The sequence below is a fragment of the Nicotiana sylvestris genome, chromosome 5 (assembly GCF_000393655.2).
Source record: "Nicotiana sylvestris chromosome 5, ASM39365v2, whole genome shotgun sequence".
Classification (NCBI taxonomy): domain Eukaryota; kingdom Viridiplantae; phylum Streptophyta; class Magnoliopsida; order Solanales; family Solanaceae; genus Nicotiana; species Nicotiana sylvestris.
Window position 1 is genome coordinate 164,930,689 of NC_091061.1, and position 72,089 is coordinate 165,002,777.

At 37.2% G+C, this 72,089-nt stretch overlaps 4 protein-coding genes across 4 annotated transcripts in view; all 4 read right to left on the bottom strand.

Moving 5' to 3' along the window:
• LOC104224775 (uncharacterized) overlaps positions 1–1,282 on the bottom strand; it is a 3,771-nt gene extending 2,489 nt beyond the window's left edge. Inside the window, exon 1 of the mRNA XM_009776480.2 lies at positions 877–1,282. The gene's annotated coding sequence lies outside the window, so the exon portion shown is untranslated. The remainder of the gene's footprint in view (positions 1–876) is intronic.
• A 13,562-nt stretch (positions 1,283–14,844) lies between these two features.
• On the bottom strand, positions 14,845–15,520 carry LOC104224777 (histone H2B.3). Its single transcript, XM_009776483.2, has one exon. The coding sequence runs from the start codon at positions 15,445–15,447 to the stop codon at positions 15,007–15,009; it is 441 nt and encodes a 146-aa protein (XP_009774785.1). The 5' UTR covers positions 15,448–15,520; the 3' UTR covers positions 14,845–15,006.
• A 7,551-nt stretch (positions 15,521–23,071) lies between these two features.
• Positions 23,072–23,704, bottom strand: LOC104224779 (uncharacterized). Its single transcript, XM_009776485.1, has one exon. The coding sequence runs from the start codon at positions 23,702–23,704 to the stop codon at positions 23,072–23,074; it is 633 nt and encodes a 210-aa protein (XP_009774787.1).
• A 7,164-nt stretch (positions 23,705–30,868) lies between these two features.
• On the bottom strand, positions 30,869–31,544 carry LOC104224778 (histone H2B-like). The gene has a single exon (XM_009776484.2). It carries the CDS (start codon positions 31,464–31,466, stop codon positions 31,038–31,040), a length of 429 nt encoding a protein of 142 aa, XP_009774786.1. The 5' UTR covers positions 31,467–31,544; the 3' UTR covers positions 30,869–31,037.
• Between the last annotated feature and the right edge of the window lie 40,545 nt (positions 31,545–72,089).

The window sequence follows — 72,089 nt, forward strand, 5'->3', positions numbered from 1 at the left end:
ACTTACACATTTTATTTTATTTTTTACTCAATTAAACTAGAGATAGTGTTCATATGACGTCAAAAATATTCAGTTATCTTAAATGGAAAAAAGCACTGCTAATTAGCATGCACACCACAGACAAGATCGTTGAAACTTATCCATAAATCCAAGGATACGGAGTACTGCCAAAGAAAAGGATTTTTCACATTCACATAGCGAAGAAAGGACAGCCACTTTCCAATGCCACAAATTTTTGTCCAAAAATTAAAAGGCTGCTGCTGTAGCAACCCTACAACAACATATCTCCTCAAGGTTCGAGCTATAAATACATTGCCTATTGAATCCAAGATTTCACTTAAAATCATTTGCTTATTTTCCCTATCATAAAATTTCCATATTATGATGTCGTACTCCATCTACTACAAACCATTTTATTGCTTTCTTCTCATAATAATAATATCCACTAATTGCCTAGCTAAAACCACTTTCCATCCTAAAACTCCATTTCTTGCAGTGAAAAAAGACCCCTCCAGCCTACAATACATTACTGAAATTAAACAAAGAACACCTTTGGTTCCCCTTAAACTAGCTATAAATACATTATAATTCTACACCAGTAGAGGAATTTAGACCAGTGCATACATTTATTAGAACTTAGAATGTGTGATGCAAAATACACCAGTAGAGGAATTCCTCATGTAAGCTGCAGAACCAAATTTCATGCTCAGATTCCGTGAACATTTAGGCTTATGTGTTCAATATACCCAACCTACTTATCGTAAAATGTACAGTGACAGAGAAAACATTCCACCAGATATACACAAACAAATTTCAGTAAAATTATAGCACGGGGATGTCCAAACAAGGATTAGATTTCGAGATTGAGATAAATACCTCTAGGCAGCAGTAGAGACAAACTAGAATAGCCAAATAAAGACGAAAGGGAAGCACAGAATCAACAAAACAGCTTCAGCTTCTGAAATCAAAATCAAAACTCGAACACCCAGAAATTGGAGAGATAAAGCAGCGCAGAGTCTTCGAAACTCCCTGTTCTCCCAATTTTCTTCTAATTTTGAAACCTCTTTTGTCGTTTTCAACTTTCAAAATCTTCAGAACTTTCAATTTTCTTCTTGCTTTTTCGTTTGTGTGTGTGCGTGTGTGTGTGTGTGTGTGTGTGTGTGTGTTCGTTTGTACAGAGAGAGTGAAAGAGAAGAGTGGCCGTTGTCGATCTCGATTGAGGGGGGTGGGGGGGTCCGTTTTTGCTTCTCTTCAGAGAGGAGTCAATTCGATCTGATTCTCTGTTGTGAGAGAGGGGTGCGCCGTTTTTAATGGTAGGGAATGGGTATTTGGGTAGTGGGCTGGGATGGTATGAGCTTGGGTGATTTGGGCCTTGAAATTAGGCCAATTTGAAACTAAGAGCCAATTTGATCTTTCAAAAATAAGCCACTTTATTACTAATTAAATTTATTTTACCAAAACGACCTAATTAGCATTTTAACTAATTAAATAAACTAATTGATTAAAGCTAATGTATATTTTTTGTGATTTTCATGTATTTAATCTAACAAATTAAAGAGTAATTAATTCCTAAAAATGCAAATTAAACCTAAGATGGCATGAAAGATGTGACAGTTTTTATGATTTTTTTTATGATTTTAAAATATTGAACATGCATGAAAATGCAACTAAATGCATACAATCAATTTAAAAGAAAATTCTATAAGTTCAAAAACAAATAGGAGAAAACTATTTTTTGTGGATTTTGTAGGAATATTTTTCTGTAGGGCAAAAATTAGGCGCTCACAGTCGAATCATAGTGAAGTGACTTGTACGAAGGTAGGACCTCTTCAATTTTAGGGAGACCATGAATCTCCGAAGTTTGTGTTACATATTTTTACAAAGGTATGAATTAAGTTGTTACCATTCATATTTTGTAATTCAATTCAATGGTACAGCTCTTAATACTTGTATCCCATAAACATTTAAGGTTCGATTCATAGTACTACCTACTACTCGGCCCTCGCCAGAACTTTTACCTTCCATTTTGGCTTGCTGCTGCACTTTGCAGAAACTAAGTTTCGATCTTCTATATATCAATGAATGTCGAACACTCATCTCTTCAGGTTGACTTCTCCAACCAATAGATCGTACGCGGATGTAAATATCTCCATTAACAAGATACTATAGCTATAGCCTGTAACATCTCCCACGGTTAACACTAAGCCTTCTGATCTGTATTCTGCAAACATTCATCATATATTTTTATCAATAAAAGATGACATAATATCTTATCTTTCTATTTTGTTTATAAAAAGTGACACTAATTACACTGAGATAGATTATGTTGTTCAACATAAATAAAAAGGACTTGAGAATGTGTGCCTAACGTCTTGGTTTGTGCTATCATTTTATTTGTTGTCATAAGTTTGGATATACCAAAGTCACTTATTCTTGCAACCATGTCTTCTTCATCCCAAAGTATGTTACCTGGTTTTAGATCACAATGGACGACAACAAAAGAATGACCTTCATGCAAATATTCCATTGCAAAAGCCACTTCAATCATGACCTTCAATCTTTGGATCAAATCCAAAAATATTGTTGTGAGAGTAAAGCCATGCATCGAGGTTTCTATTTGGCATGTACTACGCACCAATGCTTTAAAAGCAAGATTAGCACAACTACTTATTACCTTAACAAGATTTCTATGGCGAATGTTACGCAAAACCTCACACTCCAAATCAAACATTTTGTATGCATCTTCTACTTCTGTATTGAAAACTTTCACAGGAACCATATTTCCATCTATGAGTGTTCCTCTATATACTAAACCAAGGCTTCCCCTGCCAATCAAATTGGCTTCATCAAAGTTGTTTGTTCCTCGAACAACCTCATAGTAAGAGATCCTCCTTATGGGATTGACCTATCAAATCTGGTATAGCAAGTTGTCTATTTCATTTTTCGTATTTCGAAAATGGTTGTGACTACTAATGCTACTGCAATTGATGCAAGAACAAAAGATAAAGCCCTTCTCTTGTTTCTACTTTTCGGGCTATTGATTCTGCATTTCACCACATTGAATTGAGATGTTCCACACAATTTGGCGTTATCCATGAAAGATTCAGTTGTCAAGTTTTTAAAAGGTCCTCCATTTGGAATCTTACAAGTGAGCGGACTTCCTTTATTGAGATTTTACCCCTAGGAGACGCACTTCCTAGCTTGAGTCATTGAAGTTTCACCCCTAGGAGAACTTGCTAGTCTGGGTCTTTCGAGTTATATTTTTGTTTTAGAAAACGCACTTCCTATATTGAGATTTTACCCTTAGGAGACACACTTTCTATTTTGGGTCAAAATCTGCAAGCAATTCAAAGGCTTAGTCGTTTAAGATTCACCAAAGTCTCAGGAATTGTACCAGAAAGGTTATTTCTAGATAGATCCAATTATGCAAGAGCAACCATGTCACCGAACAATTCAGGTATAGAACCTTCAGAATTATTCATCGACAATGAAAGATTCACCAAATTCTGTAGTTGTCCAATTGTGCTTGGAATTTCTCTCATGAATTGATTTCTTGATAAATCTAAATCACTAAGACTCCTAAAAATTTCCTATTGAGAAAATTGGAGGACAAACTCAGAATTGAAATACCCCTATTAGTACTCCAACAGGGACTTCACCTGTGGTGCCATTTATGAAGGCAAGGAACCTTTCAAGAGAATCAGACCAGTTACGAAAGGCTAAAAGAATTTTGTCCTATTTGTGTAACCCTCAAGGAAACCTAAATCACTTGTGGAAGGATCATTTGTCAGTTGATTCTATTGCAAGTTGATCACTTCAAGATGTTGTAAATTTTCAAGATTCATCGGAACATCCCAATAAGCAAATTGCGACCCAAATCAAGGATAGTGAGCTTGGAGACACTAGAAATAGAACTAGGAATTGTCCCACTAAACTGGTTGAGCCTAAGGTACAGGTCGTTAAGATGAATGTTATGGGCATTGTTAAAAGGTAGAGTTCCAGAAAGCTCATTAGCTATAACTGCAATTATTTCCAAGCCGGAAATGTTGTAGAAAGATCTAGGAATTTTACCTGATATCTTGTTTGAACCAAGATATATTTCCTTCAGATTAACAAGATTTCCAAATTCTATATGAATTTTTCCATTAAGATTATTGACACCAATATCCATCATCACCAAAGTCGATAAACTCCCCATACAAGGTGGAATTACCCACCAAATCGTTTTTTATTCTTTGAATTGCTTGCAGATTTTGAATTTCACTTGGAATGTTTCCCGAAAATGTATATCAGATTTTTGGAGTTGTGAGCCAAATTGTTATTTTGTAGTATAAAGAAACTAGACCAGATTATATTATTGTTTAGTAATTCCAAGAAAATGTACAGGCAGGGACCTGTGGAGTGGAGATACTTAGTACCAGTAATGGAATGGTTGGGACTTCCTGAGGTGAATGCGGAACCTACTAAGCCTGCAAGGTGACGTAGACAGGTAGATTTCTTTTTGCAATTGCTATATATGGAGTATTTGAGTCGGGGCTTAAATGGACTGATAGATGAAATAGAGTTTAAATTTCATCCCAAATTAGGCATCACACACCTAAGTTTTGCAGATGATCTTCTACTCTTTGCCAAAGGAGACAGTAAATGCATGCACTTGCTACATGACAGATTGTCAGCTGCTTGTGGATTAGAGGCAAAATTGGCTAAAAGTTGTGTGTATTTTGGAGGTATGGATAATGATATGAGAGAAGGAAAATATTGCAGACAGTGTGATATGTACAAGGAGAGATTTCAATTTAAATACCTGAGGATTCCAAGAAACTGAACTTGGTGCAGTGGCAGCCTCTCATTGAAAAGATAGTGACATTGTGAGAACGATATCATCATGGACTGCAAAAAGCTTTCTCGTGCGGGTAGGACTCAATAAGACTGACTGTATACCAAAAATTACAATTGAGTCCTTTGGTCTAGCCAGGTTTGTAAATATATACTTGGTGATTAATAAAATTCCTAATCACCAAAAAAATGATGTACATTCAATGCACATTTTGACCATGTCTGGTTTAGTATTTAGTATTTTGTCAGCAAAAATGATACTAAAATAGAGGGATATTAGTGTGGATATCCTACACTATAGTTTATTCTAACACAAGAACCTTATAAAATCTGGTGGTCGTTATAGTCTTCTGTCTTTTTGACTTAGAAAAGTCCTATGAAGCAGCAATTTCCCTAAAGCTTTTCTTTTCTATTTTTTTTTTTCAGAAAGAGAGCTTAAAGAGTCATATTAAGTAAGTAGTAATTAAATATTAATTCTTCAATCGTAAGAACAAGGAAATCCATTTGTTTTTTTCCTCCTTGTAACTAGGGGTGGTCATAAAAAATAAAAAAAAAACAACCAAACTGAAAACCATACCAAACCGATCAAAAAAACTGACACTTTTGGTTTGGTTTGGTTTGGTTTGGTTTGGTTTTGGTTTTGAATTTTAAAAACCGATCAAATTTGGTTTGATTTTGTTTTTAATCAAAAAAAAAATCGAACCAAACCGACTATAGGAGTAACTATTTCAAATTTATTATTACACTTATATATATGATATTTTTATACAAAGTTTCAAAAATTTAATGGTAAATGTTAATAGTTTGCACTTTTAGCATAGTTATTTACCTTTACATTCTAGTTTCATTAGTAGTTTTCTTTTGTTAAATGTAGAATCCATTTCGTGTTAAACATAATATATTTTTAATCAAGTTCTTAAATTATTCATCACTATTTGATTCAATTATCATCAATACATCTTGGTAAATAATAGATTTCTCAAAGGGCAATTGATTTGATAGTGTTACGTTGAAAATATGGTCGCCGGAATATGTGTTTGGTAGTGTATGTCTTATATTTAAGAAAAAACCGACAAAACCCGACATAAACCGAATCGAGAAAAAACCGACTTAATTGGTTTGGTTTGGTTTTAATATTTAAAAAATCGACTTACTTAGTTTGATTTCTTTTAAGGGAAAAACCGATCCAAACCGAACCATGAACACCTCTACTTGTAACTTGGCTTGGCCTAAGAAATTGATTAAAGGCTAATGGTAGCTGGCAAGACTGAGGTACATGCAAGATTTTAACGTAACGAGTAACCGAATCCACTTTCAACGCACTAGGCAAGAATGTAGTTGCAGAAGGTGTTTAACCAAAAAGTATAATTTTCGGTTAAACCTTTATATTTATGTAATGATGGGTTAAACCTAGTTAATAATGATATTTCTAAACGTTGATCTTGAAAATATGGATAATATAGGGTTGATCCAGTGGGGAGTTAATGATATTGTACATTACATATTCCAAAAGCATGTGCAATAATGGAGGAGTAACTAGCAATAAATAACAATAAATGATATTAAGTAAATAGAAGAAATAATTCACCCAATAATGAATGAGTTAGATGATTGTTCTTCCTGACAATGATGCATGACAGATATTTATGGCCAAACATGAGTTTTGAAAATAAATCCCAAATTTATTTTGGCAAAACTCATGGTCAAACGGGGTCTTAGTCCCTCCGCTTATTGAGGCCGGTCTCAGTCGGGCTTGATGAGCGAATACTATGCAACGTAGTCGAAGCATTTGGACGACCTGACCGAGTCATGATGGTTGGGACAAATTGGCGACGTGTCCCTTTGTGAACCATAATTTCGAGGGTCGTAAGTCTCACGAATCAGGATGATGTCATGGCGACAGGTGTCACTATAATGCAATTTCCCAATGTGTTGCATCGTTTCGCGTGTGTTCTTCCGATTGAACATGCCGCTTCGATTACAGTGCCAAGTAATGATGGTCTAATTCCTTGGTTTCGCGCTTGAGTTCCTATAAATAGGGGTGTGTGGACAACGTTCCTGTCTATACAAAACTCTTGCATTACTAACGCTGAATCTTCTTCTTTTTCTTCCAATGTTGTGCTTCTTCTTATCAAAGTCCTATGCTTTATTCTTCCTTGTTTGAACGTGTTCTCTTCACAACATGGCTAACGTATCCTCTACTTCTGGTATGACATCTGACTCGTCCCTTTGGCGGTGCTGATGCCCCCTCATGCTGACAGTGTCTTTGTTGCTATTGAGGATGAGAATTTTCCTACGGTGGAAGAAATAATCCCTCGTAGTGAAAAGGTTAGGTCCGATTTTTTGAAGGCGCTTCAAGGTGAGCACAACATCTCGGAGTCTTTGATGAAAGAGATCAAATTGGCCTAGCTTAGGGCAAAATTTAAAATTTCTACCCACGACGATCTGGTCCCAACAAAGCGTGATATGGTGCAAGTCCACCACCTTGGATATTCCGTATTCTGTATGTATCCTTTCCAGGTCGGCTATACTCTCTCTCCCTTTTTCCATTGGCGGAGTAATTTCACCGCTACTATGGTGTTTGCCCGGCTCAACTCTCTTCGTACATCTACAAGCTTATCAGGATGCTCACAAAATTTGCGGAGTTGGCCAGGGTTGGGGTAACACTCCACCATCTTAAGCACCTCTTCTCCCTCAGCTACTATTGGGGGACGATGGTGCACTTTCACCATCGAGGAGGTAAATGCATGGTGGTGAAGATGGACGATAAGGTAAATTGTCAATTTTGGCTCAACTACTTTTATGTCAAACTAAAGACATGTTACCAATGGGGACGGCTTTCCTAAGACTTGGATTCACGCTCGTAAGTATCCATTTTCTCTTTGGTGAAGCGCACTTGATTTATTTGTTTCAAGTCGTAGTCCAAGGTTGCGCCTCCTCCTTCGGTAGGGGATATTTCCGATTGGGTTGGTTGGATTCTGCCTCATACTATGGGGATTTGCGAATGATTGGGCTTTATCAAAAAGTTCGGATCTGCTTCTTCTTTGGCCAGTGAGTTCATCTATTTTTCGTTTTTATAGTTTTGACCTCGTGGTTGTTTGCTCATATTAGTTTGTTATTGGTAGTGATAACCCTTGATTTTCTTTTTTTCAGTTCAAGGATCTTCGAGGAGGTCGAGGGCTCCTAATCCTGCGTTCTGTGGCCAGGCCTGCTCGATCATCTACTCGGTCATCTACGACCAGGCCTGCTCGGTTCTCTGCCACACCTACTATTGCTTCCGCATTGGCTTCTTCTCTGCCTGCAGGTATATCGGCAACGGAACTTTCGTATTCCCCTTTGCATCACCTAGTGGACGAGAAGGATGACTCGTCATCGAGCGGTGGAAATTTAGTTCCCCGTAAAAGAAGATCGGTGGACGTCGGTGATGGGGTTGCCCGATTTGTCGATTCGGTAAGGGGCAATTTTTCCATCCATAAAGCGGCGACTATAGAGCTTGAAGATGACGCCGAGTTATCGTCTGAGGTTCCGCCCTCGACTGAGGTCGTAGAGGGTATGCCTCTTCCCCAAACCAGGGTGGAAGTTGAGGGGCCGCCTGTGAGGATCTCGGATTCTTTGCGGCCAGATAAGCCATTGGCCTCGCGACCGGCCGATGTTCCTTCTTCTTCGACTGATGGAAAGGGTAAAGGCGTTGCCAAGGACGGCTATGCGACGGGCTCTGACCTTGACGCCGAAGAGGTGAGGATGATGGGGCTATCAACATAAACATATTTACCTATTTTAAACTTTTCTATCAAGATGGTTACTTGTCGCCAATTTATTAATGCTTTGTATACCTATAAAGATATAGGACCAATTAAAACCACTAATGTTCACACTTGTATTTCTGACCTAAATGCACATTTATAAATTTTATATAATTTTTATGTTAACATAGTTAACGATTCTTCTGTTGTAGATGTTAAAGAAAATATTCCTTCAAGTTCGGCTTCTACATCTGATTGCGCTGCTATAGAGGATGATGACGGTCCTGAAGGTTATACTATTTGGTCCACGCTAAGCGAATATCAACCTAGTAGCAGGAGCATTGATGGATTATAGTTCTACTTGCAAAAGGTAATGGCACCCCGCACAAAGAAGCAACTCAATACAATTTTATGTTCTTTTGGCAATGGCTCGAAACACGCTAAACGTGCCAATTTTAATTGTTGCTCCAAAGAGCGCATTTTGCCAAGCAAGGCAGCAGCTAGGAGATACCTGTCACTCATTGGATTACAACATTTTAGAAGTTCTAGTATGTTTTAGAGATTGTATTAGATCATAGCGACGAAATTAAGGACATGAAGAAGTAGATGCACCGGAGGACGAGAAAACTGGAGATATAATACTAAATGCTTCCTATTTAAGTCGTCCATGAGGCTCAGACACTCATGTTGATATGGAAGAACTTAACAAAAATGACACAATACATGTGATGAACTCTTTCTTATTTTTAATAGTTGTTGTAAAATTTTAATTTGCAAGTTTAAAAATAAAAAATTCGAAATAGAATTTACAAACTTAATTTGAAGTACTAGTCAATGAAAGCTTTTGAAGTTTTATCCTTACATATTGATCTTATTAGAACTTAATTCTAAATTTTAAATTTTAAATTTAGGACTTTAAATTTATGTCTTAAAATCACTTATTTATAACACAGAGGTTTCTAAATACTCACGTATCAATTACATTGAAATAATTAGGAAAGGTTCTGTAATTTGTAATGCCAACACGAAATGGCTGGTAGGAAATGGGACATCCATTAACCTATGGCACGATAAATGGATAAATCAATTAGGAGCCCTCAGAGACTACATTCAGGGTCCCATTCCAATTAGGGAGCTAGAACTAAATCTCTCATGCGTTATTAGAAACTGAATATTCGACCTTAGAGACTTGTCTTTCGAATTACCCACAGATATAGTCTCCAAGATAAATTGCACTTACATAAAACAAACTACGCCCACTACTGACTCATATACTTGGGACTCAAAGGATTACAACTGTTTCTCCGTTAAGGCTGCCTACGAAGCAATCTCAGATTTTACATGCAATAAAAAAGACTACTCTTGGCTCTGGAAAATCAACTCCCTAAACAAATTGAAATATCTCCTCTGGACAATCATTTGGGACAGGTTACCCACAAAGCATATGCTGGCCAAAAGAGGGATTTGCCATGACGACACTTGTAACATATGTAATAGGGAGACTAAGAACATAGAACATATCTTCTTCCGCTGCAGCTACTCTAGATCCATATGGGAACAAACAAATTTTAACCATCCCTTCTCTCAGAACTCTTTAGGAAAAGATACCTTGTGCAATTGGCTTAAAAAATAACTCATGTCAAGGAAATCCTTCAACAATCACCTACGTTGGTTAGATTTCCTCTCTTTCCTCCTATGGCATATCTGGAACTTCAGAAATGGGATTCTCTTCCAAGGAACTAAATCCCCTATCACCATAAGCTAACCCATTAGCAAAGCCATGGAATACTTTTACCTGGCAAAAAATCTTAGCTTAAAACCACCCAAGAAAACTATCCTTGTAAAATGGGAGCCTCCCAATCCAAATTTTTATAAACTAAATATTGATGGCTCACGTGTAGGAAACCTAGGAGTGGGAGGAATAGAAAGGGTGTTTAGGGATGATAGGGGTCAATGGATCTTAGGTTTCAATATTAGATTCGACCATACTACTAACATATATATATAGAAATTCTGGCCCTACTCCATGGAGTCAAACGAGCACTAACAGAAAAGCTCTTCCCATTAGTAATAGAGACGGACTATTTGGAACTAATAAATCTCCTAAAATCTAATAATTGTCTCTATCAAAACTTGATTGATGATTGCAGGTACCTATTGCGGAAGGTGAATGATCCACAGCTGAAGCATGTTTCTAGAGAGGCTAATGGAGTAGCGGACTTGTTAGCCAAAAATGATTGTAGCTTGGACACTTTTTGTATTTTGCAAACTTATTTTATTCCGCCTATTTTTGTTGTTCGTGTACTTAAAAGAGACAGTCTAGGCACTATGTTACCTAGACTGATCTCTAATTATAATAACTTTTAGCTTGTTGTTGTTTGAATAAATCGTTTATTACCAAAAAAAAATTACATTGAAATAAATATATAAAACAAAATTAAAAAGAATAAAAACCAATTCCCCTGGCTCGGTTCAAACCGGATAAGCCCGAACCTCAACGAGCCCAATAGAGCTCGGAAATACCCAGCCCACTACCAACCTGCTTACCCCAGCCCACACTAACTAACCCGTTACAGTAACCAAACGGGCTATGTTTTTCCACCATCAGTCTGGTCTCTGTAACCACCTTTACCACGAATGCAACAATGATATAGTCAATATATATCATATTTATGCCCGCTCTGTTCAAATTTAAAAAAGGAGAAAAAGCATATGATTAGTAACAAGAAATTAGTAACAAGAAGTTCAAATTAAATTTAGTGACGAAATTGCAGTTTCCTTTAAATGCTTCAATTCATCACTTGTACATTCTTGGAGCTCTTTCCAATTTTCAACACCACTGCTTTGAAAATCTTGTGACATACTGTTGATATTAAAGATCATGAAGTAAAACAAATCGGCCATTTTTGATAAAGAACGTTGGAGCTTCTTGTAGCAAGTTGCATTAAAAGGAAGAAACCAAAAATCAGGCTCTACTTATGAGAAATTTTTGGATATGGGATTGTTTTTCAATAATCCCTGCATTTCTGGCTGACTATTTGGTTCATGCAGTATATCCACGGTGAAATATAATTGATTCTTTGCAAGATTGGCCGCTCGTGAAACAAGACAATCCAATAAAAGTTTCTGTTGAAAATAAATTAGCATCCACAATTTTCATGATCATCCACTGGCTTCTTTCTCCATCAATAAATTACCATTGCTGTAAGACGAACGTATGCGCTAAAACAAGTGTTGAAATTTAAAGGTTTTGCTCAATAATGGATTTCTTATATGTCAGAGAAAAAATAATTCATAAAGAGCCACAAATATGTACACAAGATTTTATCGGATTCAAAAGGAAATAGATCTGCCAATTCTTGGCCAAATGTGATTTCTTTGCTTAATCCAAACAGTTTATGCGAAAATGACAAGTGTGTTTGATGACCCAAAGGATTGTTTGGTTCTCAATTATCTTAGTATAGATTTTGGATTATTCAAACGCATGACGTAACAAAAATACGCCACCAAATTTCTCAAAAAGCTGATAGATGATTAGCTGTCGAATACACAACAAGCGTTACAAATCAAAGGAAGCTAAACACTAATTACTTAAAGCAACTATTTTTACAACCCTAAAGACAGTAAAATTAAACATTCTTCAAGAGCTAGTAAATTTGGCAACAGCTTAGTGCCTTGAGAGACAGCATGCTTAGCCATCCAAACTTAAAGATAAGGTCGTCAAGTCAAACTTATACCGATATCTGCAATTGCATAGCACAACAGACACTCATCTATGACCTAAGCACCAGTTGACTAACTAAAGAACATCTAATGAAGCAGCATGCCCATACCAAATCCTGAAAAGAATAGCAATAAATTTCAGATTGCAGAGAGCACTTTCTCGCATAAAAAGGCAAAAGAACTGAAGGCAAACCATCATTCACAACGAAATAAAAGACATTACACTAGACACAGATACATTATGCAGAAAACAGCTCAAACAACAAAAATGAATCAAGACAACTACATCAAATACAACTGAGAAAAAACAAAACTTCTGCCAGAAAGTTCATATTAATGACGTACATTTTAACAAGAGTCCACTCCATACTAGAATTATCTCATAGAATTTATATCGACTTAATTACACTTATCACATTTTACAGACAGTTCATTCCAAAAACCAGAGTGTTGCTGACTTGCTGTAAGTACCGTACCTAGTATAACATGTTGAAACTGAGCTTTCACTGAACATGAAATATATAGACAGAATTTACCATCCCAGCAATACCAATAAGCAGATTTTTGTTAATTAACATGTCAGTTTAACTCTAGCGGAAGAGTAACTTATGGTGTGATCCCCTGCTAGAGACCACTAAAGAACCAATCCATATAGATGCCAAACCCATATTATTACTATTTAGGTATACCTCACTATACCATGGCATGATTATTATAGACTCATGGAAAATTGGTTAACTCCAGAAATTAGAATCCATGCTGATCTGCATTCTGCACAACTACATCAATGAGTAATACGGTACATCTTTATCCATCAGCAGCGGAGGATCTAGAATTTGAATTTTATGGGTTTTGGATTCTTGGAGAACAACCTCAAGTGCTAGTAATTGAGTTCTAAATTTAATTTATTCCTATTTAATGAATTTTTAAAACATATATTGGGTCTAGGCCAAAGGTACTAAGTTCTACCGAACACATATTCAAGCCTACATCAGCCCCTGTCCATTAGAGGATCATGTAAAAGATAGAAGGAACTCAACTAAAAATACTGAGAGGATGTCAAACAGTACAAGACAATCCTATGTACTAAAAGAAGTGTCAAAATTTAAAGGTTTTGTTCCATGATGGATTTCTGATATGCCAGAGAAAAAATAATTCATAAAGAGCTGGACATATGTACCACAAATTACCAAGTAATGTACAAGAGATTTTATCTTTTCAGAGTGAAACACGCAGGATTAGATTCAAGTACTAATTCAAGAGGAAATAGATCTACCAATTCTTGGTCAAATGTGTTTTATCTGCTTAATTCAAACAGTTTATGTGAAAATGACAAGTGTGTTTGATGACCCAAAGGATTGTTTGTTTGGTAACTTAAGTATACTTCGCAAAGAGAGACACATTCACTCATAAGTATGTCAAATAGATCCAACATGAAGCATCACTTAAGCTATTGTTTGACCAAACAAAGTCACTCATAATTCACCTCGAAGTTGTTTATAGATTACCCTTAACTTTTGAATTCAACATAAATATCCCTATCTAAAGGCCAAATCCATCCGTTATACCCAGAAAAGTAAAAGATTCGAATCACAGTCTGAGATTCATATTTTGAAAATAGAATTGGGAGTTTCTATGTTGTGGTTTTCCAAAAGTACATAATTTTCCTAGTTTTCTTTTCCTTCCAAAACCTTAAATAGGAGGCTGAATCAGACCTTAGAGGTTCTCAGTTCATGCTTCAACCAATTCATGTTTCAAAATTAGAATTGGGACTTCCTATGCTATGGTTTTTCTAAAGAAAACAGACGTCATTACCTACTCTTCATAGTTTTCTCTTCCTTCCAAAACCTAAGAATAGGAGGCTGAATCAGATCTTAGAGGTTCAGTTCATGCTTCAACCAATCTCCAACCTAGGGCGAGGAAGACAAAGGGATATGGAGGTGGTCTGTGACACAGATGAGGATATAAACTAATTGAAAGCAATTCATCTACCTTCAAAGATGATATCTTTTTTATGATTAACAAGGAACAATGCAAGTTCTATAATGGCTCACATTCAGCAGAGCTACATTCAAATTAGAAATAAAGTAATGAAAAACATACCGTGGAATTCACTGTTTGGACAAGATAATTGGAAAACCCACAAAGCTGAAATCAACAGAACAAAAACAAATTAGTACAAAATGATCTCACGAGGCATAACCCTTCTGATACCAGAACCCTTAAGCAAGTGGAAAATCAGTGCATGATTTAATTATTTTGCTTCATTTCATAATTCAAATAACATTGCAAATAAAAACAAATTAGCCAATTTCTAGTTGAGGCCCAGGATAAGGTAAAGAGAAAACCGAATAGGCGCATTTTGGCAGATAGGAACATAATTTTCTGACTTACACTACCCAGGTGACGACAAGTATTTAAGTAAAGAAGAAATATCATAGTACAATTTTTGGATTATTCATCCACCTCATGACGTAACAAAAGCTCATTATATCTTCAGCTCAATAAAATACGCCACCAAATTTTCTAAAACCCACATAAATTTCACAAAAAGCTGATGAATTTCATAGATGATTAGCTGTCGATTACATAACAAGCGTTACAAATCAAAGGAAGCTAAGCACTAATTACTTAAAGCAACTATTTTTACACCTAACACAAACCCTAAAGACAGTAAAATTAAACATTGAAACCCTAAAATTCTTCAAGAGCTAGTGAATTTGGTAACAGCCTTAGTTCCTTCAGAGACAGCATGCTTAGCCAGTTCACCAGGAAGTACAAGTCTCACAGCAGTCTGAATCTCCCGAGAAGTGATAGTAGGCTTCTTGTTGTACCTAGCAAGTCTAGAAGATTCCTGAGCAAGCTTCTCAAAGATATCGTTAATGAAACTGTTCATGATACCCATAGCTTTGCTCGAAATACCGATATCAGGATGAACTTGCTTCAGAACCTTGAAGATGTAGATCTTGTAGGTCTCAACTGACTTCTTTGCCCTCTTCTTCTTCTTGTCTCCGGCAGCACCGGCGTCCTTTGGGAGCTTCTTTCCGGCCTTGGGCTTCTTCTCTGCTGGTGCTTTCTCGGCGACCGGGGTTTTCTCAGCGGCCGGCTTCTTCTCGGCGGGTTTCTTATCTGCCTTTGGTGCCATTTGAGGAGAGAAAAATGGAGATTTTAGGTTTAAGAGAAGGATTTTGAAGAGATGCGAATACGATTGATGAAGAAATTGGGAATTGAGGGTTTGTTTATATAATGTTTTGGAAAGAGTTCTGATTGGTTAAATCTAAATGACGCGGATCGTGGTATTGACCGTTGATCTTTGTTTTAATCAACGGTGGAGAGGGGTTTGGTGAGTTGAGGTGAAATGTCTTTTTGTTTTGGGATTTGAAATTGAAATTCGTCAGCTTTCATTAAGGCGGTAGCTGAAAAAGTGAAATCTCGATTCCCGCCTGATAAAAATTAATGTGCGAAAATTTGGTATCAAATGGATAAGGAGAATAACGTTGCAATAAATATGACTATGAGAGCATCTTCCTTAGAAATTGATTGAAAATTTTATTCACAATTTTAGTATTTTTGTGTGTTATTTATATGATGTCTTTCTTTTAATCTATTGTCAAAAAGAATACATCTTCCCCTTTTTGGGATTTACTTAATTTCGGCATCCTCAATGACATGACTTATTGAGGTCATCACCATCACTCATTTGAATAAAAAATACGTGGAACCCTCACCGCCATTGTATAAATTAGCATTTGAATATAAATTTGGTTGAGATAAAAATAATTTTTATAAATTAAAATTATGTTTGAACATACATTATACTTTAAAAGAACTTGAAGTTTGTGGGTAAAAACTTGAGAAATCAGTCTAGATTACTTTTTAAAAAACATGAAAAACTCATCCACAAAAATTGCCCAAAAACAACTCACTTTTTATAACCAAAGAATATTTTTAAAAAATTTGAAAAAAATGAAAAAAATTTATAGCCAAACGGAAGCTATACTCACACCTCTCTATAATAGCTCTCATTTATAACAATATTTCACTAAAACAGTCAAGTTTCTTTGGAACTATTTTTTATGGAAAAAATCTCATTTTATACCTATTAACCCCAAACTATTTACCTTTTAATACTCATGCCCAAACTATTTACTATTCCTACCCTTGCGGTCCAATTATTTACCCGGCCCAAGCTATCTATTGTCTTTAATGCCTTATTTTCATTCTTTACACTAGACTAAAAAATCTAGCCCACCTATTTCACCCGGCCCAAGCTATCCACCGTTTTTAACGCTTGTCTTCGTCCTTTAAGAGTTAACACTAGACTAGAGAACAGTTTCCAAATCTCCTTAGCCAAACCATGAAAACCCATATTTCACTTAGATTCGAGCTTTTAATTTTTTCTTCCGATTCTGTTCTATCTCTTCGTCTAGTAGTAATTTTTGGGTGAATTTTTTGCTTCTGAAGGTACATTTTAGTGAGAGTGAGTTTTCAAAATCATAGAATTTTTGTCTTTTTCTTTGTACTTTTGTGAATCAATGTCTGTGGGTTGTTGTTTTCTCTATGGGTCGGAAGCATTGTGTGTGTAGATGGTGGTGTCGTGGACAACATCATTCTTCAACACAAGTAGCTGTTGAATCTGTTGCCTCAGCCATGTCCGGTCCTAATTTTTCCTTATTTTCTGATTCTCAGTCTGTGTTTAGTCGTAATTCTAGCAGTAGTCATGTTGAAAACATAACTGAAAATATAGAATTAGAGGGTGGAAAAGGCAACAATATTAATGCTTCGTTAGTCGATGAAACTCCCTACCAGTCATTACCCGACACAAATTCCGAACCAGTCATAGCAGGTGTTCCTATGACTAATAAGGGAAAAGGTGAAATTATTGAGGATTCTGAGTTAGGGGAAGCCGACGTGAATCCGTGCCTAACATAGAGACTCAACTAGTAGATGTTGAGTGTAGCGATGACTCGCAGTTTAAGTAGTGATGCTCATAATGCTTTTATGTGTTCAGCATCTCGGGTTGATGGTATTGGTCAAGTGGATGTTGGTGGCAATAATGTGAATTTGCCTTCTAGTAATGTCTTCTATGTATAACATTTCATTTTTTTAAAAAAAAATTCTTAACTTTGTATATTTGTTTATTCACTGGCATTTTCTAATTTAAGCTCCATGTCGACATAGGGGTGATTTTCACTTGGATTCTGATTTTAAATATATTGATTCTCAACTTGATCTAATTGGTGCCATTACACAAGGAGGGAAGCGTAATGTAAATCAATCTGCAAAATGAACTAACAACTCGTGATGTAAATAAGTCTAAACCTGATCAGTCGATATCAAAAAGTATTGTCCAAACACAAATAGATATTGAAACAACTCCTGCAGTTTTCATACGGAGAAGGTGCCCTGCAACTGTAAAACAATTGTCGTAGAGGAATGACTGACCATCTGGTGTTAGTGCACTTGAGGGATCCTCGAAGGTTAACAAAGGAAGATTTCCATTTGTAAATGACATTTCAGTGGCTGTTAATTATAAGCTTACGACTGCATTCTCAAACTTTGTCAAAGCAAATATGCAATTGGGAGAGTGTGTATTCATTTCCATATACTTTTGTTTTCATGTTTTCTTAATTTTTGTTCTTATATATATCTTCTTTTATACGAAATAGGGAAGTGTATTTACCCATTGATCAAAAGTTGGACCCTTATTTTGACTTTGAAGTTGAACAAATTGATGATAAGACATTTTTTCATACCTTAAACTATTCTAGTAGGCGGCTGTCTAGTTCAGTATGTGTACTACTTTTAATTTTTTTTTTGTTGTAGTAGTTCATTCATATTATTAGTGTTAGTCATGTTTTCTTTCTCTCTTTTTTGCAGCACTTGAATATTATATTCTACTATCTTAGAAAGAAGGCGAAATATGGAATTAATATACCAATCAAAGTCACAACTACAGATACTCTTTTTAATAATATCATTCAAAGTGTTTTCACAAAATTTGTAAAAGGTGGGAAACAAGATCATTTGATTGATAGATCATACGATATCATGGAGTACATGAAAGGATTTAGGATGCATTGCAACACTACATGGCACCTGGTTAATCATGTCCTCTTTCCAATTAATTTGGCAGAATAGTGGCATTGGATATTGGGGTGTGTATAATTTCACAGGAGATGTTTTTACGTATATGACTCGCTATGTAATCGAAAGCACAAAAAGTTATTCCAAAGGTGGCAAAGGCATATGCTGTGTTGATCCCCCTGCTTCTAGTTAGCATTGAATTTTATAACTAAGGAAGTGAAATTACAGTACAAAATGGTCTACACATGGGAAAGGAGTTGACTAATCCTTTTGAGATTGAACTGATTACAAATCTGCCAACACAGCAAAATTCGTAAGAATAATTACTTTTTTTTTTTACTTTGTTTTCCTCATTCATATTAACATTTTTCACTTCTAATAGATTTTTATATTCTATTCATTTGATTTATGCAGAGATATTGGAGTATATGTTGCATGTTTTGCTGAGTATATTATTGAAGATCTTCCAATCCATGTTGCCAATTTTGATGTGGATGGTCTTCGAGCTAGGTTTGGTATATTGTTGTGGCACTATGGGAGGAACAAGCAGTTGCGTGGCAAATCAAGTGAATATGAGGCTCCAGTAGCACCTAAAAAGACTCGTGGAAAGAAACGCAAGAAGTAGTATAGGTCTTTTTTTCGTTTTAGTTAATCATAGCATGAAAACTTTGTAGGATTTTAATAGTTTTTAGTGAAGTATGGTATTTTGCATTATTAGATTGTTAAAATGGCAGCTTTTAAAAGTGTTTTCTAGAAATACAATTGTAATAGTACAATATATTGCTATAACTGTTTTAATGTTGAAATCTATCTTCAGTTTGTTTTATTATGCTTCTTCCATAAAGTTGTTGGTTTATTAGGAGTGCCTTTTGGAGACAAAATTTTGTCAGCACTTGAAGTCAAGCCATTAGTGTAGAACATGGTTGTTACAGCAGCACTGTTAGTTTCTACTCCTACTGCTATTTACAGCAAGAGGAGCATTGTTAGTTCGTTGTAGTACACCAGCAGAAGTTATTTTTGGAGGTGTATTTTTAAGGGAGTGACGACGTTCAAAAGAAGAATTATGTTGTTATTTTGTTGAAGAACAGGACGGGCATTGATTTGAATGAGAAGAAATATTTTTAGAAAATGAACTGGTTTTGAAATTATATTGAGAGTAGTTGTTAGTTGTAGCTGAATCTTAGAACATCTGTGCATAATTTGCATTGATGCACCAGTTGTATTATGCAAAGATTTTGGTTCAGGTATATTAGTGCAGTAGAATTATATACCAATCAGGTATACTGATATACCATTTGGGTATCACGTTGTATTTGAATACATTTTTCCTACAACAACTAGATGTAAGTACTGACATGAGTTGCAAAGCATGCACATTTTGGGTATCACATTGTATTTGTGCACCATTTGTATTTCTGCGAATATTTTTGGTTTATCCATACTAGTGCAATACAACTATATACCAATAAGGTATACAAATATACGCACACTTACATTTTAGCATCTTTTTTCCTACAACAACTAGATGTAAATGCATCCCACTTTTGTATACTAAAATAGAAAATAAACATATTCTCATTGAAAACACAAGTAGCCTGTCACGACTCCGGTTCGCCTACCGTGAACCATCGTGATGGCACCTAGTCTCTATGACTAGGTAAGCCTAACAATGCAGATTATAAACAACAATTGCGAAAGAGATAATTAAAAATCGAAATAATGAAATAAAACAGTATTTAAAAATGTCGTTCGGCATACACAATAACAACTCTTGAAACTAATAACTTTTCCCAAAACTCGGAATCTCATGAAAGTACAAAAGGGCTAATACAAAAGGGAGAGTAGACAGAGACTCTTCGGTCTACGGACGCGGCAGATATACCTCGGAGTCTCTACGAACGCCTCGTCTCAAGCGTGACAAGTCTGAGTGGAGGTACCTAAATCTGCACATGAAAAACATGCACATAAAGGGCATGAGTACACCACAGCGGTACTCAGTAAGTGCCAAGCCTAACCTCGATCGGGTAAGTGACGAGGAAGGTCAGGGCCCTACTAAGATTAAGTGAAATATAAGGTGTGACAGTATAAGATGAAGCAATACAAGTGAAAGATAATAATAAGAATTAATACAGGATAATAAGGATAACAACAACTGAAACAGAGGTAAAAACAATCACAAGAAATACCACTCTTCACGAAGATAATAACCGGGGATCTCTTAGTACCCTCAATATATACCAGTAATCTCTTGGTATCCTCAATATATGCTAGGTATCTCTTGGTATCCCGAGGATCTCTTGGTATCCTCAATATATGCGAGGGATCTCTTGGTATTCCGAGGATCTCTTAGTATCCTCAATATACGTGTTAGGGATCTCTCGATATCCCGCACCTCAGCTCAAAACATAATATGTACAAGGGACCCCCCGGGATGCTGATTCAAATCTCTAGATCTCCAGATCTCCAAACTGAGAATAGAATTTTCAGCTAAAAATTCAGAAGTTTGAGTGTAAACTTCTGTAATACTTATAATTTTTGACATTCTGCTTTGCCAACGAAATCAAAATCGTAAAAATAAGATGCGAGTTTGAGCATCAAAAGTTTTAGCATCTTCCAAAGTCAAATCAGCTACTTCTATAAAATTTAAGGAGAAAAAATCGAATTGTAAAGAGAAATTAGCATCTTCGCTATGTTTTTTCACACTTACGATCTTCAAATTAGGGGATGCCGGTGGAAATCTCAATTTTGTGCGCTTATTTTCTAAAATTTTGAGCAGCTTTTGCATTTTTATAGGCAGGGTATTAGCGTGGGGTAGTTATTTTGAGATACCTGTTTATTTATTAAATGGGTAGGAAATTATAATTATTTAATGGGTAGAATTCTTTTATGGGTAGAGCAGGGTAAATAGTTTCACTTTTATAGGTACTCTTATCTTTTTCTCCTTTTTATGTAGGGAGGTTTGATTATAAAATAATTATTTTGATACTTTGCATGTATTTAAATTAGACGTCAAAAGTCTTTATAGTTTACTAGCCTTAGGTATGCGTGTTGTGCGCGGGGCGGATTTACGCTTATTGAAGCGGTGTCGCGTGACACCACTTCGTCGGAAAATTTTACTAAATATATGTATTTATACTGTATGAAAACAAATAAGTAGGAAACAATGACATCACTTGACATTAATTGTATCTTGGTGTAGGTTAAATGTTCAAACCTCAACTTGTACGTTTTCCTTTTGCACATTTTTCTTGTCTAAAGGTATGATAATCAAAGTTATATTTTAATTCTTTTATAAATTTCGACACAGCTTAAAAAAAAATTATGCGTACGCCCCTGATTGTGCGTGTACACCATAAATAAAACTTTTTAAGAAAATTACATAAATATCCTATTGAAATACTTTTGCTTGTTTGTTTTCATATGAAAAAAGTTTCTACCAATTTTTCCATTGTGTTGTATTTATATTTTACCTTCACAAAATACATGTATATATGATTTATCCACCATAACCTAGGTTGCTTTTTACTTTTTTTTTTCCACGTATATATGGCAAGTGTTTCATATCACTTAGATATTTGCATTAGTTTGTACACAAAAAGTTACTATATCGCTAAAAATATTTTTTTCAAAAACACTCTAAAAGAAACAGAAAATTACAGTTGAAACCATCAATCGTTAGCATTTCAGATAAAATTATGAAAGAACAAAAAATGTACTTCATAAAAAGAAAATTATTTTTTATATTAGATTGAAGTACCGAAAATATATGTAAATTTCAAATGAGTATTACATAAGCATTTCAAGTATTAGTAAAGTAAACATTATTATTGGAATTCGCATAATAGTAATTCAGGCATTTCTTAAATGTTACTTGATTGTGATTAAAAATTTACTCAGTTCCCGAAAGAGTACCATATATATAAACAACGAAACAAATAAAAATATTGGAGGAATATATATACCTCATATGAATTCACAAAATATTGTCAAAATACCTAGCTTCTGCAGTGTTTGGCTATGCTCAAATTCTCAGAAACCAAAACTGTCTTGTTCTTCCCATCTCAATTTACCGCGAGAATTATTTAAAAGGGTAATATATGCGATTTATGTGGAGTTGGAAGAATATATTGTGAATTATATCGTGGCGAGCAATTGAATTCCAATTGAAGAGTATTTTTTTTCATTAGAATATAAAATTCTATTATTAGTTGACTTCCTTTATTTACGTCTAAATTTTAGGAATATATACATTCCTTTCCTTTTCTGTATTTACCTAGGATTCTAAGAATTTTTTTTTCTTAATGTCGGATACAATTTAATTGTTTCTAAGTTTCAAAGCTAATAAATCTACATTTATAAAAAAGTTAGATATCAAATTACTAAATATTAGAAAAGTTAACATGAAAAGTTGTTACATAGTTAAACTATGGAAAATATTTATATAAGGTCAAATATAATCAATTTTAAAATTCTAAATATTAAGATTTTTTTGAGTTAAAATTATATTCTATTGATACTCAAAAATATTATAATTTGGTTCCTATAGTAGTTTTGACTTACTACTACCCCTTTACATCATTTATACTATGTCATGGATATCAAAGTGTCTAACTAACTATAACTACCAATACAGACACTAGTATCTCATCTATACCTTCTATTTCTATTTGTACATTTGTTCTTCAGGGAATCCAATCCAGTTTCTGCAGCAATTCTCTGCATTTTCTGTTATGCTGCCCTCGAACATGAATATGCAGAACTATTTCCTTGCAGATTTGATATTCATCATATTTGCCATCCTCAAATCTGCCTCTGTTCCTCTCTCTCCATATCATTGCAACTGTCATGGCAAAAACACAGCATGTGATGCTATTGATACTTGCCCTGCCTTTTGCCTTTTTGCTGATCCATTCCAATTCACATTCCCAGTCTCCTATATTTCTTTTATGCCCCAGCCATGAGCACAGTTTAGTCCACAACCTTTTTGTTATTGGACACTCAAAAAATAGATGGTTGAATGTCTCTATACTATGCTTACAGAAAATACAGTCTGTTGGCACAGTAATACCAATTTTCAGCAATGTATCCACTGTGGCCAGCCTCTTATGCACTGCAAGCCACAAAATGAATCTGTACCTCGGATGTACACTGGTATGCAACATTAAGCCCTTCCATTCCACTTTGCAATATTCTGGGATCAGCTTCAAGTACACCTGCTTGATTTGAAACTTGCCATTCTTACATAGCCTCTTTAATCTTTCATGCAAGGTTCCTTGGAGTTGCTGATGCCTCATAACCACTTCTCTGCTATCCATTATCTTCCTTAGGAGTAGGCACTGTGTCCAGATCCTTTTTCTTATATAGAAACTATGAACCCATCGAATCCATAGGCAGTCTTTCTTTCTAGTTAAATCCCATAAGTGCTTAGTAACTGCTGCTTTGTTCCATACTTTGATGTCCAGTATGTTTAGTCCACCAGCTGCCACTGGTTTACATACATTCTCCCAAGCTACTAGTGCCTTCTTTGAGATAGTTTCAATCAATTTCAGCACCTTTTTTGGGATAATGAACACCTGAGCCCAGTATGTCTGTATACCAAATATGACTGACTGCCTTTATCAATTGACACCTTCCTGCATAGGATAAAAGCTTTGCTGACCAACAGGTAACCTTTGTTGCTATCTTCTCAACTAGAGGCAAGTACTGAGTAATAGTTAGCTTTTTTGAGTCTAACGGAATGCCCAAGTATCTAAAAGGAAGCTTTCTTCACTAAATCTCAATGTTTGCAGGAATCACTAAATACCAAATATGACTGCCTTTACCCCAATATTAAGGTTTTTTTTTTTTTTTTTTTTTTTTTTATGTATTTCGAATCAGGAAAGATTTAATAATAAAAGTTTAATACATTTCAAAGTCATAAATATTAGAAAAATAATTCAATTACTATGTCGAATGTCATAAATCTAATTTTAAAGGGTAAAAAAGACGAATAACAGTTCGCTAAGAGGCTTGTGATATCAAATTATGTAATACATGTTTCTGATGATATATAGTAAAATTCAATAGAACACAGCCGGTGATGTGCAGATTCAATTAATTAGAATCAGTAGAGACTACATAATATGATTGGAGGACATAAAAAGATTTTTATTTCAATAACTTCATTTTTAATGGTGGCATCTTGTATTTCCACATTTTTTATGTGTATCGTCTGTATTTTAGAAGGGAAAATATTTCATATAAACATGATCTGTATTTTGCTTAGAAGTAACATAAAATTAGTTGATGATAGAACGTAACTCGTAAATATTTTCTAAAATAGTTCTAACAATGAAAGGAAAGAACCAATTTTTCTTATATTGTTCACCTTTTTTGTACTAATTGTACTTGAATTGGGTTAAATAAATTGATTTTATCTTACATAATATGTATGAACAACTTGAGTAGGCATAGCTTAATACATAATACTACTACTGTAGCTTCGTCTAGTAGTAGCTTATTACAGTATGGCACTAAAGTCACTTGTAATAGAAGGCTATACCAGCCACTCTCTGTACGCGGTACTTAAATATATATAAATATTATCTTTTGTACCAAAAAAAAAACGTCAATAACCCTAAATACAATTTTATGGTTCCCTCCCCCCCCCCCCCCCCCGAAAAAATTACCGAACCCTAAATCTAAAGTCTAAACATAGAAAAGAACCTAAACCTAAATAAACAAAAGACACGGCAATAAAATTTAATTGCCAACAAATTCTTAAACCTATAATGAATCCTAATTAGTTGCAGAATCTTAAACTTTAATAAAGAAAAGTTGCACTCAACAAAAAAAAAGGCAATAAAACGGCACTTTTTAATTTTTCTTTCAAATTTTGTCTGTTAGTGTTTGTAATTACAATTTTCCAACGTTAAATTTACTTACGAAGGGTAAAAAAAAAGAACAATATCTTGATGGAGATTTCGTACTTTTAATATAGTATAAAAAATATAGATTAAATTATCCTCTCAATCAATTAATTTCAGATAAAATAAGAGATATTGGAGTATTATATTCACACTCATATTTATTGCAAGATAACAATTGTGAGGCTAGCTAATTCTAGGATAAAAAGTCATATGATGAAGGTACTGTCTCCAAAATTCTTCTTTTATAGCCTTTAAGAATGCATAGTATTGACAATAACCAAATTAACTAGTGTAAACCTAAATAAACACATATTTTTTTTATTATACCAAAGCATCTACCACAAAAATATTTAATAAACACAAATCTCGTATTATAATCATAGTATAAAAGTTCGTATGGTTATTTCTTTGCAGTGCGTTTGATTTGAATGTTGTTTCCAATAAAAACTAGTCTCTCGGGCTACGAGAACATTAAGTCATAAAAATAAATTGGTAGAATAAAAAACTAATTTCCTTGGCAATTCAAATACTCCATGTCCACAATAACTAGGGATGACAATAGGGCGGCTGGGGTAAAACTCACAAAAATTTCAATCCGGCACGTCCCGCTTCGCACAGTTATTTTTCAGTTTTCAACCCATCCCACCCCACTTTTTTTTTCTTTTTTCTCTAATTTTTTTTCTAAAACAAACTAGTTTGAGATTTTATTATTTTATAAAATGACGAGTTTAATAGAATCACATAAACATAAAACTGAGAGAGTATTACGCTGATCTTCTAAAATAAATGGGTTACTATCATTTCCTATTACTAATACGATATCTTGACTTATGTAATATCACTTTTGTGAGACTTATGCAAATTAATTAATTATAAATCAAAATAGTATTCGTGCTAATGAAGAAAGATATGAATTGTAGTTTAAATGATTGCTTTGTTTCAAAAAAGATAAAATTCAAAGTTGCCCCGCATTAAACTCGCAACCCGCCCCACATCGCTTTCAAAATTTTAAAAATTATTTTAACTCGCCCCGCCCCGCACCCGCATAAGAGTAAACCCGCCACAACCCGCACCCGCCCCATTGCCATCCCTAAGTCAATAAGTGACTATTTTAACTTTTTATTTTGATCCAAAATAAATGTCCATTGACATAATCAAGAAGGAATTAATTTTGATTTTCCAAAATTTACCCTTATTTACATATTTCAATATGTCAAGGTAATATTTAATAAACCAAAGAAACTATTACATAAACTACAATTCTAACTCTACACGCTCCTAATGTTTTCGCCAAGTAATATATATATATATTTTTTTGGGTTTGCCGCTTGTAAACTTCAAAAGATCGGAACTTACATATGAAAAATGAAATATTTAATTCATAGTTTGAAATTCTTAATTCAAAATAGATCTTAGAAATTATATTTTCAATAACTCGTTATAGTGAGTAAAATTCCACTTAGGCGAGCATATTATGTTGGAATTTCAGCACACGGAAAGTTCTCAGCATAATATGTTAGATTATGGAACTCCTGCGTATAAACTTCTAGCATGTTATGTTGCTGGAATCTTTTATGTAAAAAATTGAACTCTAACATATTACATTGAAATTTTTTCGAATTTTAAAGGGTATTTTATTCAGATTTTATCTTTACGTGAAAAAATTACTAAATTTCAATTACTTTTGAAACAATTGCTATTTTCAATTACCAGCCATAAATTTGACTATTTCTGATTTTTACTCAAACAAGCTCATATACCAGACCTTGTTAATTCGTTCATTTATCTCGTTTATATTGACAATAATTTCATTATACGTTGTCAGTGCCTATTCGTTTAATTAAGGGGTTTTAGCATCTACATTTATAATGTAAGTGCGAGGCATTTAATATTAGATTTTGATTTCCTTATTCCGCGTCAATCCAAGCTCCAAAGAATAAAACTTATCATACGGCAAAATGCAAAAAACTCTAATTTAGTGATTTAAAGATATAAAAATAGTTTTGTGACTTGACAATATAAAGAATAAATTCAATGATCTTAAAAGTGCAGTAAATTAACTTTGTGAATTTACTAATACAAGAGGTAAAGTTCAATGATTATTATAGACAATAAATTCAACAAAATATAATCTAAATTGAAAAATAATGCAACAATCGTAGTATTTGATTTCAAATAATACGAGTTTACAATCTCTATGAATCTTGTGATTCTTCTTTTCTAATATAAATTCAAGGGCTTTCGAGCTTGATCTTGAATTTATGCTTGTTTTCCACGAACGATGATCTTGAATTGAACTAGCACAAACTTAGATTTGAACTCGTACTCCTTGAGCCTTGATTTATTCTTCGTTATTTAGCTTGAACTTGAACTTGAAACTTGAATCTTATGGAGAAATTTGCGACGTCTGATCCACAAGACATGTCATTTACACATGTGGCATAGTTGCATGGGACTTTTATTTGACTTGCATGCCTTGTCATGTTGACACATGGCATGATCCTATCGGCTCTTCCATTTGACTTGGCAAGCCACGACGACACGTGGCACCAAACTGGGCCTCTAGGAAGATGATATATTGGACCTAATGAAGTTGGCTCATCACTTGTAGCCAAGCTAAATGAGTTAGCACAGTAAATATTTATTGGACTTAACTAATTAAATGTAACAACCCAGCCCGTTAGTGTTATTGTCCGCTTTGGGCCTAGGCCCTCACGGGTTTAAAACGCGTTACTAGGGTCTATGACTTGTTAACTTATATACCCATAATTCCTCTTGTGTTTTTGCCGATGTGGGATGTTGTCTAAAGTATGGGATGTTACATACACCTACTCTAATGGACTCAGTGTCCTCGATGAGTTTTGTTTCACTGCATGAGATTCGCCTAGACTTAACACTGAGGTTTGCCCCACCTAACTGGGATTTGCCTAAACTCGGTTGAATTCTGACCCACCATCGGCAAGGCTGACACAAAAGTGGCTATGATACCATCTATAACAGTCCAACCCGCTAGTGATATTGTCTGCTCTGTGCCTAGGCCCTCACGGGTTTAAAACATATCACTAGGGTTTAAGGCTTGTTAACTTATATACCTAGAATTCCTCTCGTGTTTTTACCGATATGGGACTTTGTCTAAAGTTTGAGGTGTTACATTAAACCAATTATATTAGCACATAATATTTTTTTGGACTAATATATTTAAAATGAAGTCCAAATTATTTTATTGAATTTAAATCCAACAAATTTTGCATGTTTACAACTATAACCAAATAAATTAAATTAAACACTATAGACAATTAATCAAACTCACCAATTGAAAAGTCAATGATAGGAAAATTAAAGGCGATTCATAAAATGTACTTATTGATCTTCCAAAATATAGGAAGGAAAAAAAAAAGCAATTTTAATTTATTGAACAGTACACGGAACTTAATTTAGCGACCCATATGCTGACCCAAATATTGTCGTGATGGTTGATTGCTTTGTTCTTTAATAAAACGGGCTATAAGCTTGTAATCTTTTATCTTGTGCTATTTCGAAACATTAAGAGCCTCTTTTGGCCAAGCTTCTGGGAGGCCAAAAGTATTTTTTTCCCCAAAAAGGTACTTTTAAAAAAGTTTAAGCTGTTTGACCAAGATAAAAAAGTACTTTTAGCCAATAGCAGAAGTAATTTTTCTGCTTTTGAAAAGAAGCAAAAACAGAAAATTAATTTATTTAAGATAAAACTATCCTCACCTTAAAATTTATGCTTTTCAAATTATCTCTTACTAATTTAAGTTTTTTTTTTTTTCCATATTTGTTTCTGATTTTTATCATTCTCTTAAATTTAAAGATATGTTATACATGAATCATATTGTAACTTTCCAAATTCTTTATTGACTTTTCTTGTTTTTGATTTTTTGGGGTGTAATGTCTTGTAACTTTTCAAATTATCTTCTTCTTTCTTCACACTAAAGCAAATTATCTACATCCTTTTTTGGATTATCAATTCTCTTCCTACAAATATTTATTTATAATTTCTTCTGTTATAGACTATTAGTTCTCGAATCTTTAAAACAATTGTAAAATTTAATTTGTGAAAATTACCTACAAATAGGTAATAAATTTACAACTTCATCGCATATATATATTATTAAAAGATGAAGAAAAAACATCCACATTAAGCCAAGTGGCAGTTCACAATAGGCCGCCATGCAATTTACAACAAAGTTGGTTAGGTTATGTAATAATTACTTTCTGATTTAAATTTTAAAAAAATAAAATTATACATTATGTATTGCTAATAATTAGTTACTCTTCAAAATTATTTTTATTTTACGCTCAATGTCATATTATTTCAAGTTTGTCACTTAGAATCATCTAGTTATAACTACCATGACTATACATAATTTTATCCGACGATATTTTTCTACCGATAAGGAATTCAACTATTATGCTAATGAAGACATTACTACACAGACATAGGAAGGAGGTGGGTCTTCTGATATTTCTTTAGAAATGCAAGACAAGTCTACTACTATGGAGGCATTATGTGATAGAAGAAGAGATGAAATTGTTGAAAAATATTATCTTTACTTATTATTTCATGGTAGATTATAAATATATAATAATTTGTGGAATAGACTTCTAATTCATGCGAAATGATGTATTTTGATTATTCAAATCATTATGCAACAATAAGTAATTATATTAGATAATATTATGTATTTTGGTATAACTATATATGTAAAATTGAGTTAAATCTTTATTATGTTTGTTTACATTATATTTTATATTTTAATTAAATAAAATAAAAAATCTCTTACAATAAATATTTAAGTTTATTTTTCTCTTTAAAATAATAATAAGACCTTGGTACTATTCTTTTTGGTAATTTGACACTCAAAAGCACTTTTTAGGAAGATTGACAAACACAATTTGTTTACCAGACGTTGCAAAAAGTACTTCTTAAATGAATTGACCAAACATAAACTATTTTTAAAATAAGCAGAGTTTGACATTTTGGCCAAACGGGCTCTAAAATTAATCTTCCTCCATGACCGATCTTATTGTGAAGAAAAATTAAATGTCATTGTGAGGTTTAACAGAATCATTACATTTTGTGTAGTATAATTGCTGAATGATCGGGACATCTGAAGAGGCTACTCAAAAATTGAATTTAATGAAAACGTGTCAATACTACTTTGTCAATTGGGAAAAATTTTCAATAGTAAAACTTAATGAGCCACACTTATAGCAGATTTATATTGCGGACAGATTGCAATTATCTGAGACAGCACCAAAGTATCTAATGATGAAACTAAAGAATTCAATAATTAATATTTAATACTAATAAAATCATTTGAAAACCAATCACGTTCTAGCAAAACGCATAATTACCAAAATTAAGAAATCACTTGAGGGAAGATGATTAAGATAACAGATTGAGATAGAATAGTAATTAACAAATAAATAATGTTAGACTGAGCAACTCAATATTGTGATTAACACTAAAATGGCAACTGAATTTGAATGAGAAAACATAACTATCATCATTTGATAGCCACTGACAAATCTAACCATACCAATTAATTTTATCAAGACAATTTCAATTTAAAAATTAACATAACTTCCAATTTTGCTACAGATGCAGAACTGTAAAACATTACACCAAAAGTTCTTCTTTACATCACCAAACTCTAATTGAACTCATAAACGCAACAGAAACCAAAAGGAAAAAACAACAAAAACCTATCAACTTTCAAGAGCTGGTGAATTTGGTAACAGCCTTAGTACCCTCAGAAACAGCATGCTTCGCCAATTCACCAGGAAGTACAAGTCTCACAGCAGTCTGAATCTCCCGAGAAGTAATCGTAGGCTTCTTGTTGTAACGGGCCAATCTAGAAGATTCCTGAGCAAGTTTCTCGAAGATATCGTTGATGAAACTGTTCATGATACCCATAGCTTTGCTTGAAATTCCAATATCAGGGTGAACCTGTTTCAGCACCTTGAAAATGTAGATCTTGTAAGTCTCAATTGACTTCTTTGCCCTCTTCTTCTTCTTGTCTCCGGCAGCAGCGGCGCCGTCCTTCGGGAGCTTTTTGCCGGCCTTTGATGATTTCTCGGCGGTGGGGGCTTTTTCGGCAGCTGGTTTTTTCTCTGCGGGTTTTTTCTCAGCCTTTGGTGCCATTTCAACAAGATTTGAGGAATGTAAGAGGAGATTAGCAAAGTTTGTAGGAAATCGGAGGGATTTTGAGTTCGAATTGTGTGAAGGGAATGGTGTAAAGAGATTTATTATATAAGAAGCTGGGGCGACCTATTGATTGGTTAATTTGGGATGACGCGGATCGTGAGTTTCAGCCGTTTGATGTTCTAGTCAATCAACGGTGTAAAATGAAGGATGACTTGGATTAAATTATAATCTCCTCCTACTTTGGAGGGAAAGCAAGACTTCCCTTCCTTTTTTTTCATAGTAAAACAAGATTTCGTCCTACCTCCCCCCCCCCCCCCCGCTTATACTGGTTAAACGAATATAAGGGTGTTGAAGAGAAACTAAAAACTAAATCAAGTCGGCTTTTGATATTGAACAAGCAAAAATATCGATCAAATCAACATAATGTATTTATTATTTATACATTCTAGCATGATCGCGATCCTTTCTTCATTTGTAATATTTCTTTTTGTCTGGTAAAACCATTTATATATTATTAATTCGATTAATCCGAATTCCGTCACATAAAGTCCACTAAAGGGGCATGCCCTCCTTAGTTCCTATCGGGAATTTCTCAATATTTGAGATGTAATATTTAATATGACTATCATAAAGGATACATTTTGTTGATATTAATCTTGATTCTAACAGTATCCTCACTTTCCTATCATATATTGGTTAATTTTTACAATCTTTGTTCTTTTTTCATCACAAGTCAACATTTAAAAAGCTCATATATTTTTATTCGATATTATTTTTTCAGGTTTTGTTGTCTTAGAGCCAAGGGTCTCCCGCAAACAAACTCTTTATCCCCTCTGGGATAGGGGTAAAGTCTGCGTACACTTTATCCTCCCCAGACCCATTGAGTGAAATTTTACTGGATTGTTGTTGTGTGTTATTTGTTAATGCGCTTTCCAATAACACGTAAACAAGTTATTTCTGGGCCTTTATAAGGAAAAGAAAAATAGATCATTTTATGGACATTTCTTAAAAGTAAATAAAATATATTGATGTTATAAATTTTATTTTGAGTTGCATTGATGAATTGAAGTTAAAAACAAGTCATTCGTCTATTCTTGGCATAATAGCCTACTAAACCCTTGTACTTGTTCCGATTTGATATTCTGGTCCTCCTACTTCACTTGTTTTTATCCAAACACTTTAACTTGATCAAAGTCTATATTTTAAACTCCTCTGACTGTTGACCAAGCACATGCGACAATAAAATAGTTGAATTGGACAAAGTGTGTGTAATTCACGGGGACAACGAGCGTGCATATAAAGATTTTGAAGACGAAATATAAAATAAGAAGAAAAAAAAATATTAAAATAAGAATAAAAAATAAAATTAAAAAAAAAAGATAAAATAAGTATTTAAAAAAAAAAAAGCAAAGTGATATTGTCTCTTTCTGCTGTACCTCGCACCCCACTCCCATTTAATTTATATTTTCTACTGGCTCCCCTACCCCCCACCCCCTCTCCCTTTTCGTTATTTCACCCTGTACGCTTCTTTTTCTTCCCCACTGCCCCCTCCCTTTTCATTTTTTCCCCTTCTTCTCCCCCCCCCCAATTTCTTCTTAAAAAAAAAGAAAACACAATCTCTGAAGATCCCTTAAAAGTGGCCATTTCTGCTATCAATACTTATTTTCTTTTGTTTACATTTAATTTTGACCTTTTTTGGTCGTGAAACCCCCAACCCAGCTTCTTCTTTCTCATCCCCCCTCCCCCAATATCTGACTCCGGCAATACCTTGGTAGCAGTTGCTAAGAACGACGCAGAATTGATCTACCTAATTAAAAATACCTAAATAACTATTCATCGACATAATGGTGAGACTGAGAAGGGATATGAGACGGACAAGGAAGAAGAAATATGTGCACTACTAAGCACAAGGCATCCCTAATTTGAGAGAAGCGAGATGAGATGGGGCATTAATTTTCTTAAAGAAAATAGTATATAATAAGTATTTTTAGTAGATACAATATAAAAACTGACATGGAATATGAAGTATCATCCACGTCAAGCAAGTGTAACAACTCGGCCGATCGTTTTGAGAATTTAAGTTCCGTTAAGCGGCATAAGATCTTGAGTAGCTTCGTAATATGTGTTATTACTTGCGTACATGATCGAGTTTAGTTACCGGAGGATTCAGAGTCAAATGGAAAAAGGATTATAGTTTTTGAAACTTATGAGGTTAGAGTTGACCGGTATTTAATTTTTGTGTAATCGACTCTAGAATGAGTTTTGGATGATTTCAACAGTTTCGTATGGTGATCTTGGACTTGGGCGCGCGTCCGAATTTGGATTTGGAGGTCTGTAGGTAAATCGAAGTATTTAGGCGAAAGTTGGAAGAGTTGAAGTTTGGAAGATGGAGAAGTTTGACCAATAGTTGACTTTGGTGATATCGGGGTCGGAATGCGATTCCGAAAGTTGGAACAACTCCGTTGTATCATTTAAGACTTGTCTGCAAAATTTGGCGTTATTTCAGATTGAATTGATAGGTTTTGGCGCGAGTTTTAGAAGTTGGAAGATTTGAAAGTTCATAAGTTCGATTCATAGTGCGATTCGTAGTTTCGACGTTGTTTGATTAGACTTGAAACCTCGAGCGAGTCCGTGTTAGGTTATGAAACTTGTTGGTGTATTTAGATGGGGTCTCGGGTGTGTTTCGAATAGGTTACAGCCATTTTCTTCTATTTTGGAACTGCTGAATCTATCATCTAGTTTTCTCCTTCGCATTCGCGTCTATTCCTCTATGTTCACGAAAAGTAATTTTGGAGGAAGGAATATTTGTTCTTTGTGTTCTGTAATGACCCGGCAGGTCGTCTCATGAGTTACCGCTCAGTTTCCCCTATTTCTCCTTCTTATTTCTTTGTTTATCGGTATTATGTGTTATCGGATTGGTTGGCTCGGGTTCGAAAAGGTTTTGGCGAAGTTTGAGACACTTAGTCTCTTTTGAGTGAGTTTAAGTTGAAAAAGTCAACAAGATGTTGACTTATGTGAAATAGGGCTCGGATGTGAATTTTTTGAGGGTTTGGATAGCTTCGGGAGATGATTTGGGACTTAGGAGCATGATCAGAACGGGTTTTGGAGGCCCAGAGTAGATTTAGGCTTGAATTGGCAAAGTTGGAATTTTGGCGTTTTCCGGTTGTCACACCTCCTTTTTCCGCACCCGAGGGGGCGCAGGAGAGTTTTTTCCAATTAAAGGACAATCGAAACGGGATTTGTTTATTTATTTCAGAGTCGCCACTTGGGAGATTTAGGGTGTCCCAAGTCGCCAATTTTAATCCCGAATCGAGGAAAAGAATGACTCCATATTACAGTCTGCGTACCAGAAATCCGGATAAGGAATTTTGTTAACCCGGGAGAAGGTGTTAGGCATTCCCGAGTTCCGTGGTTCTAGCACGGTCGCTCAACTGTTATATTCGGCTTATTTATCTGATTTTTAATACAATTATGAACCATGTGCAAATTTTATCTTTTACCGCTTTATTATCATTATTTTTTAGGAATGTGAACATCGCTTAAAACATATCTTTGGACTGTGTCACATGAAATGCACCCACAATCCGAAACATATTTTATTTGATGTTTTAGGATTTGGATTTGGGTCGCATGAAATGCGCACCCGAGTTTAAGAAAGTGATTTAATTAAATCGCGTCTAAAGAGGCTAACGCGTTATTATCTTTAGGGAAGACAGTGAACTTCACTAAACGGCTCATCCCAAATTCTAAGTATTTATTATGACTAATTATTGAGGGCCCCGCAATTTGCATTTTTACTTGGCGAGGCTCGTCTCATTCATTAAAAAAAATTTGCAACGTCATGGAAATGCATCTCATACCACGTCACAGTCAATGTACCCGTGATTAGAGACACATTTCGATTCCATTGAGATTTGGATTTGGGTCACATAAATGTGCACCCGAGTTTAGGGAGATACATTATTAAGACGCGCCTAAAGCAACCAACGCATTATTATTTTTGGGGAGGGCCGTGAAATTTGTTAAATGGCCCATCCCGGAATCTAAGTATTTAATACATATATTTTGTGAGGGCCCCGCAATTTGTCCCTTTTATTTGGCGAGGCTCGTCTCATTTTATTTTTTATTATTATTATTTATTATTTATATTTTTTTTTATATTTTTAAAGGGATGCCATTTTTACGCTTTTAACCATACTAAACCTTACAGCTTCTTTACAACTAAAATCTCATAACTTGTTAGAGGTTTAATAAAAAGAGTTTTAGCGAACGAGTATTTCGGGAGTAGTAATAACATGTACTAATAATAAAAAATTTTGAATGAGCTAAGCGAAGTAAAGGACGAACAAATTAACGTCAAACTTGTGTCATAGAACAACTAGTCAAACTTAATTACATGACATCAAATAAACAAGAATCACATAACGCAAAATGAGCAAAAATGCATACGATGAAACATGAGCAGAAAATTATCATATCAATTGATATATTGCAACTTCGAACATTGAACGTAAAATTTCTTTATCCAATACATCGAGGCTTACTAACATGAATAAACAGAAACGCATAGAGCCATGGACCGAACCTCAATATCGACTTCAACGGACGGACTCGACGCGCCGGACCTCGACGAACAAAGACGACCTCAACGGACTGCACGACAACAGTGAAAGAACAACGATAACATCCGCTGAAGCAGTGGTGGTCGCGTTTGGACAGTATAGCTGAAGCAAAGGTGTTTGGACGGTGTTCAGTGGTCGTTTGATCCACTGCTGGGCGTGAGGAAACGACAGTGAAACGGGTTGTTGCTGTTGGTCGTGGCGCTGGGGAAGGTGACACAGCAGCAGCATCAACAACTGCTGCTCGACGGGGTGATGGTTGTTTGATGATGGTTTAGGGTGGTCGGAGGTTTTGGTGGACTGGTTTTTTTGGTCGACTGCTCCTTGGGACGTGGGGTTTGGGTGTTTGTTGACGATGCAGGCGAGACGGAGAGGGTCAGCTGGCCGGGACGGAGTGGTCATTTGGTGATGGGTGGTTGCAGGTTGGCAGTGGGTCGACGGAGATGGTGCGTGGGGGTGCCGGAAGGTGGTGACTGGTTGGTCGCGATGGCGGAGCTCGCAACGACAACAATGGCGGATTCAAGGAGGAGGAAGGGGTTGCCGGTGGGCTTTCGACGCTGGGGGGGGCAGTAGGGTTTTCTTCGTTTTTTCCAGGAGGAAGCCGGAGGAACAATACTATTTTTCTTTTTTTAAAATTCCCAAAGTCCTCCTGTTCCTTTGTTTCATCCGTGTATTTAGCATGGGTTTGCCCAGAAAAATGAGCCCACGCGTGGTGGGGTTCAAGGCATATGTCCCCCACGCGTGGTGGGGTTCCCCACGTGTCCTGGACACGGTTTATTATGGGCTAGGTCCGAAAATTAGGCCTAAAACCGGGTAGTTTGAACCCGAATATTATTCTTTTGCCCGGACCCGAGAAATAGGAACACGTTGTTTAACTAGTCCTATGTAAGCAAAATAACTACCAAAAATAAGACTAGTATTTAAACAAAACTATATCTTCTTTTTTTTTAAATATTTTTCAAGATTTAAAATAGCTACAAAATATTAATGAAACTATTTTTTTGTAATTTTCATTTTAAATATTAAGATAAAATATGAGGTAATATTTTTGTATTTTTCAAAGTTAAAATGACTATAAAATATTAATAAAACTATTTTTTTGTAATTTTCGTTCTTTAATGAAGACAAAAATATGAAGTAATATTTTTTTGTATTTTTTCAAAATTATAATGACTGCAAACATTAATAGAACTATATTTTTTTATAATTTTCGAATTTATATAAAGTACCAAAATAAAGTACAATTTTTGTATTTTTCAAGTTTATGAGAGATACATAAACTAAAATTTATATATATATTTTTTGAAATTTCTTTTTGCAACGAAATAAAGTAAAAATAGTTAAAATGGTTATACTAGTCCTAAATTAGATATTTAAGCTTAAGAACGTAAAAATTCCCGGGGAGGGTAAAAAATCACGTGCTTACAGCTGCCCCTCTTTGATTGGAAACACGAAGAGTTTTCCGACAAAGAATGACTAGACATGTTTTTGACCCGACCATTACTTGGACGGACTACACTTAAGGAAAGGGAGGGAATGTGACCGAGCCCTGGTATCTGAGCTGCCTACATATCCTTGGTTATACAGGAATCAGGCCACGTGTAGTTCGGGAATGAGAGAGATAGTGAAGTGTACCGAGGTGAAGAGCCGATCGAGGTGCCGTTCCGTTGAGGTTCCGGTCCGCGGTCCTGTCATTACAACAAAAATGAAAACTGAAAAAGACTAACTAAGCCTATCAGCTACTAGTTACAAGGATTCCTATCTCTAAGTCTTCTGAAACTTGATCTTGAGTCTTGAATGGTGCTTCATACAGACTTTGGATTTGAACCTTGATACTTGCTAGTTGTAGGTGCTAGTTCTTGAGCAGACCACATTTGTTCTCCACTTCCGTAATTTGGGTTCTTTTTTTTTCTCTTTTTCTTCTTGTTTTTTCTTGTTTTTGTTTTTTTTTGGTGACCAGCTTCTGTTGATCATCCCAGACTGTTGACTTGCATTCTTGGGGCGAGCTTCTTGTTGCTTCTATCTTGGATTGAGTGCTGGGGATTTTTGTTGTAACCTTCTGCTTTCCAGTGGGTCACTGCTTGATCTTGAAAAATGTTTCCCCGTTCTACAGGCGGACTCCTGACTTCTTCTATCTTCGACACGCAACAACCTCCGTTCTACAGGCGGGTCCCTGACAATCAAAACAAACAAAACAAACAAAATTTCCTAACCCAGTTTGTACTGGGAAGATTTGTGAGTCGTTAGCAAAATCGTAACTCACTTACACTACTGATGCAATGATGAGAGTAAACTAAAGACTAGGCTAGGATGTGCATCTCCTATGAGTAAAACCAAAACTCTTGCTAGCAAATGTGTCTGCTAAAATAAAAACCTCAATGACTCAAACTAGAAAGTGTGTCTTCTATGGTTGAATCGGAATGAGCTAAACTAGGAAGTGCATCTCCTAAGGGTGAAAACTTCAGTGACTAGAACTAGGAAGTGCGTCTCTTATGAACTTGAAAGACCTTGATTAGGAGGTGCGTCTCCTAACGAGTAAACTTCAAAAAACTGGACTAGGAATTGTCTCTCCTATGGTCGAACTTAAAATGAATCAAACTAGGAAGTGCATCTCCTAGGAGTGAAATCTCAATTCCGGAAGTGCGTCTCCTGAAATAAAATATAATCTAAAAAGCCAAACTCGGGAGTGCGTCCCCTAAAGTAAAAGTACAACCTGAGTGAACCAGACTAGGAAGTGTGTCTCCTAAAATAAAATAGTCTTAGGAAGTGCGTCTCCTATGGGTGAAACCTTAATGATTTTGAACTAGGAAGTGCGTCTCCTATGAATGAAATTTTTTTAGGAAGTGCGTCTCCTATGGGGTAAAAGTAAACTTAGGAAGTGTGTCTCCTATGGGCAAAACTAAACTTTGAGGAAGTGCGTCTCCTGTGGGTACAATAAACTTAGGAAGTGCGTCTCCTATGGGTACAATAAACTTAGGAAGTGCGTCTCCTATTGGGGATAACTGTTCTTAGGAAGTGCGTCTCCTACTGGGTGAAACTATTCTTAGGAAGTGCGTCTCCTATTGGTACAATGGATCTAGGAAGTGCGTCTCCTATTGGTAAAACTTAGCTTAGGAAGTGCGTCTCCTATTGGTGAAATCAACTTAGGAAGTGCGTCTCCTATTGGTGAACCTATTCTTAGGAAGTGCGTCTCCTATTGGTACAATGGATCTAGGAAGTGCGTCTCCTATTGGTAAAACTTAGCTTAGGAAGTGCGTCTCCTATTGGTGAAATCAACTTAGGAAGTGCGTCTCCTATTGGTGAACCTATTCTTAGGAAGTGCGTCTCCTAATGGTAAAACTGAACTTAGGAAGTGCGTCTCCTATTGGTAGAACTAAACTTAGGAAGTGCGTCTCCTATGGGTGAAATGAACTTAGGAAGTGCGTCTCCTATGGTGAAACTGAACTTTAGGAAGTGCGTCTCCTATGGTGAAACTGACTTAGGAAGTGCGTCTCCTATTGATGAAACTTGCTTAGGAAGTGCGTCTCCTATGGTGAAACTGAACTTTAGGAAGTGCGTCTCCTATGGTGAAACATATCTTAGGAAGTGCGTCTCCTATTGGTGAAACTGAAACTTAGGAAGTGCGTCTCCTGTGGGTACAATAAACTTAGGAAGTGCGTCTCCTATTGGTAGAACTGAACTTAGGAAGTGCGTCTCCTATTGGTAAACCTGAACTTAGGAAGTGCGTCTCCTATGGGGTACAACTTTTTAGGAAGTGCGTCTCCTACTGGTATAATGGATCTAGGAAGTGTGTCTCCTGTTGGTAAAACTTAACTTAGGAAGTGCGTCTCCTATCGGTGAAACTTTTTTAGGAAGTGCGTCTCCTATCGGTGAACTTAACTTAGGCAGTGCGTCTCCTATTGGTGAAATCAACTTAGGAAGTGCGTCTCCTACTGGTGAAACTTGTCTTAGGAAGTGCGTCTCCTACTGGTAAAACTTGCTTAGGAAGTGCGTCTCCTCAGGAAGTGCGTCTCCTGTGGGTACAGTAAACTTAGGAAGTGCGTCTCCTATTGGGAAAAACTGTCTTAGGATGTGCGTCTCCTATTGGTGAAACTTAACTTAGGATGTGCGTCTCCTATTGGTAAAAATAAACTTTAGGAGGAAATACATCTCCTATGGGTAAAAAACAAACTTAGGAGGAAATGCATCTCCTAAGGGTGAAACTAAAACAAACTTAGGAGGAAATGCATCTCCTATGGGTGGACCAAAACAAACTTAGGAGGAAATGCATCTCCTATGGGTGGAACTAAAACAAACTTAGGAGGAAATGCATCTCCTATGGGTGGACTAAAACAAACTTAGGAGGAAATGCATCTCCTATGGGTGAAACTAAAACAAACTTAGGAGGAAATGCATCTCCTATGGGTGGACTAAAACAAACTTAGGAGGAAATGCATCTCCTATGGGTAAAAAACAAACTTAGGAGGAAATGCATCTCCTAAGGGTGAAACTAAAACAAACTTAGGAGGAAATGCATCTCCTATGGGTGGACCAAAACAAACTTAGGAGGAAATGCATCTCCTATGGGTGGAACTAAAACAAACTTAGGAGGAAATGCATCTCCTATGGGTGGACTAAAACAAACTTAGGAGGAAATGCATCTCCTATGGGTGAAACTAAAACAAACTTAGGAGGAAATGCATCTCCTATGGGTGGACTAAAACAAACTTAGGAGGAAATGCATCTCCTATGGGTGAAACTAAAACAAACTTAGGAGGAAATGCATCTCCTATGGGTGGACTAAAACAAACTTAGGAGGAAATGCATCTCCTATGGGTGAAACTAAAACAAACTTAGGAGGAAATGCATCTCCTATGGGTGGACTAAAACAAACTTAGGAGGAAATGCATCTCCTATGGGTGAAACTAAAACAAACTTAGGAGGAAATGCATCTCCTATGGGTGGACTAAAACAAACTTAGGAGGAAATGCATCTCCTATGGGTGAAACTAAAACAAACTTAGGAGGAAATGCATCTCCTATGGGTGGACTAAAACAAACTTAGGAGGAAATGCATCTCCTATGGGTGAAACTAAAACAAACTTAGGAGGAAATGCATCTCCTATGGGTGGACTAAAACAAACTTAGGAGGAAATGCATCTCCTATGGGTGAAACTAAAACAAACTTAGGAGGAAATGCATCTCCTATGGGTGGACTAAAACAAACTTAGGAGGAAATGCATCTCCTATGGGTGAAACTAAAACAAACTTAGGAGGAAATGCATCTCCTATGGGTGGACTAAAACAAACTTAGGAGGAAATGCATCTCCTATGGGTGAAACTAAAACAAACTTAGGAGGAAATGCATCTCCTATGGGTGGACTAAAACAAACTTAGGAGGAAATGCATCTCCTATGGGTGAAACTAAAACAAACTTAGGAGGAAATGCATCTCCTATGGGTGGACTAAAACAAACTTAGGAGGAAATGCATCTCCTATGGGTGAAACTAAAACAAACTTAGGAGGAAATGCATCTCCTATGGGTGGACTAAAACAAACTTAGGAGGAAATGCATCTCCTATGGGTGAAACTAAAACAAACTTAGGAGGAAATGCATCTCCTATGGGTGGACTAAAACAAACTTAGGAGGAAATGCATCTCCTATGGGTGAAACTAAAACAAACTTAGGAGGAAATGCATCTCCTATGGGTGGACTAAAACAAACTTAGGAGGAAATGCATCTCCTATGGGTGAAACTAAAACTGATCGGAAGGTCTTTCTTTGGACCGTAATGTGGGTTTTGGATAGGGTTAGAAAGAAAGGGTATTAAAGGCTCAAAAATACATCGATTTTGGGTTATTAATTACAACCTTCGGAACTAGATTTATTTACAACAAACGCAACATCTGCCCCAGTTTCTTGCTTGGGGATATTTTAGTTGATTTTTTTTCATTTTTCAAAACTATGACCGAGCCGTGAAGCGCCTACGTATCCTCTTTGAGGAATCAGGTCAAACGTAGTTCCCAATTCCTTTTTTCCATTTGACTTTCTTTTTTTTTTTTGTTATCACTTTTCTTTTCTTTTCTCTTTTCCTTTCTCATTTCTCTTTTCTTTTTGTCGTTTTTTTTTCTCTTTTTCTTTTATTCTTCTTTTTCCATTTTGTTGTTTTCTTTTCTTTCTTTTCTCTTACCTGCCATGCTTGCGTATTTTATTCGTTGCTACTAATTCCGAACGAGGGGTATGAAAGAAAATAAATAAGGCTCAAAGGGCTAACGAAGGATAAAGTGTTTGGGTAGCAGAACAAAATGCCTTCGTCATTCCAGTCTTCAACACATGCCAAGTGCAAACAACACAATTAAACAATAGATTTATAGTCTCTTCCGATGGTGCCGGACTTGACAATTATATTCAACATCTGTTTGTCACTTCTAAAACACCGTTGGGCGACACTCTCATTCTCATTATTATGAACGACCCTCATGCCAATTTAGGCGAATCTTTCTTTAACGGTTTTCTTTGTGTTTAACTTGCCCCAGTTCCACATGACTCGGGCTCCAAATAATCTCAAACCGTCCTTATTTTCTTTAAATGGTTTGATCGCCTTTCTGGGGTTTTATGATTAACTTTAAAGACTAGGCCCAAACTGTGTGCGCATGTCATGTCACTAGAATCGGTGCTGAATAAAAATGACATAATGACTAAACAGAAAGATGACTGGGAATAATCAAAGACTGAATTTTTTGCATTGGACTGAACAAATGGTTTTAAAAACAAAGCAAACCGGAATAAAATCCTAAACAACTTGGACAAAACTTAAACAAACCGCTATGACAAAACGGAAAGATAAGCGGAAAGATATTGACACAAAACAAATCCGAATTACAATCCTAATAATCCGAACAACGGAAATGACAACAAAATAGACCATCAAAGATCCTCTCCGGTTGACCCAAAATGGAGTGTCTTTCCAACTATCCAAGCACGGCATCTCCGGCTGACCCAAAATGGAGTATCTTCCAACTGCAAAGCATGACATTTTAGCCATTGAGCTCTATATCAACATTGCCAAGACCATCCCCAACTTCAGTATTATCAACATCAATCAACAAGTTCTCAAGATGATTCGCCTGCTCCCTGTCACTGTCGTCGATCACAATTGCCCCTTCCTGAATCATTCTTTCGATTTCCTTTTTCAAAGAACGACAATCTTCAATGCTATGTCCTTGGACATTAGAGTGGTACATGCATCGTACAGCAGGATTGAACCCTTTTGCATATGGATCTGGAGTATAGCCAAGGAGCGGCTCAATCAGTCCTGAAAGCTTTAGCTTTTCAAACAAACTTGCGTAGGACTCCCCAATTGGCGTGAAATTGTTTCCTTGCCTTTGTTTTCCCCCATGCCCCTGTTTTCTAGGGTCGTTGGGTGCTTGGAAACAATGTGAAGGCAAGAATGCATTACGTGGTGCTGGCTCTCGCCAGCCGGGGTGACCTGATGGTTGACCCTGCGACCGGACCTTGTTTGGAGGATAATATTGAGGCGGATTATATGGAGCTCGGGGGCAGGCTTGGGCATGATAGGCTGAAAAGAGTGGCTCTGATGGTGGGTAGTAGGGTTGTGGAAGGTTGTATGGAGTGTGTGGATAATTTGTATGACTGGGCCTGGGCTGGTAGTGAGGGGAAGGACCTCTGAATTTGGACCCAGTACCTGCTTCGACTGATGCGACCTCGAGCACACCTTCCGCGCCGCTCTGAATAGCTTGGGTCGTTGCCTTGAGCGCTGAGTAATTTAGGATTTTGTCAGACCTTAGGCCCTCCTCTATCATGACCCCTATCTTTACCACTTCATTGAAGGATTTCCCAACCGTTGTCACCAAGTGACCAAAGTAAGTTGGATCAAGTGTTTGCAAGAAGTAGTCCACCATTTCTCCCTCTTTCATGGGAGGATCAACTCTGGCCGCTTGTTCTCTCCAGCGGAAACCAAACTCACGAAAACTTTCCCCAGGCTTCTTTCCAGTCCTCAGCAATGTGAGACGGTCAGGGACTATCTCGAGATTGTATTGGAAATGACCTGCGAAAGCCTGCGCCAGATCATCCCAAGTATACCATCTGCTGGAATCCTGCCTGGTATACCATTCTAGTGCCGATCCACTCAGACTTTGGCCGAAATAAGCTATCAGCAGCTCATCTTTGCCACCTGCCCCTCTCATTTTGCTACAGAATCCCCGCAAATGCGCCATGGGATCACCGTGCCCTTCATATAAATCAAATTTAGGCATCTTGAACCCGGCCGGGAGTTGGACGTCTGGGAAAGGGCATAGATCCTTGTAGGCCACGCTGACCTGGTTGCCCAAACCGTGCAGGTTCCTGAAGGACTGCTCCAGGCTTTTGAACTTTCTCAACACCTCATCCTGTTCAGGGGCTTTAACCGGTTTTTCGATCTCTGCCGGTACCTCCAAGTGTGGATTGTAAGCATGTGGTTCGGGGGCATAGAGTGTAGGCTCAGGGGGATAGTATTGCGTATCGTGAGCCTGAAACAATGGCTCGCTGGTCGTTCTGTGCAAGGGGGCTGATGTGGGTCCCACAAAAGTGGGAATATCGGGTGTGGGGAGAGGTTGATGGGGTGGTGGAGCCTGGGAATCATGAGGGCTTCTTTCTTGATGGTAACGGGGATTTGGGAGGCTTGTTGAAGGGCCGGAGTGAGGGTATTCCGGCATGTGCCCCAATGGCTCAGGGCTCTTTTGTGCTTTGGCTAGAGCTAGCTGCATTGCATTCATATCTAGTCCCATCCTTTCTATCTTTCCCATCGCTTCCTTTAACAACTGGCTCATCGGCCTTTCTTCCTCGGTACTATTCTCTGAAGTAGTCATGCTTGTTGTTATCGGTCCTTTGGATCTAGTTTGGTAAGGGTGTGTTGCCAGAATTCTTTAACAACTAACTGTTTGAGATTCGGAAAACAACAAACTTGTTAGCGTTTAGAGTGTAACAGATTTGAATAACAACACATTGAGGATGCAATGCCCCTAGGCAGTTAACCGTTTCTAACATGCTTTGCTTCAAACAACATGCGTCATCCCGGCTTGCTTATTTGCCCCTTTGAAGTACTTTGGGAACCCCTGTATTTTATTCTATTTGTATTTTCTTTTTCTTTATTACTGGCGGTCGAATCTTATGTGGATTGCCTACGTATCACGTCCCCGCGTGAATCAGACCTTGCGTAGTTCGGACCAATAAAAGATAAACAATACTAAACACATTTTTTTTTAAATTTAAAACAAACTGGGTTTCAAGGATTTAAAGATTACCCACAAACTTGAAAATTAAACAACCCGCATGTTCTAATCAAAAGATTGGTAGACTCAAAAACAAAATTTCAGCTCCCTTTCTCTGTTCGACAAATGCAACCAAATGGTTATTTTTTGCAAATGTGGCCCCTTCCAAATTTCACATGAATTTTGAGGTCGGGGAGGATTATTTTATGACACTTTACAAATTTGTCCATTCTTTTACGAAAATAACCTTTCGACAACTGAAGATACTCTAAGGCTATTTCGGCAAGAACGGTTTAAGACGCGGCCGAAGCTGGCTCGGCTTATTACGACAAAATTTGAACGGTATTCACCTGACCGTTGACTAGTTGTTTTTTTTCTTTTTTGTTTTTCTTTTCAAATTATAATAAAACCCTGGTATTGCAAACACGGCCTTTCAGCGGCTCGGGGACGAAGATTTATAAGGCTGTGTGGGTCAACTAGACCAAAAATCTTAAACATGACCCGAAGGTGGCTATTTATGCAAAGTCAGCCTTCCGGCGTCCCTTTCGGGAACATTCGGCTATTTATGGCAAAACAACATCACCTGACTTATTTACGACTCTTTTTATCATTTTTTCAAATTAGAAAACTCAATATTGCAAGCACGGCCTTTCAATGTCTCGGGGACGAAGATTTTTAAGGCTGTGTGGGCCAATTGGACCAAATCCAAAACATGACCCAAAGGTGGCTGTTTATGCAAAGTCAGCCTTCCGGCGTCCCTTTCGGGAACATTCGGCTATGTCTTGATAAAACAGCGTCACCCGACTTCTTTATGACAAAATTAAAATTTGACATATATATATTTTTATTTTATTATTATTCTTTTTTTTGGCTTTTTAGCAATAGGTGGGGTTGGACCCGATGAGGGTTGCCTACGTATCTCACATCCGGTGAGAGTCAAACCCGCGTAGTTCGGGCAAATAAACTGTTTTTGAGAGGACCCTTTTCCATTTTCTATTCTTTTTATATATATATATATATATAACAAACAAACAAACTATTATTTTTCATTCATAACGAACAAACTAACTAACGTAAAACCTAAAACATTCCTTCTTCTTTTTTTGAGAAGGTGGGGTTGGACCCGATGAGGGTTGCCTACGTATCTCATATCCGGTGAGAATCAAACCCGCGTAGTTCGGGCAGTCAAGAATAAGTAGATGAACTAATTTTTTTCTGAATTCGTGAAAGAACTACTTTAAAAGAAGAAAGGAAGTATATTTTTGATTTTTGATTGATTTTAAAAGGAAACACTTCTAAGATATATTTTTGAATTTTCATTTGCTCTTTTTTTTTCTTTATTCTAAAGAAGAAGAAGAAAATATTTTTCGGAATTTTGCTTTTAATAAAAGGAATGCTTCTCAAAATGTTTTTTTTTTGGATTTTGAATTTTCTTTTCAATTTTGAAAAAGAATCAAAATATTTTCGGTTTTTTTTTAAAACAATTAGAAAGAATTTCTAAAGAAATCAATAATGGAAAGTATTTTTGGATTATTATAATTTCAGCATTTCATAAACAAATAAATAAACATATTTTAAAAAACAAGACCCTTTTTTACTTTTATTTTTTTTTATGGCAAGACAAACTATTTTTTGAAAAACAAAACAAAACAATGATGATTTTTTCTACTTTTCCTTTGTTGTTAATAAAACTAACTAATAAGACATATATTTTCTTATTTTCTCAAAAATCCGGCAGAGTTTCGATACTACTTGGACATTTGTTTTTTTTCATATTTATAAACTGTTATTTTTTCCTCTTTTCCACTATTTCTAACTTGTGGATGATGATGAAAACATACAAAATCTTTTTTTTTTTTGAATTTTTCAACGTTTTTTTTATATATATATATATATATATACATATATATTTTATTTTTTATATTTATTATATTTTCAAAAATGTGGCATGGGGGACATAGGGAATTTCAAGATTTCTTGGGTTCCGCAAATGTTCCCCATGTGCTTTTCCCAAAATGAAGCGTGGGAGACATAGTGGATTTCCAAGGCTTCTTGGATTCCACAAATGTTCCCCATGTGCTTTCCCAAAAAGCAAGCGTGGGGGACATAGGGAATTCCAAGAATTCTTGGATTCCACAAATGTTCCCCATGCTTTGATTAAAATAACATCATGCTGGAAAAACGTGCGGCCTTCTTATTTAAATGTGATCAACCTAACAAGGTGTGTTATTTGTCCGCAACTATTATTGGTCCGCCAAACGACCCATTCACCCTTGAATAAGTACAACATGTAGCACATAGGATGCCAAAAGATGGTCTATTATTTTCAGGTTGCTTGTCCTAGACGGACCCAACCCCTGTGTTGAGTCCCCTAAGTCAAATGCACATGATGCAAATAAACGTTCCTACTAGGGATCCGGCATGTGGCTTTGTTATACTAGGTTCAGAACCTGGGTGTTTGTTCTAGACCTGGCTTACCCGAGCGGACAGCTCGAGCCGAGGGGGGGCAGCGTACCGGGAATACAGAAGCTTCACCGGCTTAGCAACTTGTCCGAACCTCGTTCTAAATTGGGATTTGACACTATACAGAAAAGAAGTCGTACGAAGTACACCCTTCTTCATGATTCAGAAGACTCAGAAAGGAAGGGGGTTTCGTAACAGTTGTATATATTCACAATTCAAATAATATTAAAGCGGTAAAAACATCATTTAGCACATTAGGCTCAAAACATGCGATAATCAGATAATAAATAAAGCCAAATAATAACAATTATTCTAAGCTCGAATTCTTAACCCTGAACCAGTGGTTCTGGGTCTAATCCCCAGCAGAGTCGCCAGAGCTGTCACACCTCCTTTTTCCGCACCCGAGGGGGCGCAGGAGAGTTTTTTCCAATTAAAGGACAATCGAAACGGGATTTGTTTATTTATTTCAGAGTCGCCACTTGGGAGATTTAGGGTGTCCCAAGTCACCAATTTTAATCCCGAATCGAGGAAAAGAATGACTCCATATTACAGTCTGCGTACCAGAAATCCGGATAAGGAATTCTGTTAACCCGGGAGAAGGTGTTAGGCATTCCCGAGTTCCGTGGTTCTAGCACGGTCGCTCAACTGTTATATTCGGCTTATTTATCTGATTTTTAATACAATTATGAACCATGTGCAAATTTTATCTTTTACCGCTTTATTATCATTATTTTTTAGGAATGTGAACATCGCTTAAAACATATCTTTGGACTGTGTCACATGAAATGCACCCACAATCCGAAACATATTTTATTTGATGTTTTAGGATTTGGATTTGGGTCGCATGAAATGCGCACCCGAGTTTAAGAAAGTGATTTAATTAAATCGCGTCTAAAGAGGCTAACGCGTTATTATCTTTAGGGAAGACAGTGAACTTCACTAAACGGCCCATCCCAAATTCTAAGTATTTATTATGACTAATTATTGAGGGCCCCGCAATTTGCATTTTTACTTGGCGAGGCTCGTCTCATTCATTAAAAAAAATTTGCAACGTCATGGAAATGCATCTCATACCACGTCACAGTCAATGTACCCGTGATTAGAGACACATTTCGATTCCATTGAGATTTGGATTTGGGTCACATAAATGTGCACCCGAGTTTAGGGAGATACATTATTAAGACGCGCCTAAAGCAACCAACGCATTATTATTTTTGGGGAGGGCCGTGAAATTTGTTAAATGGCCCATCCCGGAATCTAAGTATTTAATACATATATTTTGTGAGGGCCCCGCAATTTGTCCCTTTTATTTGGCGAGGCTCGTCTCATTTTATTTTTTATTATTATTATTTATTATTTATATTTTTTTTATATTTTTAAAGGGATGCCATTTTTACGCTTTTAACCATACTAAACCTTACAGCTTCTTTACAACTAAAATCTCATAACTTGTTAGAGGTTTAATAAAAAGAGTTTTAGCGAACGAGTATTTCGGGAGTAGTAATAACATGTACTAATAATAAAAAATTTTGAATGAGCTAAGCGAAGTAAAGGACGAACAAATTAACGTCAAACTTGTGTCATAGAACAACTAGTCAAACTTAATTACATGACATCAAATAAACAAGAATCACATAACGCAAAATGAGCAAAAATGCATACGATGAAACATGAGCAGAAAATTATCATATCAATTGATATATTGCAACTTCGAACATTGAACGTAAAATTTCTTTATCCAATACATCGAGGCTTACTAACCTGAATAAACAGAAACGCATAGAGCCATGGACCGAACCTCAATATCGACTTCAACGGACGGACTCGACGCGCCGGACCTCGACGAACAAAGACGACCTCAACGGACTGCACGACAACAGTGAAAGAACAACGATAACATCCGCTGAAGCAGTGGTGGTCGCGTTTGGACAGTATAGCTGAAGCAAAGGTGTTTGGACGGTGTTCAGTGGTCGTTTGATCCATTGCTGGGCGTGAGGAAACGACAGGGAAACGGGTTGTTGCTGTTGGTCATGGCGCTGGGGAAGGTGACACAGCAGCAGCAGCAACAGCTGCTGCTCGACGGGGTGATGGTTGTTTGACGATGGTTTAGGGTGGTCGGAGGTTTTGGTGGACTGGTTTTTTTGGTCGACTGCTCCTTGGGACGTGGGGTTTGGGTGTTTGTTGACGATGCAGGCGAGACGGAGAGGGTCAGCTGGCTGGGACGGAGTGGTCGTTTGGTGATGGGTGGTTGCAGGTTGGCAGTGGGTCGACGGAGATGGTGCGTGGGGGTGCCGGAAGGTGGTGACTGGTTGGTCGCGATGGCGGAGCTCGCAACGGCAACAATGGCGGATTCAAGGAGGAGGAAGGGGTTGCCGGTGGGCTTTCGACACTGGGGGGGGGGGCAGTAGGGTTTTCTTCGTTTTTTCCAGGAGGAAGCCGGAGGAACAGTACTATTTTTCTTTTTTAAAATTTCCCAAAGTCCTCATGTTCCTTTGTTTCATCCGTGTATTTAGCATGGGTTTGCCCAGAAAAATGAGCCCACGCGTGGTGGGGTTCAAGGCATATGTCCCCCACGCGTGGTGGGGTTCCCCACGTGTCCTGGACACGGTTTATTATGGGCTAGGTCCGAAAATTAGGCCTAAAACCGGGTAGTTTGAACCCGAATATTATTCTTTTGCCCGGACCCGAGAAATAGGAACACGTTGTTTAACTAGTCCTATGTAAGCAAAATAATTACCAAAAATAAGACTAGTATTTAAACAAAACTATATCTTTTTTTTTTAAATATTTTTCAAGATTTAAAATAGCTACAAAATATTAATGAAACTATTTTTTTGTAATTTTTGTTTTAAATATTATGATAAAATATGAGGTAATATTTTTGTATTTTTCAAAGTTAAAATGACTATAAAATATTAATAAAACTATTTTTTTTTGTAATTTTCGTTCTTTAATGAAGACAAAAATATGAAGTAATATTTTTTTTGTATTTTTTCAAAATTATAATGACTGCAAACATTAATAGAACTATATTTTTTTTGTAATTTTCGAATTTATATAAAGTACCAAAATAAAGTACAATTTTTGTATTTTTCAAGTTTATGAGAGATACATAAACTAAAATTTATATATATATTTTTTGAAATTTCTTTTTGCAACGAAATAAAGTAAAAATAGTTAAAATGGTTATACTAGTCCTAAATTAGATATTTAAGCTTAAGAACGTAAAAATTCCCGGGGAGGGTCAAAAATCATGTGCTTACACCGGTTGATAGGTGAAATTTTGATATAAAGGTCGGAATGGAATTCTGAGAGTTGCAGTAGGTTTGTGTGTCATTTGGGATGTGTGTGCAAAATTTCAGATAATTCGAACATGGTTTGATAGACTTTTTGATCAAAAGCGGAATTCGGAAGAATTTAGAACTTTAGGCTTGAATCTGACGTGTTTTGGTTTATTCGATGTTGTTTGAGGTGTTTTGAAGATTTGTATAAGTTTGGATATTAGTATGTGACTTGTTTGTGCTTTTGGTTGAGGTCTCGGGGGCCTCGGGGTGATTTCGGATGGTTGGCGGAAGATTGGAGTTGGGTTTTTACAACTGAAGTTTTAGGACTGCTGTCATAACCGCATCTGCGGTTGGGAGGCCGCAGGTGCGACCCCCGCAGATACAGAATGGGCTATGGAGAGTTGGAATCGCAGAAGCGGCTAGGTGAGCAGTGCGCTATCATAGGTGCGGATATCTTATCACAGATGCGATTTTGGGCCTTTAAGTGAAAATCGCAGATGCGGTGGCTTGGACCACATAAGCGGTACCGCAGGAGTGAAAATAGGACCGCAAGTGCGAAAAGCCGGGGTCAGAAAGTATAAAAACTTGCCTTCGCGAATTTCAGCCATGTTCCACCATTTTTAAGTCAGATTGAGAGCTTTTTGGGAGGTTTTGAAGAGGAATTTAAGGTATAATGTTTGGAGGCAAGATTTTTGAACCTAATAATCGATCCTATGGCGTTATTTCACTAGTTTAGCTTGAAATTAATGGAAATTAAGGGTTAAAAATTGGGAATTAGGGCTTGAGATTGGAGACCTTTGAGTAAGGGTTTGAGGGGTCATTTGTGGTCGAATTTTGGTACTTTTGATATGAATAAACTCGTGGAGTGATAAGGATTCCATTGATGTAAATTTTATCGGATTCCGAGATGAGGGCATGGGTGTCGGATTTGATCAATTTCGGGAATTGTGTTTTAATTTAATTATTTTTGTGTGGGCTTCATTCCCTTAGCGTAGTTTGACGTTATGATTCTGATTTTGAATAGATTCAACGGGAGTAGAGGCCGAGTCGAGAGGCAAAGGCGTCGCGGAGTAGTATTTTCATCCGGTTTGAGGTAAGTCACCATTGTAAATCTGGAACTAAGGGTACAAACCTCGGTATTTCGTATTGTTTTGATAAATGAGGTGACACACATGCTAGGTGACGGACGTGTGGGCGTGCACCGGTAGGGATTGTGACTTGGTCCGCCCCATAGCGTCTATTAAGTCGCGTATTTGATTTGAAATCTTATAATATTATGTATTTAGAGATTAATACTATATTATGGGGTGTATGCCATGCTTGGGGCCTTGTGCCAACCTGTTGAGACCCTTAGGGGCATTTTTACTATTTTTCTTGCTCTATTTGTTTGAAAGCATATCCTCAGTCATGTTTTTCATGTTTATTGTTTAAAACTTATTTTTTATCACTCTATTTCTAAAAAATATGAAAATTGTTTGGGCTGAGTTTCCCTGATTTCCACTGTTATGCCTGAGTGGCGGTGAGGTTAATGACTGAGAGAGGTTGAGGACCTAATGGTGAAGATTATATATAAATTATGGATCAGGTTGCATGTTGCAATAATATTTTATGTATATATTATGGATCGGGCTGCACGCCGCAACGATACTTATATGGATCGGGTTGCACGCCGCAACGATATATCTATTGGATCGGGCTGCCCGCCGCATCGATATGACGCTTGGGCTGTAGGATCCCCTCCGGAGTCTGTACACCCCCAGTGAGCGTAGTCGACTATAACTATGGATCAAGCTGCACGCCGCAACGGCTATTGTGATTATTACTTTTATGAGATATTATTGAGCTTGAGTTTTGAGTGACGATAGTTGAGTCACAAGTGACTGAGAAGCTTGCCCGATAGGCTATATTTATGAGTGATACCTTGCTTGAGGGGCCCATTTATGATATCTTTGCTAATCTCACTCTTCTTTTAATATGAGCCTCTGTTGAAAACTGCTAAGTAAATGATTCCAAGTATTTCGATTGAAAAATGAAGTTTTTATGAAGTACTTGGCTTTTAAACTGTTGAGTTTGATTTGATACTCTGTTGTATACTCTTATCTCGAGCAGTTGCATCTGGATAATATGACTGTGACATAGTATGAGATGCGGTTTTCTGAGTTAGCTTGTCATGCGGTATGGTTGGTTCCCACAGATCGAGAGAGGATTAGAAGGTTCATTGATGGCCTCACATATCAGATTCGGATTCCCATTACTAGGGACAGGGTGTCAGGTGCTACTTTTGAGAAGGTTGTTGACATCGTCTGTGAGATTGAGTCAGTTCGTCGCCAGGAGCGAAAGGAGAGGGAGGCCAAAAGGCCTCGAGATCTGGTAGCTTTGGTAGTGCTCATTCGAGGGGTCAGTTTCAGCACGACAGAGGCTGTCCATTCAGGAAGGCTCAGTCAGCTCGCCCAGGTTATCGTGGGGCATCACCGGGTCATGGTTCTTACAGTTCTCGTCAGGGCCATTCATCACTCAGTGCCCTTCCAGCCCAGAGTCCGTCCCGTGCTCCATCAGTTCAGGGTTCTTCCATGCCAGGTCTTTCTACTGGTCATTCTGGTGCTAGAGGTTCCCTTCAGTCCCCATCTCCAGCGCCGGAGAGTTGTTATGAGTGTGGAGAGTTTGGGAATATGAGGAGGCAGTGTCCTCGTCTTCTTAAGGGTCCGTCTCAATAGAGAGGTCAGTACTCAACTTCAGCTCTAGTTACTTCACCACCTGCTCAGGCAGTTAGGGGTGTGGGTCAGTCAGATAGGGGTCGCCCTAGAGGGGGAGGTCGATTAGGTGGTGGTTAGGCTCGTTTCTATGCACTCCCAGGTAGACCAGATGTTGTTACTTCAGATGCTATGATTACAAGTATTGTCTCAGTTTGCCGCAAGGATGCCTGTAAGCACGTGATTTTTGCCCTATATGAGAATTACTCCCAAAAAATTCAAAATAAAATGATTTTCCTTGGTGTGCAATTTTGAGTATTTTTGTGACATTTTTGGATAATTATTTGTATTTGTCTGTGCATGTTTATTTGTTAAATTAATAAAAAATATAAAAATATGTCACATTTTGCATGTAGGATTTAATTTTACAATTTGTTAGTAATTAAGTTTGTTTACAAAAAATGAAAATTACAAAAATAGGCATCTTTTGCATTTTTAGCATTTAATGTCCAAATATACAATTTTACGCTTAATTAGTACTTAATTGTGCGTTAATTGTTATTGGGAGTTAATTTATGCTTTTATAACTTGATTTAGTTCTTAATAATAATTTAAGTATTTTTATAATTTAGTTTTAGAAAAATAAAAGAAGAAAAGAGAACAAAAATACAAAGAAAATCGGATTGGGCCACTTCTTCAATTTTCAAACCACAAGCCCAAATAATTGCCCAACCTTCCCCATGACCCGGTCCATCTTCACACGGGTTGACCCAGTCCGCCCCATTAACCCCAAAATGACCTAACCCCTCATAATCTTCATTTTTCATTTTTTCACAAAAACCCTAAAACTAAGAAAGAGATCCCCCCCCCCCAACTCTTGCTTCTTCTTCTCCATCTCCAAAGTAATGACCTCTCATGGCTGCTGCATCTTCACCATGGACGACCCAGCTACGTCTTCAGCTTCACCAACGTTCATGGCTACTCCTCCTCCTTCTTTCTTCGTCAAGCTCGAGCTTGAGCTCGACGTCCATGGCTGCCCTCCTCCACCTCGTTTCTTCTATTTCTGCTACGACCCAAACTACCCTTCTACTTCTTGTTGCTTCTGTTACGGCCCAAGGAACCAGTAATGGCTGCTTCGTCTTCTTCGTTCTTCATCGAGGCTTATCGCCATGGCTGCCTTCCTCCGAGCTACTGCTGCCGCGCTGCTGCTTCACTTCATCTCCTTCGGCCTCGCCAACGACCAGTTGTTTCTTGTTGCTTTTGTTGTGTCCAAACAGACCCATCATGTTATGTTTCTGCTTCATCTTCTTCGTCCAATGAACAACAGTCCGACCACTGCTTTCTTCTTCATGTTTCGTCGACACAGCAGCCCGTCGCTGCTGACTCTATGGCTGACCCTTCCTCGTCGTCGTCCATGGATGTTGTTGCTGCTCGAGTATCGCTTCTGCCGCGTCGACTGTTGCTGTTGCTTCAGTTGCTTCGTAGGTTCATGTTCGTCGTCGTTTGTTCGAGTTTGGTCGAGGGTCGTCAAAACAGTCCGTACATATTTCGTTTCGATCCGGTTAGTAGATTTTGAGTTTTATTTTGTCCGTATTTCGTTTTGATATTCTCGAATCTAAAATCGGCAATGTTGTTTTGTTCATTATTTGGTGAATTTTTCAGTTTGTTTCATGTTTTGTTTTATCGTTCTTGTTTATTGTTTAGGTAAAAATTTGTTAGTTTGTTTGATTCAAATTGAAATTTAATTAATTATTTCTTCAATTTGTTTCATGTGTTGTTATGTATTTTCCAGAAATTGGTAATGTTGTTTGAATCATTTAATCCGTCATGTTTGTTGTTTAAAAATGGATTTAATGCATTCTTTGTTTGAAAGTTCATTTTTAATCCAGTAATTTAATGTGAGTTTATGTTTTTGATTTGTTGATTTAGTTTGAATCATGTATGTTGTTATTTGTATTGTTGTCTCTTTGTTCATTCATTTTTTGGTCTAAGTTAACCAGGATTGGTTCCCGATATGGTTAATTTACTTCCATTAATTTTGAGTTGTGTTGTTCATCGTGTTCATGTGATTTGTTGTTGAAGATTATTGAGAAATTGGTCATCTTGGCTATATTTTGGTTAAGTTATGATTAATTGATTGTTTAGAGCTGATGGGGGTAGTTTGGTAAATTGCAGTATCGTTCAGGGGTAAAATGGTAATTGCAATAAGGTCAGAGGGGTAGTTTGGTAATTAAACATTATTGCATTTGTTTATGTTAAGCATGGGGGACAAAATATATGGGGTGGTGTTTGATATAATTGTTTAATATAATGGGGGACAAAACATAATATAGTGGAGGGGAATATTGCATTTGTTTATGTTAAGCATGGGGGACAAATTGTAATGGGTTGGGGTTGATGTATTTATTTAATGTAGGCATGGGGGACTAAGATTTGGAGATAGAGAGTTAGAAGAGAGGAGTAGAACAAGACTTAGGACTTGAACATTTAAACAGATTTTTACACTTGAGAGCGGACAGACTTGAAACATTTTGAGAGTAAAAGAGAAATGCAATTTGAACTTTAACTCGAATAATTTCCGTTTGCTTTTCTCGAGTGTTATTCAAAATCAGTAAACTACTGCATCTTGTATCTGTCTCTCTTCTGCTTTGACTGCGATTGCACTTTGGTCTTGCTGATTTTTCAATCCGTTACTGGGTTATTCTAGTGGTTGTTACTGGTTTGCGGGGTTGCTGAACCTACCGTTGCTGTGTTATTATTGCTGCTGACTTCTCCTTCTTTTGTTCTTGTACTGCCATTTCCAAGTACACATTTGTACACTCTCGGCTTGAAGCGAAAATGAAATATTAATCAGGCTTTGTTCCTGTTGAATTCCTCCTGTTTAGATTTGTGTTTGAATATTAATTTTCCTTTCTTTGTATAAAAATGTAGTTGATTGATTAATGAGTAATGAGGTTGCATATGTATAACTTCTTCATCTAATAATGTTAGTTTAAATTAATCAAAGAATAGTTAACCGGTTTTGATATTATGGTATGTCAATCTCATGTTCTCGTATTATTGAATAATAGAATATAGAATGAAAGCAGTTTTTCTTTGTACAAACTCAATCGCAATTTTCCATTCGCATTAGCCGTAAACTAATAACTAATAAGCTACGTTTTTCAGCATGTAATTATTAAGAGTTTTTCTTTTATTTTAGAGACGAACTTAATAGAAAAATATAGTCACTGTAGGTTTATCCTTTTAAATAAAAATGAGACGAGCCTCGCCAAATAAAACGCACAAATTGCGGGGCCCTCACAAAATGTACGTGTTAATTACTTAGATCTCGGGATAGGCCGCTTAGCGAACTCCACGGCCTTACCCAAAATAATAATACGCTAATCGCTTTAGACGCGCCTTTTAATAAATCTTACCTTCCTAAACTCGGGTGCACATTTATGTGACCCAAATCCAAATCTCAACGGAGTCGAAATGTGGCTCTAATCACGGGTACATTGATTGTGACGTGGTTCGAGATGCATGTCCATGACGTTGCAAATTCCTTTAAAAAATAAGAATGAGATGAGCCTCGCCAAATAAAAATACAAAATTGCGGGGCCCTCAATAAATACTTGCTTTAAAATTGCTTAGACTTCGGGATGGACTGTTTAGTAAAATTCCACGGCCCCACCCAAAGTAGATGATACGCTAGTCGCTTTAGGCGCGCCTTTAATAATTTAATTTTCTTAAACTCGGGTGCACATTGATGTGGCCCAAATCCAAATCTCAACGGAGTCAAAGTGTGTCGACGATCACGGGTACATTGATTGTAACGCGGTTCGAGATATATTTTCACAACGTTGCAATTCCTTGTAAAAAATAATAATAATAATAATTATGAAAGCGGTAAAAAGCTAAAATTTGCAGATAAGTTCATATTTGTATAAAATCAGATAATCAAGCCGAATATAATAGTTGAGCGATCGTGCTAGAACCACGGAACTCGGGAATGCCTAACACCTTCTCCCGGGTTAACAGAATTCCTTATCCGGATTTCTGGTACGCAGACTGTAATATGGAGTCATTCTTTTCCTCGATTCGGGATTAAAATTGGTGACTTGGGACACCCTAAATCTCCCAAGTGGCGACTCTGAAATAAATAAATAAATCCCGTTTCGATTGTCCTTTAATTGGAAAAAACTCCTTGTACCCCCTCGGGTATGTAAAAAGGAGGTGTGACAATGCCTCTATATTATTTGTTCTCGGTTCCACCTTTTCTTATGTGTCATCATACTTTGCTCGTTATTTCGATACGCCCTGTGAGTCTCTTGTTTCATCTGTTTGTGTATCTACTCCAGTGGGCAATACTATTATTGTGGACCATGTGTACTGGTCGTGTGTAGTGACTATTGGGGGTCTGGAGACCCGAGTGGATCTGTTATTACTTTGTATGGTGGACTTTGATGTGATATTGGGCATGGATTGGTTATCTCCTTATCGTGCTATTTTGGAATGTCATGCTAAGATAGTGACATTGGCTATGCCGGGTGTGCCACAGATTGAGTGACGAGGTTCAACTGATTTTGTCCCCAGTAGGGTGATTTCGTTCTTGAAGGCCCAGCGTATGGTTGGGAAGAGTTGTCTTTCATGCTTAGCCTTTGTGAGGTATGTCAATGCATAGACTCCCAGTATTGATTATGTTCCTATTGTGAGGGATTTTCCTAATGTGTTTCTTGCAGACCTGTCGGGCATGCCACCGGAGAGGGATATTAATTTTGGTATTGATCTGGTGCCAGGCACTCAACCCATTTCTATTCCACCGTATCGTATGGCACCAACGAAGTTGAAGGATTTGAAGAAGCGACTTTAGGAACTCCTTGATAAGGGGTTTATTCGTCGTAGTGTGTCGCCTTGGGGTGCGCCCGTTCTATTTGTGAAGAAGAGGGATGTCACAATGAGGAAGTGAATTGATTACAGGTAGTTGAACAAAGTAACAATCAAGAACAAATATTATTTGCCTCGTATCGATGATTTGTTTGACTAGTTTCAAGGAGCGAGAGCGTTCTCCAAGATTGATCTTCATTCAGGTTATCACCAGTTGAAAATCAGGGACTCAGATATTCTGAAGACAACCTTCAGGACCAGATATGGTCATTATGAGTTCCTTGTTATGTTTTTTGGGCTGACCAATGCCCCGACAACGTTCATGTATTTGATGAACAATGTGTTTTGGCCTTATCTTGATTCGTTTGTGATTGTTTTTATTGATGATATTCTGGTGTACTCACGTAGTCAGGAGGAGCATGCGAAACATTTGAGAGTTGTGTTGCAGAGGTTGGGGGAGGAGAAGCTTTATGCAAAGTTCTCCAAATATGAGTTCTGGCTCAGTTCAGTGGCTTTCTTGGGGCACGTGGTGTCCAGCGAGGGTATTCAGGTTGATCCGAAGAAGATATAGGCGGTTCAGAGTTGGCCCAGACCGTCCTCAGCCACAGAGATTCGTAGCTTTCTTGGTTTTACGGGTTATTACCACCGGTTTGTTTAGGGATTTTCATCTATTGCATCACCATTGACTAAGTTGACTCAAAAGGGTGCTCCATTCAGGTGGTCGGATGAGTGTGAAGAGAGCTTTCAGAAGTTCAAGACAGCCTTGACCACGACTCCAGTGTTATTTTTGCCATCAGCTTCAAGTTCATATACCATGTATTGTTATGCTTCGAGAGTTGGTATTGGGTGTGTGTTGATGCAGGAGGGTAGATTTATTGCTTATACTTCTCGTCAGTTAAAGCCCCACGAGAAGAACTACCCTGTTCATGATTTGGAGTTGGCTGCCATTGTTCATGCATTGAAAATTTGGAGACATTATTTGTATGGTGTGTCTTGTGAGGTGTTTACTGATCATCGTAGCCTCCAGCACTTGTTCAAACAGAAGGATCTTAAAGGATATAGTTAGAGTTGCTAAAGGATTATGATATTACTATCTTGTACCATCTAGGGAAGGCCAATGTGGTGGCCGATGCTTTGAGCCGGAAGGCGGTGAGTATGAGGAGTTTGGCATATATTCCAGTTGGGGAGAGACCCATTGCAGTTGATGTTCAGGCCTTGGCCAATTGGTTCATGAGGTTGGATATTTCGGATCCCAGTCGGGTATTGGCTTGTGTTATTTCTCGGTCTTTCTTATTTGATCGCATCAAGGAGTGCTAGTACGATGATCCTCATTTGTGTGTCCTTAAGGACAAAGTTCAACACGAAAATGCCAGAGATGTGACTATTGGTGATGACGGGGTGTTGAGGATGCAGGGCCGGATATGTGTGTCCAATGTGGATGAGCTTCGGGAGTTGAGTCTAGAGGAGGCCCATAGCTCACGGTATTCCATTCATCCGGGTGCCGCGAAGATGTATCAGAATTTGAGATAGCATTATTAGTGGAGGAGAATGAATAAAGACATTATGGGATTTGTGGCTCGGTGTCTCAATTGTCAGCAGGTGAAATATGAGCATCAGAAACCGGGTGGCTTGCTTCAGTGGATGGATATTCCAGAGTGGAAGTGGAGAGGATCACTATGGATTTTGTAGTTGGACTTCCACAGATTTTGAAGAAGTTCGATGCTATTTGGGTGATTGTGGATCGGCTGACCAAGTCCACGCACTTCATTCCTGTGTGTACTTCCTATTCTTCAGAGCGGTTAGCAGGGATCTATATTCAAAAGATTGTTCGTTTGCATGGTGTTCCGGTTTCCATCATTTCAGATAGAGGTACTCAGTTTACTTCGCAGTTTTGAAGAGCCATGCAGAAAGAGTTGGGTACTCAGGTTGTGTTGAGCACAACATTTCACCCTCAGACGGACGAGCAGTCCGACCGCACTATTCATATATTGGAGGACATGTTGTTTGCTTGTGTTATTGATTTTAGAGGGTCATGAGATCAGTTTCTACCGCTCGCAGAGTTTGCTTATAACAACAGTTATCAGTCGAGTATTCAGATGACTCCATATGAGGCTTTGTACGGGAGGCAGTATAGATCTCCAGTTGGTTGGTTTAAGCCAGGTGAGGCTAGGCTATTGAGTACAGACTTGGTGCAGGATGCTTTAGACAAGGTGACGGTGATTCAGGAGAGGCTTCGCACAACGTAGTCAAGACAAAAGAGTTATGCTGACAGGAAGGTTTGGGATGTGTCCTACATGGTTGGTGAGAAGGTTCTATTGAAGGTTTTGCCTATGAAGGGTGTTATGAGATTTGGGAAGAATGGTAAATTGAGTCCTCGGTTCATTGGGCCTTTTGAGGTGCTTCGGAGAATTGGGAAGGTGGCTTATGAGCTTGCTTTGCCACCTATCTTGTCGAGTGTTCATCCAGTATTTCATGTTTCTATGCTCCGGAAGTATATTGGCGATCCGTCTCATGTTTTGAATTTCAGCACGGTTCAGTTGGATGATGATTTGACTTATGATGTGGAGCCAATAGCTATTTTGGAGCGTCAGGTTCGAAAGTTGAGGTTAAAGGATATAGCTTTCAGTGAAGGTGCAGTGGAGAGGTTGGACCATGGAGGAGGCTACATATGAGACCGAGCGGGAGATGCGGAGCAGATATCCTCACCTATTTGAGGCTTTAGGTACGTTTCTTGACTCGTTCGAGGATGAACATTTGTTTATGAGGGGGAGGATGTGACGACCTGACCGGCCGTCTCATGAGTTACCGCTTCGTTGCCCCCATTTCTGCTTTTTATTGCTTTGTTTATCGGTATTATGTGTTATCAGGTTGGTTGGCTCGGGTTCGGAAATATTTTGTCGAGGTTTGAGACACTTAGTCTCTTTTGAGTGAGTTTAAGTTGGAAAAATCAATCAGATGTTGACTTATGTGAAATAGGGCTCAGATACGAATTTCGATGGTTTGGATAGCTTCGGGATATGATTTGGGACTTACGAGCAAGATCAGAATAGGTTTTGGAGGTCCGGAGTAGATTTAGGCTTGAATTGGCGAAGTTAGAATTTTGTCGTTTTCCGATTGATAGGTGAAATTTTGACATAGGAGTTGGAATGGAATTTCGAGGGTTGCAGTAGGTCCGTTGTGTCATTTGGGATGTGTCTGCAAAATTTCAGATCATTCGGACGTGGTTTGATAGACTTTTTGATCAAAAACGGAATTTGGAAGATTTTGGAACGTTAGGCTTGAATCCGGTGTGTTTTGGTTGATTCGATGTTGTTTGAGGTATTTTGAAGATTTGTATAAGTTTGATATTAGTATGTGACAATGTTTGTGTTTTTGGTTGAGGTCCCGGGGGCCTCGGGGTGAATTCAGATGGTTGGCAGAAGATTGGAGTTGGATTTTTACAGTTGAAGTTTTAGGACTGCAGTCATAACCACATCTGCGGTTGGGAGGCCGCAGGTGCGCTCCCGCAGATGTGGAAGCAAGTTGCAGAAGTGGAATGGTCTATGGGGAGTTGGAACCGCAGAAGTGGCTAGGTATCTTATCGCAGATGCGACTTTGGGCATTTAAGTGGAAACCGCAGATGCGGTGGCTTGGACCGTAGAAGCGGTACCGCAGGAGCGGAAATAGGACCGCAGGTGCGAAAAGCCTGGGTCAGAAAGTATAAAAGCTTGCCTTCGCGAATTTCAGCCATGTTCCACCATTTTTAAGTCAGATTAGGAGCTTTTTGGGAGGTTTTGAAGAGGAATTCAAGGGATAACGTTTGGAGGTAAGATTTTTGAACCTAATTGTAAGCACGTGATTTTTGCCCTATGTGAGAATTATTCCCAAAAAATTCAAAATAAAACAATTTTCCTTTGTGTGAAATTTTGAGAATTTTCGTGGCATTTTTGATAAATTATTTGTATTTGTCCATGCATGTTTATTTGTTAAATTAATAAAAAATACAAAAATATGCCGCATTTGCATTTAGGATGTAATTCTACAATTAGAAGTAATTAAGTTTGTTTTACAAGAATGAAAATTACAAAAATATGCATCGTTTGCATTTTTAGCATTCGATGTCAAATTGTGCAATTTTGTTTTAATTGGTGTTTAATTATGTATGATAATTGTTGTTAGGAATTAATTAGTATTTTTGATAAGTTAATTTAGTTTATAACTTAATTTAGAATTTTGGTTTTATTAATTAGAAAGTAAAAGAAAAGAGAGCAAAAAATATAAAGAAACTCGGAATTTGGCCTCTTCTTCAATTTTAAACCTAGGCCCAAAACACCTCTACCCAACCCAAAACCCCTTGACCCAAGCCCAACCGCCCCCCATCTGACCACACGACCCCCTCACTCTTTCTCTCATTTTTTGTTTCATTTGTTACTGACTACCTAAAAAACCCTAAAGACCCCTTCTCTTTCTCCTAGCCGCCGGACCCATGCACCCCCTCCCCCCTCTTCATCTTCTCCGTTCACCCCGCACGAAACCCCACAGCCCCCCCTCCGTTCACCACTGTCCATGCACCCCCTCCCCGTAACCGCTGAGCAACCACCAGCCCACGAGCATAGCTTCAGCTCCCTATCCATCGTCGTGCCACCCCAAACACCAACAACGAGCCACGTTTGACCACCACCAGAAAACCTCCATTAACATCGCCACATGAAGCTCGAAACTATCTGAAAAACTAGCCACCCAGCTCACCGGAATCAACCAGCACACCCCCTACTCCGTGGTCCGCCATTAACGAGCAGCAGCGCTGCTGCGTCGACCAACCCCCCTCCCTGTCCATTCTTCTTTTCCGTCGTCGGACCACCCAAGTCGACCCCCCGTCCGCCATTGAAACCGAGCGACGCAGCCAACCAGACGACGCCATGGCTGCTGCTCCTTCTTCTTCTTCTTCGTCCCCAACTCAACCATGAACGACCACTCAACGTCCAGCTTCACCTCACAAACGACCACCCCTCACGTCGAACACATAACAACCGTCGACTCTAAACCTTCACCAACCAAAACAACCTCCCCTCGTCCTCCTCCTCATGCCAGCGACTCAACCAAGCTCGCCAGAAAATGACCCATAACACCAGCGACCTCCTTCAACAGCCTTCCACGACCACACGCACACACATGGATAGAGCAACAACAAGAGGTCATTGAAACAAAGTGAGAGATAGACGGAGGAAAAGCGAAGCAGTCCGGTTAAAGTACGGCGAAGTTCTGTTGAGGTCGCCGTTTAAAGTCTATGATCGCGTTTCGTTGCTGGTTTTGTCTTCGTGAATCAGCTTTAAAGGATTTTGACAGTGAGATCTAGCCGGTTTTACATTTTTTGGCGATTTCCGTTAAATGGGTGGAGTTTTGTTTGAGTCGAGGTTTTGGTTCGAGGTCCGGTGCGTCGAGGTCGTCGTTTGTCGTTCTGAGTTCGTTGAGGTTAAAAGAGAAGGTGGGTTTTCGTTGAGTCGAGATCCGGTACGTCGAGGTTGTTGTCCGAGTTTCTGTTCCGTTGCGGTCATTTCCGGTTAGTTGGTTTAAGTTTCATTTTTGTCCGTATTTTGTTTGATATTCTCGGATTTGAAATCAGTATATGTTTGATTCTTTTCTTGTTCGTTGTTTATCATTTCTTAAGTATTTCTTCAGCTTGTTTTATTCATTTGTTCTTGTTTAGTTTTAATATAGAAATGTGTTAGTTTAATCACTTGAATCCTTTATCTTGGTTGTAATGTTGTTAGATTTAATTTGAAGTTCCATTGATTATTGAGTTTAGTGATTTGAATTTACTTGTTTGTTATGTTCAATTTGTTACTGTTATTGAATCGGAAAGTATGTTTGTTGTTAGAAATATTGTTCAGTCAAAATGATTTTAGTTGTTTCTTTATTGTTCATCATATGGTTTGGTTCCCTGAATCCTTAGTCTTTGTTTTGATGATATTTGACATAATCTGAGTTTCTAGTTTAAATTTGTTGATGAAATTTGATTAGGAATTGGTTATAGCTACTGTATTTTGGTTAATTGATTAGGTGAATTGGTTATAACTGATATGGGTAGAATGGTAAATTGCAGTATTTTCAGGGGTAGAATGGTAATTTCAGTAATTTCAGAGGGGTATTTTTGGAATTGAAAATTTGAACAATTATTTATTTTGAGTGTTCTGTCCACTAAGCGCTAGTATATTAAAATAATACATAAAATAATACGTAGTGGGGGACAAGACATAATGGTGGGGAATTAATACATTGTTTAATATAGTGGGGGACAAAGCATGCGGTAGTGGGGCAATAAGGGAATTAAATAAGGAAAAAATATGTGTTAGTAGAAATTAATACATTGTTTAATATAGTGGGGGACAAAACATTAGGTAGTGAGATTCAAAAGGGGGATGAGTAGAAGATGGTGGGATTTAATTTAAGTGCTTCAAAGTTTGGCTATAAAGAAGGGGGGCTGGACACAAGTTAAGGGAGATTGGAAGAGGAGATTCGGGAGAGAATAGAGGAATTTTCTGAACATTAAGAGAGATTTGAGGATTTTTCGGAATAGAAAAAACATTCTGGAAATCTAAAGAGAGAGTAGTATACACCCGATATACACTCTGAATACATGGGATATACGTAGTCAGAATTTAAGGGTTAAACATTAACTGGTCTTTCAATCTAAAAAAGGTTCACTTTGTTTCTGCCCGTTGATTGTTGTTGGTGTTTCTAGATTTTCATTTGGTTTGTTCCTTGAGTTTGGTTGGTTATTTGCTACTACTTCACTGGTTATTGTTGGATTTTTTTGCTTGATTTTAAAATCTGTCACTGGTTTCTCGTTGCTGGTTGTTACTGGTTGCGGGGTGTTGCTGTTGTTGTATGCTACTGTATTTCTGCTGATCTTCCTCTTCTTTTGCTTCCAATATCAGGTACACAAATTGATACACTGGTTCTTGTAGAATGGAAACTGAAGCATAAATATGAAATGAAGAATTGAAGTTCTGAATTTATCTTAGTTATATTATGATTTTTAGTTGTATATGTACATTATTTAGCTTCCTCTAATTAGAATCATGTAGTTGTTTGATATATATAATGGAACATCTAACAGTAGCTTAGTGGACGAACTGTCTAAGTATGCTAGTTAAAAAGACTAATGGTGTAGTAGCTTTGTTCAGTTAGTTCGTTATGGTTTGATGATTATCATGTCTCAAAAAGCATGTTAGCTGATTTAGACTATTCTTAAACATTCAACAGTTAGCTTATTAAATAAATAACACGTTTCGGAATTTGTAGGAATATTGTTTAGCTAGATACTACTGGTTAATTTCAGCATATAAATGGTTTAGGATTAAAATTAGATTGCTAAGTTCTTTAATTTGGCAAATTGTGAGCATGTGTAGTATGATGTAACTAGGTAGTAACATGTGAATGAGATGGCCCGGGTCCAGTTTTGTACCATACACGTTGGGCCTGGGCCCGCATTGGCAACGGACTGCCCTGCTTGCATCATTTTCAGATTTTACGAATCATATTCGGAACCCAACTATAACAACTCGTAAGCATGTAAATAAATTAGGACCTTTTCTCTTTCATTTTTAGAGACAAAACTAATAGAAAAAAAGTAGGCACTTTAGGATTATCCTTTTAAAATAAATGAGATGATCCTCGCCCAATAAAACGCACAAGTTGCGGGGCCCTCAATAATTGGTTAATAATTGTATAGACTTCGAGATCGGTCGTTTAGCAAATTTCACGGCCTTACCCAAAATAATGATACGCTAGTCGCTTTAGGCGCGCCTTTAACAATTTACTTTCTTAAACTCGGGTGCACATTTATGTGACCCAAATCCAAATCTCAACAGAGTCGAAATGTGTCGATAACCATGGGTACATTGATGTGACGTGGTTCGAGATACGTTTTTCGCAATGTTGTAATTCTCTGTTAAAATAATAATAATAATAAAAGCGATAAAGAGTTTAAAGTTTGTACATAAGTTCATAATTGTATAAAATCAGATAATCAAGCCGAATATGACAGTTGAGCGACCGTGCTAGAACCACAGAACTCGGGAATGCCTAACACCTTCTCCCGGGTTAACAGAATTCCTTATCCGGATTTCTGGTGCGCAGACTGTTAAACAAAGTCATTCTTTTCCTCAATTCGGGATTCAAACGGTGACTTGGGACACCATAAATCTCCCAAGTGTCGACGCTGAAATAAATAAATAAATAAATAAATCCCGTTTCGATTGTCCTTTAATTGGGAAAAACTCCCTTCCGCGCCCCTTTCCGGCGGCGCGGGCGAAAAAGGAGGTGTGACACTACTAATCGATCCTGTGGCATTATTTCACTGATTTGGCTTGAAATTAATGGAAATTAAGAGTTAAAATTTGGGAATTAGGGCTGGAGATTGGATACCTTTGAGTAAGGGTTTGAGGGGTCATTTATGGTCGGATTTTGGTACTTTTGATATGAATGAACTCGTGGAGTGATAAAGATTCCATTCATGTAAATTTTATCGGATACTGAGACGTGGGACCCGGGTCGGGTTTGGTCAATTTCGGGAATTGTGTTATAATTTGATTATTTTTGCATGGGCTTCGTTCCCTTAGCGTATTTTGACGTATTTTAAATAGATTCGACGCGAGTGGAGGCCGAGTTGAGAGGCAAAAGTGTCGCGGAGTAGTATTTTCATCCGGTTTAAGGTAAGTAACTATTATAATTCTAGAACTGAGGGTACAAACCCCGGTATTTCGTATTGTTTTGATAAATGAGATGATGCACATGCTAGGTGACGAGCATGTGGGCGTGCACCGGTAAGAATTGTGACTTGGTCCGTCCCGTAGTGACTATTAAGCTGCGTATTTGATTTGAAATCTTATGATATTATGTATTTTAGAGATTAATACTATATTATGGGATGTATGCCATATTTGGGGCCTTGTGCCGACCTATTGAAACCCTTAGGGGCATTTGCACTGTTTTCCTCACTCTATTTGTTTGAAAACATATCCTCAGTCATGTTTTACTTGTTTATTGTTTAAACCTGGTTTTTTTATCACTCTATTTCTTAAAAATGTGAAAACCATTTGGGCTGAGTTTCCCTGATTTCCATTGTTATTCCTGAGTGGCTGTGAGGTTAATTACTGAGAGAGGTTGAGGACCTAATGGTGAGGATTATATATAGATTATGGATCGGGCTGCACGCCGCAACAATATTTTATGTATATATTATGGATCGGGTTGCACGTCGCATCAATACTTGTATAGATCGGGATGCACATCGCAACGATATATATATACTGGATTGGGCTGAGCGCCGCAGCGATATGACGCTTGGGCTGTAGGAGCCCCTCCGGAGTCTGTACACCCCTAGTGAGCATAGTCGACTATAAACTATGGATCAGGCTGCACACCGTAACGGTTATTATGATTATTAATTTTATGAGATATTATTGAGTCTGAGTGCTTATTTATAAGTGATACCTTGCCCGAGTGGCCCATTTATGATATCTTTGCTGATCTCACTCTTCTTTTAATATGAGCCTCTGTTAAACACTGCTAAGTAAATGATTCCAAGTATTTCGATTGAAAATTGAAGTCTTTACGAAGTAATTGGCTTTTAAACTGTTGAGTTTGATTTGATACTCTGTTGTATACTATATATGATTTTTAACTGCTCGCCACTGCACTCAGACTTTATTTACTTTAGTTACTTACTGAATTGGCGTACTCACGTTACTCCCTGCACTTTGTGTGCAGATCCAGGTGCCCGAGCTGCAGAGTGAGGGTCCCAAGCATTTTCGGAGCTTACCGGAGACTGCAAGGTAGCTGCACGGCATCCACATCCCTGCTTTCCTCCTTCTTATCCTTGTTTTTCCGCCTTTTTAGACTTATTATGTAATATACAGTCGGACTAGTTGTATTTGAAGGCTCTAGACTCATGATACCAGATTGTTGGGCTGTGTTGGTTTAATATTTTTTTTACTATTTTTCGCACATTTCAGTGATTTAAATATATCTTATGAGAAATTGAGACTTAGCTAATGTTAGAAAAATGTTTTATTAAAATAAATTTGTTAAGGGTACTTGATCGGGTTGACTTGCCTAGTATTGTGATAGGCGCCATCACGACCGCGGATTTGGAGTCGTGACACGCTCGCATTCCTCCTTTCGCGATTGCGGAAACCAGCCCTTTCCTTCTTCGCGTTCGCATTCGTCCATTCGCGTTCGTGTAGTAGGAACTAAGAGCTGGTCACTGGTGACCATTTCCTCTACGCGTTAGCATTCTTCTGTCCGCGAACGATTGTTCCTCTGTGTTCACGATGCATAAACACCTAGGTAACAGAATATATCTTCCAAATCGAGGGTTAGGCCATTTTTATCTTATCTTGACATGTAAAGCCCGATTTTGAGCGATTCTTTATGGTTTTTTCAAGCAAATCGATTGGATAAGTGTTCTTCACCTAGAATTTATTATTCCATGATTTTATCTTTAATTTGTGTTTTGTGTTGAGGAGAATGGGGATTTTTGAAGAAAACTTTCAAAATGAAAAATCATGATTTGAGGGGTGAATTGGTATCGAGATTTGATAAATTTAGTATGGTTGAACTCGTATCGGAATAGGTGTTCGGGTTTTGTGAAATTTGTCGGGTTCCGAGGTGCGGGGTCGGGGTCGGGGTCGGGGTTCGACTTTTAGGTCGATTTTTAGATTTTGATGAAAGATTGATGCTTTATGATCCGGAATAGTTTCTTATGAGTTTTATTTATGCTTTGGAGTTATTTTGGTTAGATTTGAGCCGTCCGGAGGTCATCTCACCTGAGAAGTTCATTTTTGAGTATCAATTTGTGTTATTTGAGGTAAATATCCTGCCTAACTTCGTATTGAGGAACTACCCTTAGGAATTGAGTCTTCTATGCTAATTGTAGTCCGTGTACGCGAGGTAACGAGTACGTGCTCAGACTTATTTGTGGAAAAGTTAGCCCGTTAGGGTTTTTAGGTCCTTATATTCATTGAGTATGAAGTTGTCTTGACATGATTGAGTTTCCTATTTATTAGTTTCACCTCTACATGCTTTAAAAATTAATACCTTTATGATTTACTCATATTGCCTATTTGACTCTTATTTGACTTAACTGAAGATTTTTACCTCTTCTATTGTCATACTATCTTTTTATAACTGCTTATATTTATTTGACATTTATTATTATCTCATCCTGTAATTATTTAGTCTTAATTGAGGTTATGATTATCTTTCCGCCGTTTATCCTTAATCGAATTTGTTGTATCTTCTTCGTAATTGCCCAACCTTAAAAAAAGTTTAGATATCCTATATATTGGTTGACAAGTCCTTATTTGGAATTATTTGACTCGTGTTAGCTCCCTTGTAGTTGAACTGTATACTGTGGGATCGTAGTTACATATTATCTTCTCCCTTGTTGAGTTGTTCTTATTATGCCTAATATTCTCTATTGTGCTTATTCCTTGTGAACTAGTTCTACCGTTCCTTGTGATCGAAGGTTTTTGAGTTGATTCACTTTTCGTACTCTTGTATTTATTGTCATTGTTGCTATTGTATTTGTTGTTGTGGTGCACGAGGTTTCTGCCGTGCAGTTATTGTTATTATGATGCACGAGGTTTCTGCCGTTCCGATGTTATTGGGTTGCACGAGGTTTCTGACGTGTTATTGTTACTTCTGATATTTGCACATGTGGTGTGACAAGGCGTGATAATTTATATATATATATATATATATATATATATATATATATATATATATATGTGTGTGTGTGTGTGTGTGTGTGTGTGTGTGTGTGTGTGTGTGCGCGCATGTGAGAGAGAGAGAGAGAGTAGTGCATGTTGCGAGACAAGGTGAGAATATTATTATGCACGTGTGACGAGGCAAGGCAGACACTTACTTTATTATTGCACACGTGGCGAGACAAGGTGAGCTATGTTAGGGATTGATTTGTGATGACTTGTGATGGCATGAGGGAATTCTTGTTATTGATATTTGTGTAGTGGTGCACTTATCTGTGTGAGTTTTATTTCGTGAAAAATTGTGGGAAAAATATTCTACGTGTTGTCCATTTCTTTTTCTGTACTTACTAGCTGACATGAACTGTATTAGAAAACTTGCACAAACGTACACGTAGTTAATCACTCTTATCGGTTAATAAAACAAACCTTGATGTTATTGATCATTTCTACACAACCTCGTCTGGTTCTATTGGCATGTGCGTCGTCCATGCAATTATTGGTTGTAATGAGGGCACAAGGTGCCAAGTGTTCGGAGTTATGAATAATTGAGGTTCGGGACCTCGTGAAGGTTATTGGCTAAATCCTTATGCAAAAGTGGTTATTTTATCTGGTTGCTACCTGTTTTTCCTTTAATCGTGTTCACTGGATTTAGACTGTGTTCAGCTTACTCTACTTATGGGGTTTCGATGTTAGATGTCACTTTCCTTTCTAGCTGTAATTTCCGTATTATTTCATTGTCATTTTGCGTAGTCTTTATATAGATATCGTACCCCTATTGTTTCTACACTTATACTTGTTCAGGTTATTTAGTCCAGTAGGTGTCTTGACTGTTCCTCGTCACTACTCCATCGAGGTTAGTCTTGATATTTATTGGATACCGATGTGGTGTACTCATACTACGTTTCTGCACAATTTTTGTGCAAATCCATGTATTGATCATTAGCCGATGTGCGGTTTGCTGTTGTGGAGACTCAAGGTAAATCTGTTGATGCGCTCGCTGGCTTCGGAGTCACCTTCCTATTTTGTATTTACACTGTTCACTCTTATTTCAAAATAGTTATATTTAGAAGTTTTATAGCAAACTCTATAGAGCTTATGATTTGTACTACCGGTTTTGAGGTTGTAAATTTTAAAGAGATTTCTATTTCAAATTGTTAGATGTTATTTAAATAATGTTGTTGTTTCAATTAATGTTAGGCTTACCTTATCCCTAAGACTAGGTGCCATCACGATACCCAACAGAGAGAAATTTGGGTCGTGACAGCAAGTGAGATACACACATGGTCAGAGGGGTTTAAAATAGGCTTTGATCAATTTAAAGTATATGGATGAAAACAAGTGAAGTAGAAGGACCGAAATATCAAACCGGAACAAGTACAATGGTTTATAAGGATATTCTACCTTTATTCTTTCCTAACTATCAATATTTGGTTAATCTTGAATAAATATATGAATTAAGTTTGCTTTCAGATTTTTTCATTTTTTTTCTTCCAATTCTTACTACATATATATATATATATATATACTAAATCAACGAATGAACTGATTTTTTACATCCTGTGAAAAAACCCCAAGAAGACGGCAAAATGAATATATATATATATATAACAAAAACGAAACCAAGCATAACCATGAATACAGCTAATCAAGAAACACTTTAATTTTTTTGTTTGGATAAATATCTTGTAAAGTCTC

What these genes read in the sequence shown, in the direction of transcription:
- LOC104224779 (XM_009776485.1), bottom strand. Translation starts at nt 23,704, where the DNA reads ATGGATAGCAGAGAAGTGGTTATGAGGCATCAGCAACTCCAAGGAACC.
- LOC104224777 (XM_009776483.2), bottom strand. Translation starts at nt 15,447, where the DNA reads ATGGCACCAAAGGCAGATAAGAAACCCGCCGAGAAGAAGCCGGCCGCT.
- LOC104224778 (XM_009776484.2), bottom strand. Translation starts at nt 31,466, where the DNA reads ATGGCACCAAAGGCTGAGAAAAAACCCGCAGAGAAAAAACCAGCTGCC.